The 63,493-nt window shown below is 40.2% G+C and overlaps 4 protein-coding genes and 2 long non-coding RNA genes across 8 annotated transcripts; 4 read left to right on the top strand and 2 right to left on the bottom strand.

Moving 5' to 3' along the window:
- Positions 1–7,512: 7,512 nt before the first annotated feature.
- LOC124274018 lies at positions 7,513–24,107 on the top strand. Of its 2 annotated transcripts, XM_046709350.1 has the most exons (3): positions 7,513–7,539; positions 8,538–9,187; positions 23,241–24,107. In XM_046709350.1, exons 1-3 carry the CDS (start codon positions 7,521–7,523, stop codon positions 24,054–24,056), a joined length of 1,485 nt encoding a protein of 494 aa, XP_046565306.1. In that variant the 5' UTR covers positions 7,513–7,520; the 3' UTR covers positions 24,057–24,107. The 2 variants fall into 2 exon arrangements, with proteins under 2 accessions (XP_046565306.1, XP_046565304.1); XM_046709348.1 differs by lacking the exon at positions 23,241–24,107 and having other exon boundaries at positions 8,538–10,053.
- On the top strand, positions 20,704–32,685 carry LOC124274019. Of its 2 annotated transcripts, none has more exons than XM_046709352.1 (3): positions 20,704–20,999; positions 30,370–30,517; positions 31,172–32,685. In XM_046709352.1, exon 3 carries the CDS (start codon positions 31,250–31,252, stop codon positions 32,636–32,638), a length of 1,389 nt encoding a protein of 462 aa, XP_046565308.1. In that variant the 5' UTR covers positions 20,704–20,999; positions 30,370–30,517; positions 31,172–31,249; the 3' UTR covers positions 32,639–32,685. The 2 variants fall into 2 exon arrangements, with proteins under 2 accessions (XP_046565308.1, XP_046565307.1); XM_046709351.1 differs by lacking the exon at positions 20,704–20,999 and adding an exon at positions 29,350–29,624.
- On the bottom strand, positions 27,624–28,817 carry LOC124274021. The gene is made up of 3 exons (XR_006897814.1): positions 28,756–28,817; positions 28,174–28,238; positions 27,624–27,709 (listed from the first exon to the last, which is right to left on the bottom strand). It is a non-coding gene; the product is annotated as an uncharacterized LOC124274021 (long non-coding RNA).
- Positions 32,686–47,660: 14,975 nt separating the features above from the next.
- LOC124273997 (polypeptide N-acetylgalactosaminyltransferase 5-like) lies at positions 47,661–49,271 on the bottom strand. The gene has a single exon (XM_046709330.1). It carries the CDS (start codon positions 49,269–49,271, stop codon positions 47,661–47,663), a length of 1,611 nt encoding a protein of 536 aa, XP_046565286.1.
- Positions 49,272–51,736: 2,465 nt separating this feature from the next.
- Positions 51,737–58,214, top strand: LOC124274020. Its single transcript, XR_006897813.1, has 3 exons — positions 51,737–51,889; positions 56,515–56,919; positions 57,783–58,214. It is a non-coding gene; the product is annotated as an uncharacterized LOC124274020 (long non-coding RNA).
- A 550-nt stretch (positions 58,215–58,764) lies between these two features.
- Positions 58,765–59,805, top strand: LOC124273996 (beta-1,4-mannosyl-glycoprotein 4-beta-N-acetylglucosaminyltransferase-like). Its single transcript, XM_046709328.1, has one exon. It carries the CDS (start codon positions 58,765–58,767, stop codon positions 59,632–59,634), a length of 870 nt encoding a protein of 289 aa, XP_046565284.1. The 3' UTR covers positions 59,635–59,805.
- Positions 59,806–63,493: the final 3,688 nt, after the last annotated feature.

Raw genomic sequence — 63,493 nt, 5'->3', positions numbered from 1 at the left:
ATACTCTCTAAAAAAGTAGGAAAACGTGAACTTTCAATTTGGATAGGAGGTAGAAGCGAAGTACAAACCTTTCAAAGACATCTTATGAACGCACCACTATTTCTCTTTATCACCACTCCCTTAGCACAACGCATGGGATGCACGTGCACAACGCAGTGGCCCCATACACGTGCATGAGGTGTCATTGATTTTGACGGTTTTCAAGGAGGTCGATAAATCACTTTAGACCATTAATTGTGACAATCATCTTGCATCAGACAGTTGTTAGTGTTTGTTTCTAGTCTGTTTTTTTTCTTTGTTTTGAAATGAAAATCGTACATATGCAAATTTCACGTCATACACAATTATCTTCTAAGAGCGATTACTGTACAAATATCTATGATCATAAAGAAGTGCAAGCGGTGATGCACTCTCTAAACTTTCATCATTATGTATCATATCAGTATTGATTGACTCCGATATATCTCTCAATTTTTTCCATCGTAAAAATAGTCCTAATATAGCAACACGCATTCCTACTGAATCTTAACAGAACAATGCAATACACAGACAACACCGTTCTACAATGTCCACAAACTCTGACACATGGCTACACTCTCCCTCAAAGGAGAAAGGAAGCTTGACTATAGAAAGTCTCTCCTCATTAAAGTATAACTGCTAAAGTACAGTTAAAAAACATTGTACGAGAATAGTATGAACAAACCATGCCTGCAGTCAGATCCCATCACCCTAACCAAGTCGGAATCATGTATCAGCAATAATAATTTTCATTGCCTAACTATGCTTCATGTCCAAATCAAATTTAACCCATTCAACACCGTAGGCTAGAAAACCGGCCAAGACGTTACGAGTACACAGACACCGAAGGCCGGTTTACCGGCCAGGCAGTAGGCCAATCAGATTGATATATAATTTTAGGAACCTACCTAACATATGATTCTTTTATTAAATCTATCACTTTTCACAATGTCTGAAAACACTTACTTCATTCAAATGATCATATATACTCAGCAGCAAAACAAACGTCAGTGCGAAAACAAAAATAAGATGGCACCAGTGTGACTTCTCAGTTTGTTATCCTCTGGTAATTCTACCCTAAGTTACAATGATCGAAACTATGTAATCTCAGGCAGTGTTAGGCAAACTAAGCTTAGGCAATTAAACGAATGAAACGTTTGATACAAGAACAGTTGTACCCTGAAACGCCAATTTTTAAAATGTCACGCCCTGAATTAACTGATAGAACCGGATGCACACTGTTCCGTACTCACAAATAAACTCGTCTGTGCACACTTGAATTTATTGTTTTCTTCGTTACTGGTACATATATGATAGTTTCCAACCCCACAAACTCCGATGAACCAACGGTGAACGTAAAATTGTGTGGCTTTCATGCTTCGAAGGGATACACAGACAGACTTAACATTTGCCGCGCACTGAACTGACCTAAGGGAGATAACTCATTACGCTACCTGTTACACCCACTGTAACAGCAGACGCAATGAAATCCCAATTCCTCTTTCGTAGATTTTGCTTAACATTCTAACTTTGCGACAGACGACTGACTGTAACAAAACTAAACAGACTAAATTACTGCAGTGGTACCACATGTTAGCATGTTCTGCCATTATTTATTCAGTCTCTTGATTGTTTCTTTTAGTTTTGTCTCTGCTCCAAGCAGGTTAGTGTCGCGATCTGATCAAATGTTTTTCACTGGACCTCGTCTGGTGATAAATCGCTGGCCGGACAGCATTAATATAGGAGTCAGTAACCAGCGAGCAGGCTACTTCATATTGCAAGGCATCTACATTTCACCCTATACCTTTTCACGACCCAACCACCGCGCTTGGACAAAATTGGTTCAAAATAGGTTCAAATTAGTCCATTGCAACTCAGGAAAATGGCTTCCTTTGACTTAGAAAATTATATAAATATCAATAATCCAAAAGCAAGAGAGGTAGTGTTAGATAATATAGAAAAGTGTGATTTAATAAACATGTGTAGGGAAAGAGATTATGATGTAAAGAAATATACATGGTGAAAAGAAACCCTAAACAACAGTCCAGACTTGATTTCTTTTTAGTTTCTCAAGATTTAGCAAACATGACAACTGACTGTTCAATACTTCCAGGATATAAATCTGATCATTCAGCAACTACCATATCTCTTTGTCATAAACTTAATAAGGAACGGGGTGGTGGATACTGGAAACTAAATACATCATTACTTTATAACCAAGAATATGTAAATATAGTCAAGGATATGCTTTTTGAAACACAATTAGAATATTGCAACTGCACTTACGATGAACTAGGTGATATTGAATATTCTAAAGTACAACCTATAAGAAACATTTTTGATGAAAGTAATGGGGAAGCAATATCATTCTCTTCCTACTTAAAAAATCAAAACTGAAAAAAGCAAACATTTAGAATTAAAAAAAATCGGCAGTGGAAGAAGAAATCAGAGAAAATGTCCAAATCATATATGTGAACCTAAACTTTCTGAACTATCCAAATGTAACTTAGAATTTGAAAAATAAAAAGAAGATGAAATAAGAGGTATACAGAAGGTATACAGAAGAAACAGAACTCTGTGGTATGGGGAAGGAGGAAAACCAACCAACTATACCAACCAATAATACAAGTAAGCTTATGAATAGTGTCATCAATGACGAAGGGGGAAGTAATCTCAGATGGTAAGGCTATTATAAATGAACAAAGAAAATTATACGAAAATTTATACGCATCATGTGGTAAAATAACAAATAATTATATTAATATATTTAATGATATAATTACAGCAAAATTAAACACTGTACAGGATGAAAATCTTGAGGGTGATATTACTATAGGTGAAATAAACACAAGCTGTTCCATCAATGAAAAATAACAACAGCCCAGAAATAGATGGTTTCCCAATAGAATTCTTTTTTTTTTCTAGAAAGATCTTCATATTTGAGTTTGCAGATATGTATCAGAAACGTTTAGGCAAAATATGTTAAAGCTCACATGCAACGCAAAACACAACTTTGCAGATTCTGAAACCTTTCAGTATGGACTTACAGTGGCAAATTATCAAAAATGCAAATTCAACTTAGAAAGTTGAAAAATAACGCGATGAAAAAACCCCCCACGAAATCAGAGTTCAAACGATACACTAATTTCACTGCAGCTGGGGTGAAAAGTGGTTTCAACAGCTATGATGCGCTGCTCACATGGCGCATGCACAATGATTAGGTTCGCGCGGCTTGACCCGGGATGCAAGAAGGCGACTCGTAAAAACACAGCAAGTGATGCGTATAAGGATCATCGCTGTGGTCGAAGTTGGAGAACAAAAGATGTTTGTTGTGATTACAGGCATCTTGGGTCTGCTGTAAAAAATACACTGGTTCCATACCTTTTCTTATTTTTGTTCACATCTTGCTTTTTGGGGGGTTGGCAGATTCGCAAACCAAGTTTTCAAGAAAGCGTAGCATTAGAAATACTAATATCATTGTTCAAAAAGGTTTTTTTTAATTCATGTCTATGGAAACATAAAAAAACATGTTGATTGTGACAAGCAGACTGTCATAGACAAAACTCAATATCTGTTGTATTGACACCTATGTGTCTGCCTGCCTGTCGGTTATGGCCCGGGAAAGCCAAATCTGGACCAAACCTCCTTAATTTAGGTGTCGCTTTCGCGGGAACGGTCAAGCTGCAGTGAACACTGAATTTAGCGTTCCCGGGACGCGCGAGACACAAGAAAAACAAAGAAATGTGAGTCGTCGTCTGATACCGTAGTCATGGTAGAAATTTAATAAATATCAATAAATCTTTGAGTCACAGACGGTCACATTGATGGACCTGCGCATTTGCCATTTTGATAAAGAAAAATACAGAGTGTAATGCCTCGTTCAATGGGTGAAAGAACTTACATTCAGCATAAACCTTCTGCAGAAAAATCACAACGTCGAAGTTCCTGGGGAAGCTTGTATTGTGACAAACTCTATAGTTTTTGACTGGTAAAAAGACCGTGGCATGACCCCAGTTGCGAACACAAACAATCACGTGTTTCCGGTGCAATTTTTCACCCCTCCTCCCCAGAAGAGCACAAATAAAAACAATATTGAAGCGTCGTAAAATCATTTCCATTTGCCTTACTTTAAGCGTTGTTATGCAGTAACATTACACAGAGAGTTCTTTATATAGGGCATTTCAATCTCAGTTAATATCAGCAGGGATTATCTACAACTTCTTATAGTCTTCCTGATATCAGTTAACAGGCTTCAAGACTAGACGGTCCGTGATAAAGCTTCTTTTATAAATGATTTCAAATCAGTTGCAATCAATATGAAATAAAAATGAATATGTTATAAATTCATTAACGGACCATTAAGTGCATGGTGAGAAATAACATCTGTAGATTTATGCCACCAAACACGAGTTACAGCAAAGGGTGTGGTATTCGCTGTATTGCATGCAATTTCAATTACCTGAAAAAACGTATGCAGCAAGAGGAATTATCAACTGAGTTACAAAAAGAAACATCGATCAAAGGATTAACCGATAACACGCTGATTGATTAATTACTCTCGCACAGCGGATTTGTCAAAAGGTAATAGTAATTATGTATGTAGATCTACTAATCTATACTGAACATACCCTGTCGTAAAGTGCCTGTGTTAAAACAAAACCATTCTTTCAAAGGATTAACCTTCAATATGTTGACTGATTGTTCATTATTGGCTAACTAAATTACCTTTTAAAAGAATGGCGGACATCATACAATTAGTTGCCAGATGTGCTATCTTGGATGACCAATGAGACTATATACGCCAATGTGAAAAACCTGAAACAGGCTCGTGACCACTTGAGAAACTACCACTAGCAATAACGATATACCACTTTTTCAAATATTTGACTGTTAAAAGACACATGACATGGAACAGGGTTCGTTGTCGGCTGCAGAATGGCAAATCGGTCCTTTATGTGGATATTGATGTATACATTCCTCGAGCAAGGTAATAGCCGGACATTGTTGCTAATTTTAATATTTGAAATATAATAAACTAATTAGGATTATAAGACAAAATATAAAGACGCACATTGATTTCGTTATTTTTCAGTCCTAACATTTTTACCACGGGCAGATGGTTAAACTTCAAAACCTTTAAACTTTCTATAATAATGAAGATGGAAATATTATCGGTTTAAAAATATATCTTCTCACTCTATACCTATACTACCAATTGCGCATGCGGGTGGCGCAGCAGAGGTCACGAACTAGTCAATAATCCTGGGATATCATCCGGGTTCTCACGGGAGAAAAACAATAACAAAAGCAACAACCAATCCAGGGAAATTGCTCTGCATCATTGCCGCTTTAACTACTGCTGTCTCAGTGTGAATGTCAACTTCAACACTGGTTTTGATGTCCCGGACACAACCTGAAGATGTCTGAGTTCTCTTATCTTCAGGTTTAATTGACTGGTCATTTCGTCAAGTTAAAACAGTCTCTCGTAATTTCCGAGTAACCTTTAATGACTGGGGATGTGGGATTGCATTCATGCATGAACATAAGCTGTCTGGCTGACAGTCAAAATAGAGTGACCTCCCATGGCTTCGGGGGTGAATCGAGGAACCGCACATAAAATAACACCAGCGCGATGAGGCCGTTACACCCACAGCCAGCAGTCGTCTCACTGCGTTCCTGACTTTGCCGATGCTGATCTTGTCACTTGGAGCATTTTGTTGCGTAGATGGGAGTGAGTTTAGTTTTACGCCGCTTTTTAGCAATGTTCCAGCAATATCACGGCTGGGGACTCTGGAAATCGGCTTAACACATTGTACCCATGTGGGGAATCGAACCCAGGCCATCAGTGTAACAAGCGAACGCTTTAGCCACTAGACTGACCCACCGTTAATGCACAGGTAATAGTCATTATGAGAGGTTGTCACTCTCGGTTTTGCAGTCGTGGGATTGTCGGATGTCTGGCCAGTCTGGTTGATGGGACTCATCAAGAGGTATTTCCGTCAGGTCAATAATGCTAAATAAATATGTACAACTTCCTGTTTGATGATGACTGAAAATAGACCATATGTAATCGGTTGAAACTTGCTACACAAGTCTGTCCCATCACAGACGTATGTATCAGAACGTGCTGTAATATCCTTCCCTTTTATTGTAGCTGTTAAACAGAAGCTTTGCCTTCATTAGCTTCATCAACATGACTAATGATTCAGCCAAGACGACCCATGATAGAACTGTAAGCCGAGATAGTTATTTTTACTAGTTTTTCCGAAAAAAAATCATCTTCTTGGAGACCTGAATGGTCGATTCTTACCAATTCGTCGAGACAACCTCTAAAAGTACACAAAACTGCAACTAGGTTGAAATATTTAGCATGTTTTCACAAAGGTTGGGCAAGAGTTATCTTATGTACAAATGTCTCTTTCTCATGCACAAATGTCATGTCGACCTACCAAAAATAGCAGCCAGATAAACCTTGGCCTGCATGCACTCCACACCTTATATATACAGGACGACTGTCTCACTCCAGGAAACATGTGGCTCTCAACAAGCAGTGTGTGGCTATGCGTGACAGTCTTGATTTATATGTTAAACCTTGTCGGTGGTCAATATCACGTGACCATCTTTCCGGACTTCGTCATCAAAGGAGGAAGGAAGATGTTTGATCCTGACCGCTGGAATGGCCATATGGGATTTGATAATCCCGGTATCATCAAGTACGTGAACAAAACTGGTTCCAGGTGTGGCCGCTGGAACAAGGGCGATGAAGGTATCTTTGGGAAGGTACTTGGTGCAATTATATTAATTCCTTCAGATTGAAATACTTCTGGTATTGACCCATAACGATCCGGGTTAGAAGTGATCTTCAGTAACCCATGCTTGTCGTAAGAGATGACTAAAGGGACGGGTGGCAAGGCTGACTTGGTTGACACATGTCATCGTATGTCAGTTGCATAGATTGATGCTCATACTGTTGATCACTGGATTGTCTGGTCCAGATCCGATTATTTACAGACTGCCGCCATATTGCTGTAATATTATTGGGTGCGGAGTAAAGCTAAACTCACTTACTCACTCACTCCTGGTATTTTGCCTTTAAATCAGTACGGGACTGGCTTACCAATTTACGTCACGCCGAAGACCTGGGTTCGAATCCAAACATGGGAACAGTGTGTTCCCCGCCGTGATATTGATGGATTATAGCTAAAAGCGGCTTAAAACTAAATTCATTCACTCACTCACTCAAGCCTCAATTTACAACACGCATCAACACTCTATCCTATACAAGTCAGTTGCGTCAGCACACTCCGATGTACAGCACGCTCATTTTGGCACACCTCTGGTTAGCAACAAATGATCACATCGTTGTGTACAGGCACCAGAAGACCCTCACCGGAAGGGCTATGCCGATCCAGCGTACTTCCAGTATGCGCAGACCCAACAGAATATAGTTTCTGCGTATAGGAACAACAGAGCTGGATACGGACGCGCCCCCTGGGAGAGAAATGATGATGGATCTTTATGGTAAGATCACTGTATATGTTTATGTCGTATTAAGAGTGAGTCAGTGAGTAAGAGTGAGTGAGTGATGTTTTACGCCGCTTTTAGCAATATTTAAGCAATGAGCTTCACATATTTTATGCATGAATCGAATCGAACCCGGGTCTACGACGTGACGAGCGAACGCTTTATTCACTAGGCCTCCCCACCGTCCCCATGTTGAAAGAGTCAGCTTTTAACAAGACAATCAACCTTTATTACTGAACATGAATTGGAATTATTAGGAATACAATTTAGAAATTTGAAGTTGTTAAATGTCGGTTTGTTGCTGTACTTTTAAGTGATCGAATGCAACCCGAAAATTGAACTGTTTTATCCCCAATGTAAATGCTTTTGGACACTTGTCACGCCGGGACGGCTATGTGCAATATTTGAGTGAGTGTAGTTTTACGTCGCGCTCAGCAATATTCCAGCTAGATGGCGGCGGTCCATAATAATTAAGTCTGGACCAGACAGTCCAGTGATCAACATCATGAACATCGATCTACGCAATTTGAATACGATGACATGAGTCAACCAAGTCAGCGAACCTGACCACCCGATCCCTTCAGACACCTTTTACGACAAGCATGGGTTACTGAAGATCAGTTCTAACCCGGATGAATTTGGCAAATCATCTAATATAAATGTTTGTCTGATGATAATGAACACCAATAGTTGTGGCACTTCTTATTGGCTATCCCCTTCTTTTTAAACTGTGACTTTCAATCTCAAAACTGTATGATGTCAAGGGCTGACAGTATTGCTCAAACATGATATATTTTGCTCATTTTACCTATACATCAGAGCCATTGGCTTGAACACAAGATCGAACTCCAGCACAGCCACAAATATATTTTGGAAAAATAGCATTTACAAATGGGACCCAGATATCTTACCAATATGAAATGTGCTGATGTACTACCAGATGCAGAATCCCGAAACCTACAGTTAAGTACATGCATCATTGTTTCTCCTTATAGCCCAAGAGTGGCCACACTGGATGGACACCTCTCAACACAAAGGCCACTTCCCGAACAACTTGGATGCTGCTGCTGATATGGCTGCCATGCTGCTCAAGGCCGTCCACGATGGAACCAAGGGGGACGAGCCACCATATTTTGAACCTATCAACGAAGTCGACGTTATGTGGAGAAACAACCTTAACTGGACACAAATTACTGCCTACCACAAGTTTGCCAGTGCAAAAGTCAAGGCCACTTTACCACATGTGAAGGTTGGAGGTCCGGCATATTCTGGTGGAATTGCGGGTGTGGACAACAAGGACTTCAAGGTCTGGGAAAATCTCATGGAGTTTATGGACATGGCCCTCAAGCACCTTGACTTCATCTCATTCCACCCTTTCAGTAAAATGCAAATCACAGGAGAATCGTATTCCTTCCAGGGTCCCACTGAAGCCCGCTTTGTGGGGATAATAGATCTAATTGAAAGTTATGCCCATTTGAAAATTGGCAAGGAGTTTCCCATCATCTGTTCAGCCTATGGTTTGGGCAGAATATCAGGAGTAGACATGCAGAAGCCTAACCCACTGATCGATTATGGATATGTCTACCTGCAGAATGCAGAACTCTTTACCATGCTGAATCACCGTGGAGTTGTCGACAGAGCTGTGGTTTTCGTGACCGGAAATAGAGCCATTTTCGGACAAAGCAGCATTGATCACAGTCTCCTTGACAACAACAACCACGAGAGGGCCCCAGCTGAGGCGTCCCACTTCTGGCAGGTGCTTTCAAAACGAATGACGTATCTCAGAACAGATAGTCAGTACCATGGAGCTGAGAGAGTCGTGGCATCTCACGCTTTGGTGGATCAGACTTCTAAAACTGTGGTACTTCTCCTGCATAACTTTGACAAGAAACAGACAAAGGTCAAGGTCCAGTTTGGTCATGGATGGATGAATCCGTCCACAGCAATCATGTCCTGTGTCTACTTGAACGCCCAAAAGGTTACCGTACGAGACAAGGAATCAACGGTTCATCTCAACAACGGTGTCATCACTCTTCCCACTGAGGCAAGCTGCTATCTCAAGTTCCAGTCTGCCTTCGACTTTGCTCACAGAAAGACAATCGCAGAAACTGTTCACTATGGGACAGATGTTGCTACACCAATACAGCAAAACGTTGTCACCACAAGCATTAATGTTGGCCATGTGAGCAATGTCCAGTACGCCTATCTACGAGTCTGCATCAGCCTCAGTGACAGGACCAGAAATCCAAAACCAACATTGGTGCAGCTGAACGGCAAATCTCTCACTTCGTATTACTCTCTTCATCAGCAAAACGACAGTAATTACGAAACATCATGGATGACGATGCAATATCTAGTTCCGGGCTCATACCTCAAGCAGAACCAAAATGAAGTTAAGCTCCATTTTGCGAAAACAGGAGGGCGAGTGATAAGTGTCGTTGCTGTTGTGGGAAGTTTCTAAACAAGCACGTCTTACTTGTACATATGCGTACATAAAGAATGGAATGCACATTAGAGTGTCTGTTTTAGTTTGTTTTTGTGGCACAGCAATCACCGGTGCAACAAATCTCCCAGGCTTACAATGAGCCTATGATTTGGGTTTCGAATTTCATATTAGACTTGAGGTTGTAAAATGAGGTGCATGTGAAATACTGAAATAGTGTCGAAGCAATTTATGATAACTATAGATCATGTTATGCCAGTTAAGCTTTACTGAAAAATGGGTAATTAGATTTTTGGGCATCACACTATGGCTTCCTTTAAAGTAAACGTTTATTCTTAAATCTAACGAAACGCTCACTATGCATGTAATATTGATTTCAGCTATGGAATCAAATTTGAGTGAGTAGTTTAACCTACCCTTATTGATTACCTGTACCAATCATGACGGTGTTTTTTTATATTTCTTGCTTGGGATTGTCAGGTTGGGGCCATTCGAAATTGTCTATGGACTAGTTTCACTTCACTTAATTGCATACCTTTACCTAACCTTGATCTTTTAATATTTCTTGCTTGGGACTTTCAATCGTGTGTCAATATTCGTTTGTTGTATTTACCCGACTGACAAAGATCGTCGTAGCAAGAAGGACATGATGTTTTACATTCATTCTCCAGCATACACCTGTGCTTGAGGGTTTCCGTGGCAACAATCGGCATATGCCCATACAATCCACCAGCCCTGTGGTTGCTTAGTGACGATCTGTTTGTAGCCGATTGAAGGGTGTGTCAACTGCCCTCCTTGAGTGTTATGTGTCTTTAGGATGTCTGATCACGAGAGTGAATCTGTTAAGTTTGGGTCATGCAAATTTGTCTATGGAAGCCGGATTTTGTCTTGCCTCGTTTCCATCCACGCTGAACAAGGCACAAAATTCAGGGCACTGTCGTAGACCTATAGCTATAATTAGACAACGGAGACCAGTCACCCGACAGTGCACTAGTTTACACATTCTGCATTCGAACACGTCTCCACTGAAGTCGCCATCTTGATCATGAATAGTATTCAATTTGTCTTCGCGATTTTGATGGGGTTATATGTAGTATCGTTTGTCCAGCCAAAATGCAATTCCACAATGCCAACTAGTTCAGCAAGTGAAAGTGGGCGTTGAAAGTCAGCTATTTCTAGTGATTCGGGAAGAAACGATTTCACGAGATCCTTGACGTTGCTCTTGTGTAACCGAATTTGAAGGCACGTTGCCACAGTGTTGCTGTGATTGTACGACAGTGCACAAAGTATTTAGTGGTCGTCAGTTTCAAATGAAAGCAAATGACGGATGTTAGTAAGTATATTATGCGAATAAAAGTGCTATTGATAAAACTGACATTCGCAGAGCAGTTAATAACATGAACACAACTTTCACTTCTCAAAAATTCTAAAAGCATAGTAGCAAAATTCTGATAGTAACTTGTCGTTTCTAATTAGGTTGTTATGTTTGTCAGTGTATAATTGGTATAAATTTGTACCACATTATTTTCAACCGTGCATTTCAGTTGAAAGAGATAAGGAGGCGTCGCTTACGAAACTCTCTGCAGTAAATAATGACAAGAAGGTTTGGTGTTGTCTAAAAGATGAACTTGACTATGTTACAAGATGTTTTCGGGGATGGTGAGGTAGTGTAATGGTTAATGAGTTCGCTTGTCATGCTAAAGTGAGTTAGTCAGTGAGTAAGTATGGTTTTAGGCCGTTTTTAGCAATATTCCAGCAATATTACGGACACCAGAAATGGGCTGCACACATTGTGCCCATGTGGGGAATCGAACCCGGGTCTTCGGCGTGACGAGCCAACGCTTTAGCCACTAGGCTACCCCACCGCCCCGTCATGCTAAAGACACGGGTTCGATTCCCCACAAGGGTACAATATGTGAAGTTCACTTCTGGTGTCCCCCGCCATGATATTGATGGAATGTTTCTAAAATCGGCGTCAAAACTAAACTTACTCACTGCAAGTCGTTTCCCAATCTCAAACTTACATTTAACTTGAAATGTGTCTGTAAAAGAAGTCTGTGTGAAACCAACAAACAGCAAAAATAACTATACTCTCTAAAAAGGTAGGGGAATCTGAAAGTTCAACTTGGATAGGAAGTACAAGCCTTAACAAAACTTTTCCAAGACAAACATCTTATGGACGCACCACCATTTCTCTTTATCACCATCCCTAAACACAAGGCTTACACAACGCAGTGCATGAGGTGTCATTCTTGATTTTGTCGGTTTTCAAGAAGGTCGATAAAACGCTGTTGACCATTAATTTTGACAATCATCTTGCATCACACAGATGCTAGTGTTTGTTTCTAGCCGGTTTTATTATTATTATTTATTTATTTTTGTTTGAAAATGAAATCATACTCATGCAAATTTCACGTCATACACAATCATCCTTCAAGAGGATTACTGTACAAACAACAATGGTCATAAGGAAGTGCAAGTGGTGATACACCCTTAAAACATTCATTATTATCATATCAATACGAATCCAATTGAAATGTAATATGAAAACAGATATTATAGCAATAAAAAGAACATTGATGATTTCAACAACAGTTTTGTCTCCAAGTCGTAATATAGCAAGCATGTCTACTGAATCTTAACAGAAACAATGCAATACAAATGCAACACTATTCTGCAATGTCCACAAACTCTGACACATGGCTACACTCTCCCTCAAGGGGAAAGGAAGCGTGAACATAGAAAGCCTTTGCTCATTAAAGGATAGCTGCTAAAAATACAGTTAAAAACGATTTTACGTAAATAGTATGAGAATACCATGCCTGCAGTCAAATCCCAACACCCTAGCCTACTTGGAATGATCTATGAGCAATAATATTTTCATTGCCTTACTATGCTTGTTGTTAAAATACATTTAACCCATTCAACACCGTAGGCTGGAAAACCGGCCAACAGGTCACGAGTCCCCAGACACCGCAGGGCGGTTTACCGGCCAGGCAGTAATTGCATGAAAGTGATATATAATTTTAGGACGCTACCTATCATATGATTCATTTATTAAATGTATCACTTTTCTCAATCTCTGAAAACATTTACTACATTTCAAATGACCATATACAGTACAACCAGAATTTATTGAGAATTTAAGATTGTATTTCTTTTTCTTTTTTCACTCATTACTCACGTATTTAATATGAATATTAGCAGAACATAACTCCAGATTCAAAGACAGGTGAACACTTAGTATTTTGTCAAGTCACCATGGGCAGCAATGCAGGCTTCACTGCGGCGGGGCATACTACTGATCAAAGAAGTTAGAGAGTCGTAGTCCATGCTGCCCCAATATCGGACCACCTCTTCTTTCAGCAATATTTGTCAGATTTTTCTTATTGACACTTTCCTTCATAAGTCCCCAAACATTTTCTATTGGATTTAGGTCAGGGCTATAGCTTGGCCAATCTAATAATGTCATATTTTGGATCCGAAACCAGGCCTGTGAATGCTTTGAACGATGTTTTGGGCCGTTGTCCTGTTGGAAAATCAAAAAATTTCCATAAAACACGTGAGCAGATGGAAGTAAATGTCCCTCGAGAATATCTGTGTACCGCTCACTGTTCATATTCCCTTCAAATAGACCCTAACACAGATATACCAACCAACACGTTAAATTTCGGACTGTACTTTGGGCGCTGATACAAAGGTTTTTCGGTTTGTTTAGTCCAGAATTTCAGTGTATTAGGAAACAGCCACGCAGAACTTTTATCTGAGAAAATCACATTGTCCCAGTTAAAATTTCTATGCTGTAAGCACCAGTTCAAATTTCACTTCTTTTGTTCAGGTTTCATGATCGGTGATGGAATTCCTCGACCTTTCTGCCAACCCATTGCATGCAGCTCAGTTCTAATTGTCTCCTTACAGACAGCCACAGTTCCTCTATCAATCATATCCAGCCTTAAGTTTTCTAAACTCCTTCGTTTGTTTTTAGTAACAAGAATACCAAGCCGCCTCCTGTCACCAACAGTCAATTTTCTGGGCCTTCACCCAATGCCACATCCATTTGCAATATTTTTCAAAACACGATAAACAGTGTTCAAAGGGATGCCTGTTCGACTTGAAATCACTTCAGCTGATCTGATATCTGTTATAATACTCTAAAATGATCTTCCTCTTCTCAAAATCATCCATACTGAGGATCACTGAAAATGTCGTCTGCTAGCAAGTAAACAAAGGGGGATACCTCTTCACAAACTATTGAAAAAGGATTAACGGAGTTGACTCTCTTGAATGAAACGAAGCACTTGATAGCTGGTCATGGTTGTTTATACTAGAAATCCAATTAAACATATTCCTAAAATTCTCAATAATTTCTGGTCATACTATATTATCGACATAATTAGAATCATAGACTATTTCTCGCAATGTTATTGAAAATAACGATGCTCGCACACATGCTTTGGCAAAGAGCAAAGTCGTCAAAGAGCAATGTAGCGATGTTTCAAGGAAATAATTAAACAAATTGTATAAACTAAAGAATAAAATCAACAGCAGTACTTATAAAAGTTGTCAAACGTACTTTATAAGTTACTATTGCCATCTTGTTTGTGCGATCACGTAATATAAGTCAAGTGACATCTCAGGTTTCGTCGACTCGATCTTCACGCTCGGACACGATGTTTAATGCTTAAATATATGCATGAAGCATTTTTGTCACAGATCATACCCTAGCACGATACGTCCACTACGTTCCATAATTTACATAACGGTGGTTATGTTTTGGGTAATACGTTCAGAATAGCACGTTTTTACCCCAAACATTCGACTAAACCTAACGTTTTCGTTTACGAGGACGGTATCCATTGCCGTAATATGATTGGCTGCCTTAGGTCGCATGCATGATTTTGACCAATCCCGATCCTTATAGCAGACTGTGGCAAAAAGCGTCATTAGAAACCAACCTTTATCCAATAGAATCGCTTCTTATAACTGTGAAAATACTCTTGGTAAGGGTACAGTGGCATTGTTGATGTTCAGAGCTTTCGAACGATACCCCCCATCTAGCCAAACGTTAGGTATTTCCCGCTGTTGTGTCACGTTACCGAGCAGTGGTGAGTGAGTGAGTTAAAATTTAACAGCACCTCGGCAATATTTCAGCCATACAATGACGAGAAAAGGGTTGGGTTGAGTTGGGCTTTACGTCACATCGGCATTATTTCAGCCATTAAGTGACGAGAACAAGTCTGCATTTATAAACATTGTAAGTACAGAGTCACAATGAGTTGTTTTTCAAAGGCATATATTCATTACATTGTCATTTAAAAGCAGAAAAAGTCATAGCACTCTATTTAAAGGCAGGCAATTTGTTAGTCACATTACACAGTGACAATTTATGATACAGATCAACTTCCCTCAGGTAGTTTACTATCAGATGAGCGCTCACGCGGGAGAACAGATCTTTCAGATTTGTTGCATCATAATGTGAGTCCCTTGCAGACGATAAGTCCACGCAGTCAAGCAGAATATGCTTGATGGTGAAAACCTCATCGCAAGAGACACACATCGGGGGTCCATCCCCATCCGTTTTCAGCAGATAGTCATGAGTAAACCGACTGTGGCCAATACGACATCGTCGTAGAATTACCTCATCACGCCTTGACTGACAACCCAAGTAGGTATAACCAATTGTTGGCTTCAATTCATACAGTTTATTTCTTCCTACTTAGGTGTCCCACCTTTTTTGCATGAGGTACCGAGTATAGCTTTTGATAGTGGGTTTGAAATCACTGTAAGGGATCAGCAGTGGAGATAAAGGCTTGTCAAGAGCGGCTTTAGCTGCAGCCTTGGCGTTTGTGTTACCTGCTACGTGACCCGGCAACCAACAGAGGACGATGTCACATTGGCCAGTAGAGAGGTCGTTGTAAAATTCTAAAATGTCCAGAATGATTGGGTTACTTGAAGCAACATTTTGAAGTGCTTGAAGGCAAGATAATGAATCTGTGAAAACGATGAAGTTTTTTTATTCTGCTGTTGAATATAGGTCAGATCTGAGAAGATAGCTTTGGCCTCGGCAGTGAAAATGGAACTGTTGTCGGGAATCCTAGAGGAGACAGTCTTAGATCCAATGACTAGCACTTGCAACTTGGCCCTCATCCTTGGATCCGTCTGTGAAGATGGATCTATGGGTGTCATACTTGGACTGTAACTGGTTGTATTCCTGCTTGAACACCAAAGGGTTTGTTTCGGAATTTTTTAGTTTAGTGAGTGTAAGATCGACCTGTGGTTTCACCATCTGCCAGGGTGGTGAAGACAGGAGTCGGTAAGGTGCTATGATATTGAGATCAATTTTAGCTGCAGATATGTGTGGTTGAATTCTGATTCCAAGTGGTGGAATCAGGCTTGGCAGTTTAGGAAACCAGTTTTCATAGAGAGGGTTGAAAACACAATTATATGCTGTATTTGACTGATTTGAACGTAATTTAGTGATATATTGCAGTGAAAGTTTAATGCGGCATTGTTCAAGGGAAGGTTCGTTAGCCTCTGCATATAGACTGTCTACGGGAGAGGTCCTAAAAGCTCCCAGGCAGAGCCTCAGGCCTTGGTTGTGGATAGAATCTATTTTTTTCTAAATTGCTTGTGCAGGCTCCACCATACACAATGGAGCCGTAGTCTAGTTTAGAGCGAACCAAAGATCTTTATAAGTGAAGGAGGATATGTATTTGAACCGACTTTTAGTAAGTCCAGAGCCTTCAAGCACTTGGTTTTCAAATATTTTATGTGTGGTAAGAATGTCAGGTGACGGTCGAATATGAGTCCCAGGAATTTGGCTTCTTCTACTACCTCGATGGGAGTACCATCTAAAGATAGTTCTGGATCCTTGTGTGGTTTGTATTTACGACAAAAGTGAATACAATTTGTTTTGGATTTTGAAAACTTAAAGCCATTTCATTGGCCCATTCTTTTATTTTGTTAAGGTAGAGTTGTATCTGCCTTTCTATTGCATGCATGTTCTTACCACGACATGAAATATTGAAATCGTCCAGGAAAAGGGACCCATCAACACAACTGTTCAATACGTTAGTAAGGCTGTTAATTTTGATGCTAAAAAGGGTGACAGACAGGATGCTGCCTTGAGGGACGCCCTTGCAGAAAGACAATGATATCGGGAAATAGACGATCATACATATTATCTAATTAATCTTTTTGTTAAAATAATTTTACAATTTTGAAAAAATGAAAAGATGAAAGAATAAGATAAGGTGGTATTATGACAAGTTACAAATGAAAAATGGAAAGCAAACGTTTTACTTCCTTCGTGGTTTATCGTGAAAATATAAATGTGTAAAAACGTTTTTACATGGGGTTTCCAAAACGTTTCAGAAAAGAGTGGGTTGAACCCTATCTCGCGATTGTTGAGATATCATAAACGAAGGACATCTTCGTCAGCAATGTCCTAACTTTCTTTAAAAAAGAAGCTACAGATGGTTTAATGTTTCTGATGTATGCATGTTTCGCACGAACGCAACATTAAGAACATTCTCAGCTCCCCTGTTTAATGAAGTTAACTCGACCTGCCGTTTGTGCCATAAGACCTCCCGGGTCATGCAGGTCAAGCTGAACAAGCTGTAAGTGTTTTGAATCCCGTCCAGTAAATGCATACACGTATGTAAATTTGTTAATCGTGTCATCCGTTATCAATTAGTTCAAATGAAAACAAAACAATGATATGTTTTAAAGAATACTTCATTTCATCAATACATATGGAAAATATTCAGTCATCATTCTCAGCGGGTTGGTCTTGCGTATGTGTTGTCTGTGAAAAAAAACACATAGAAATTCTATAAATATGTACTGTCACTTCATTCTTGATGATGCTACATTACTGCTAAATAATCATTCTGTGTCTTGAAACTGTGTTGAAGACTACAATTTGAACCAGTATTTATCGAAAGCTCACAATATAAGTACAGATCAATCAGCCTAGACTATTAATCATATACAATAGGAATTTATTACCAACCAAATAAAAGCAGTTTGTTAAATTGTTCAACTGATTTCATCTGGCTATATTGATACTTTCGTCATTTACAGAAGAAAGTTGTTAGTCGCAATAGTTGTACGTGACTGAATATTGTGCATTTCTTACAGTGGACAAAAAATTGTTATAAATGATTAGTTGCCTTTTAACGGCAAGATAAAGTTTATTTAAACGTATTTCTTCATGACATATCTTCATTCCTTGTTTAAAAGTCTCATACTATATTTACTTATGAGGGGACTGACATTTGTTGTGAGCAATCATAGTCTGGCTGTAAGGGAAGTGACGTATTGCTTTGCTATAAAATAACGAATGGGATTCACTGACTGAAATGAATATTATCCCCTGATTTCCTGTACATGGGCGATTAGCAAGAATGTCTACGTAACAAAATCTGTTTCACAGTTTATATACGGAGCAATAGAAACAGGGAACATTCCTAGATTTGAAAACATGTCTACAATTTGGTCATTTAATAATTGGTAATATTATAGTTAAGTTAGTAGTCGACGTTTGTTTGCAATTTAATTGATATCGCCATGCACTCGACATTGCATTATTTGCAAACACAGATATATTGTGACATAGTTTGCATATGAATATGCATTTATCAATCTGCCGCTCTACAAATCTAAAATAACCAGGATTTCTCATTTTGCTTGTACTATAGATTATGATCTTGTGAACATTGATGCTTAGGAAAATCCACTCATTCTAACACTACGAGTAAATGTATACTTGTAAGCGTCACAGTGATGTTATGTCACAAGGAATATATATCACACATATGTTGAGAAAACATCATAGGAATACGTACTGTTACAAACAAAAAATGAACGTCCACAGGCAAGAACGTGAATGCACAGGTTCCTACTCTGACCTGATAAAGTATCTGGGAAAATTCCTGAAAGCTGACACCGATACAAGAGATCGGTTGTCCACGCAGAGAAAGCTGAACTTATATGCAAAGTAGTGTACGGGAGATTATATTTACAATAAAACGTTGGCTCTATAGTAAATAGTATAGTACAAAACTCAGCGAAAGTAATGAAACACATGACATACTATTCCACTTGACAAAATGTTAACAACACTTTTCAAGAACTTATAATTTCTCACAAAGATTTATGTATAGCTGTAATTGCATAACCATTATTTTCAAGGTAATGTACATTCCTGCAGTGAACGGAGACATGCTTATCAGGAAAAGTGAACCTCAAAATGTTTCAATAACAATTTTGTAACGATGTGATTTGGTTTCAATTATACTTTAGGAAAACCTTCGCCAATGTTTCAATAACATTTCTATAACATTGATGTGTATAAGTTTGGATCCTGTTTCTTGATAACATTTTAAAAACGTTACTCGAAACGTTTTCATAACGTTTCAAAATGACATTTAAAAGAACGTTTTAAAAACATTATATAACGTTTTCATGAAACATTTCCCTGAGAAACCCCTAGAAAACATGGGATAAACGTTGTGTGTTAGCTGGGATATAACATGAAATTAGCGTGTCCATCTGTCATTGTAGAAGGATTTTCAATGTATGCAAATGTGCATGAGGCCTTTCAAACAGAAAGACTGAAGTGTGTATGGGTGTGGTGTATATGCGTATGGACACACACACACACGCACAGACATACACATACTAACACAAACACACAACACACACATACACATCATCCTCGATAATCTCCTGGGTATACGTTACGATAACTCTCCACTATACCCTGGATGCATCCACGGCTTGGCCCGATAATTGTATTACCTCCCTTTGCTGGCTCCGCTCGCCGTTACATCCAAGCTTGCCAGTGTCAACGAAGATAGCGGTCGTAGTCGCGAAGGTTTGTTCGCACTGCCACTCAGATTTTTTAGGAAATAATACAGACAAATTGACAGATCTGAAACTTTCAAAAAATATATAAAAGAACTCCTTCTACCTCTTTCAGAGTACCTGTGCATCAATTGTGTTGCCAAGTTTAAACGGTTAGATAATTATGAAGCGAAAGTGAGTTGTCATTGGTTCGCTCAACTTCTCAGCATCGACACCTGATTGGATAAAAAGCCAGCTAAGGGAGGTAATAAAATCATAGGGGCAAGCCGTGGATGCATCCAAGGTATAGTGGAGAGTGATCGTAACGTATACCCTGGATCTTATCGAGGATGACATACACATACTCACAGAAACACACAACACACACATACACATATAATTCTTTGAAATATACACAGTCGGTTCCTAACACACAGGAGCAAACTCCTAAAAAGACTGAAATGAAATCAAGCTGAAATACTAGGAATCAGATAAGAACCATGTACAAATGTTTCTTTCTCGTGCATAAATGTGAAGTTGAAAAACATAACCAGGCCCAGATTTCTTGAAACAAACTTAAGTCTGAGTTGCGACTTAAGTTAGAGTTTTGACTCAAATTTGAGAAAAGGCATTTCCCAGAATGAACTAAAATCGATATTAAACTCAAAGATAGTAGACAATTTGAGTTTGGTGGATAGATTACTTAAGTTGTTTGGGCTTTTTTATTTAAAAAATGCAGTTGAGTTAAAAATTCAGCTGTTTCAAATTGTCCAACTCAGTTTGAAATTTGAGTAAAAACTTAAGTTTGTTTCGAGAAATCGGGGCCAGCACTTTCAGATAAACCCTGACCTGCATGCGTTCGTCACCTGATATACAGGACGACTGTCGTCAATCTCACACTCCGGGAAACATGTGGCTCTCAACAAGCAGTGTGTCGCTAGCTGTGACAGTCCTGGTTTATATGTTATGTCTTGTCAATGGTCAATATCAAGTGACTATCTTTCCCGACTTCGTCATCAAAGGAGGAAGGAAGATGTTTGATCCTGATCGCTGGAATGGCCATATGGGGTTGGATAATCCCGGTAGCATCCAGTACCTGAAGAAAACTGGTTCCAGGTGTGGCCGCTGGAACAAAGGCGATACACTCGATGGTGCCTTTGAGAAGGTAATTGGTGCAATAATACTATGTACTCCTGGTAGGGCATTACTTTCTTACGTTTTTGCCGAACACTTGACGTTATCACTAATATTAAATGACCCATTCACATTTTTCCAATGGAATAGTTTTGTTTTCAAAACTGCTTATTTCTTAAACGAGTTATTAACCGGACGTATGGGGATTTATAAGTTGAACTACAGGCTGGGGGACACACATAATACTGGTAACATCTGGTGAACTCTTTATTGCAGCTGGCAACGAATCCATTTCTCCACTCCCATGCAAAACACTCGCACATTGGCACACACTGATGTTGAACACTCACGTCAGCACAGTCTAGCATACTTATGTACAACGCACAAGGTTCAGCACACTACTATGGGCAACTTACTCAAGTAAGCATACGCTGATGTGTAACACTCTCGCATCAGCACAGAGAGAAACAACATTACTTCAACCTAAGCGCACACCAATTTCCACACATTGGTACACTCTGTTGCAGAACAGTCTCACGTCAGCACAATTACTTCAGCACTGAGGGAAAAACATCACTTCAACCTCAGCGCACACCAATTTCCACGAAACGGTACAATCTAATGCAGAACACTCTGAAGTCAGCACACGCTGAGGTACAACACACGCAATTCAGCAAGGACGGATGTATATCACTTCCACCTCAGCACACAACAATTTAGAACACACACAAGTCGGCACACTCTGATGGACAAAACTCTCACGTCAGTTCACCGTAATGTATGACACATTCACATTCATGTTAATTCACTCTGATGTAAAACATATTCTCGTCAGTACGGATGTACAACACCTTCTGATGTACAACACTGTCATGCTGCTTTGTGCAGGCACCAGAAGACCCTCATCGGAAGGGCTATGCTGATGCAGCTTACTTCCGAAATGCGCACTTCACGCAGAATATAGCTTTATCGCATGTTGAAAGACCGAGGGAGTGTTCAACACATAAGTTAACAGTGCTAAAACTTCCCTCAATTTCTGACTATGGAATAGAACAACCAAAAATGGAAACAACAATATCCCTGTACTGTCGGTCATAATATCGAACACTGCTCTGTAGAGCTGAGGGTAAATGTCGTGTGTTCGGGGTCGATAATCGTCCACTTTAAAAAGCTTTGGCTTTTGTCATGTCATTTTGAAAAAGGTCTGGGAAAACAAGAAAGCCTCGCAGACCTAAAAACTCAGTGAATGCAAATCAAGTCTATACGGTTTTGGCAAGTCAAGATTGCTTCAGCTCTGGATCGAAAGTACGAATTAATCTGAGCTTCCATTCGGAGTTGATTTTGTATTTTCTAGATTCATATATTTGTAAGGATTATGACTTCATATTAGGGACTAGTTTTTTTGTTGTCAGTTGTTAGTTGTCAGTGATGGTTATGCAGGACAAATTTCTCACTTTTCGCTTGAATCAGGGCCATTAAACAATTAAGTAGAAAAATAGCGTAAATCGTGAAATCAAAGTTGAAAGATCTGGCCAAGATTTGCAAGAAGTGCAAATTGTCGTACTACCTGAAGCTGTTTCAACACTACAGTTAATTAAATACATCACCGTGTCTCTTTGCAGCTGAAACCTGGCCACACTGGATGGACACATCTCAACACAAAGGCCACTTCCCTAACAACGTAGATGCTGCTGCTGATATGGCTGCCATGCTGCTCAAGGCCGTCCATGATGGAACCAAGGGGGACGAGCCACCATACTATGAACCTGTCAACGAAGTCGACGGCATGTGGAAGTACAACCTTAACTGGACACAAATTACTGCCTACCACAAGTCTGTCAATGAAAAAGTCAAGGCTACTTTACCACATGTGAAAGTTGGAGGTCCAGCATATTCTGGTGCAATTGCGGGTTTAGCCAAACACGACTTCAAGGTCTGGGTAGATCTCACGGAGTTTATGGACATGGCTCTCAAGCACCTTGACTTCATCTCATTCCATCCTTTCAGTCATATGCAAATCACAGGAGAATCGTATTCCTTCCAGGGTCCCACTGAAGCCCGTTTTGTGGGGATAATAGATCTAATTGAAAGTTATGCCCATTTGAAAACGGGTAAGGATTTTCCCATCATCTGTTCAGCCTATGGTTTGGGCAGTATAACAGGAGTCAACATGCAGAAAGCTAACCCACTGATCGATTATGGATATGTCTACCTGCAGAATGCAGAACTCTTTACCATGCTGAATCACCGTGGAGTTGTCGACAGAGCTGTGGTTTTCCTGGTTGGGCATAGCAATGCTTTTGGACAAAGCAGCATTGATTACAGTCTCCTTGACAAAAACAACCACGAGAGGACGCCAGTTGAGGCGTTCCATTTCTGGCAGGTGCTTTCAAATCGAATGACGTATCTCAGAACAGATAGTCAGTACCATGGAGCTGAGAGAGTCGTGGCATCTCATGCTTTGGTGGATCAAACTTCTAAAACTGTGGTACTTCTCCTGCATAACTTTGACAAGAAACAGACAAAGGTCAAGGTCCAGTTTGGTCATGGATGGACGAATCCGTCCACAGCAATGATGTCTTGTGTCCACTTGAATGCCAAAAAGGTTACCGTACGAGACAAGGAATCAACGGTTCATCTCAACAACGGTGGCGTCACTCTTCCTACTGAGGCAAGCTGCTATCTCAAGTTCCACTCTGCCTACGACTTTGCTCACAGCAAGACCATCACAGAAACTGTTCACTATGGGCCAGATGTTGCTAAACCAATACAGCAAAACGTTGTCATAACAAGCATCAATGTTGGCCATGTGAGAAATGTCCAGTACGCCTATCTACGAGTCTGCATCAGCCTCAGTGACAAGACCGGTAATCCTAAACCAACATCGGTGCAGCTGAACGGCAAATCTCTCACTTCCTATTACTCTCTTCACCAGCAAAAGGAGAGTAATTACGAAACAACATGGATGACGATGCAATATCTAGTTCCGGGCTCATACCTCAAGCAAAACCAAAATGAAGTTAAGCTCCATTTTGCCAAAACAGGAGGACGAGTTATAAGTGTCGTTGCTGTTGTGGGGAGTTTCTAAATAAGCACTTCTTACTTGTACATTTGCGTATATAAAGAATGCCATGCACTATACATGTGTCTGTTTCAGTTTGTTTTTGTGGCACAGCAATCACCGGCGCAACACATCCACCAGGCTTACATTAAGCTTATGATTTGGGTATCGAATTTCACATTAAACCTGACTTTGTAAACTGAAGTTGAAGGGATGTGAAATACTGTAGAAGCACCTTGCTTTATGATAACTATAGATTATGTTATGCCAGTTATTCTTTACTGAATAATTGGTAATTAGATTTTTGGGCATCACACTATGGCTTCCTTTAAAGAATACGTTTATTCGTACATCTAACGAAACACTCACTAAGCGTGTAAGATTGATGTCAGCTATGGAGTCCAATTTGAGTGAGTAGTTTAACCTACCCTAATTGATCACCTGTATCCAATCATGACGTTTTTATAGTCATTGCTTGGGATTGTCAGGTTGGGGCCATTCAAAATTGTCTGTGGAGTAGTTTCACTTCCCTTAATTGCATACCTTTACCTAACCTTGATCTTTTAATATTTCTTGCTTGGGACTTTCAATCTTGTGTAAATACCTTTTCGTGTATTTACCCGACTGACAAAGGTCGTGGCAGCAAGAAAGCCATGAAGTCTTTCATTCATTCTCCCGCATACACCTGTGCTTGAGGGGTTCATCGGCAACTATACAGTTCACCAGCCGTGTGGTTGCTTAGTGACGATGAGGAGGGACAAGGCTCATCTGTTTGTATCCAATTGAAGGGTGTGTCTACCTCCCTCTTTGAGTAAGGCACTAATTTCAGGGCACTGTCGTAGGGCCATAGGTGGATATCTATAGCTAGAATCAGACGGCGGAGACCAGTCACCTGACAGTGCACTTGTTCACAAATTCTGCAGTCGAACAAGTCTCAACTGAAGTCGCCATCTTGTTTATACTTAGTATGCAATTTTTCTTCGCGATTTTGATGGGGTTATATGTAGTTTTGTTTGTCCAGCCAAAATGCAGCTCAACGATGCCAACTAGTTCCAACTAGTGAAAGTGGGCGTTCAAAGTCAGCTATTTCTCGTTATTCGGGAAGAGACGATTTGACGAGTTCCTTCACGTTGCTCTTGTGTACACGAACTTGTAGGCAGGTTGCCACAGTGTTGCTGTGATTGTACGACAGTGCACAAAGTAATTAGAAAGCAAATGACGGACGTCAGTAAGTATTCTATGCGAATTTAAAGGGCCCTTGATAAAACTGACACTGGCAGTGCAGTTAGTAACATGTACACAACTTTCACCTTCATAAATTCTAAAAGCGTAATAGTAAAATTCTCATAGTAACTTGTCGTTTCTATGTAGGACGTTATGCTTGGTATAGATTTGTACCAACTTATTTTCAACCATGCATTTCGGTTGAAAGAGCTAAGGATGCGTCCCTTACCAAACTCTCTGCACTGAATAATGACAAGAAGTTTTGGTGTTGCCTAAAACATAAACTTTACTTTCGGGGATGGTGAGGTAGTGTAATAGTTAATGAGTTCGCTTGTCATGCTAAAGACCCGGATTCGATTCCCCACATGGGTACAATATGTGAAGCTCATTCTGGTGTCCCCTGCCGTGATATTGATGGAATCTTCCTAAAACTGGCGTAAAACTAAACTAACTCGCTGCAAGTCGTTTCCCAATCTCAAACTTACAGTTAACTGGAAATGTGTTTATGAAAGAACCCGGTGTGAAACGACCATCAGCAAAGAGACGTGATAAAATCAACAACTCCATGGCTAAATTAACTATACTCTTTAGAAAAGTAGGGAAACCTGAACTTTCAATTTGGATATGAAGAATAAACGAAGTACAAACCGTTCAAAGACAGACATGTTAGGAACATACCACCATTTCTTTTTACCACCAACCCTAAAACACAACGCATGGGATGCACGTGCACAACGGAGTAGCCGCATACAGAGTGCAATAGGTGTCATTGATTTTGACGGTTCTCAAGAAGGTCGATAAATCACTGTAGACCATTAATTTTGACAATTATCTTGTATCACACGGTTCTTAGTGTTTGTTTCTAGCCGGGTTTTTTCTTTGTTAGAAAATATAAATCATACACATGCAAATTTCACGTCATACACAATCATCTTTCAAGAGGATTACTGTACAAACAATTATGGTCATTAGGACGTGCAAGCGGTGATGCTCTCTCCAAACATTCATTATTATGTAACATATCAGCATTGATTGACTCCGATATATCTCTCAATTTTTTCAATCATAAAAATAAAATGAAGTTCCCCTACTTGTTTTAAGAATATAGTTTACCATTCAGTACTAATGAATACAAAGTAATTACAATGGCCGTAGAAACTAGAGTGGCAATACAAATCTAATGGAAATGTAAATATAAAAACAGGTATTATAGCAATAAAATTAACATCTTACCCCAATCTTTATCCAATAAAACCGCTTCTTATAACTGTGAAAATACTCTTGGTAAGGGTACAGTGGTATTGTTGATGTGCATAGCTTTCGAACGATACCACCAATCAAGCCAAATGGGAGGTATTCCCGCTTTTGTGTCACGTTACCGAGCAGAAAGACAATGATATCGGGAAATAGACGACCATACATATTATTTCATTAATCTTTTTATAATAATTTTACGATTTTGAAAAAATGAAATGATGAAAGAATAAGGTAAGGGGGTATTATGACAAGTTACAAATGAAAAATGGAAAGCAGACGTTTTACTTCCTTCGTGGTTCATCTGGACATTATAAATGTGTAAGCTTTCATTTTCATTAAAAATAAGGTTATTTAAGTTATAGTTGTCTTAATTGAATAATAATAATAATTTTCATATTTATAAACAGTAGCATTAGAACTTTCAAATGGTATATGAAATGTAGTAGCAATAATGTTTTACAAGCTGATATTTTCCTTGATAAATATAGGCTTCATTTATGTATGACCCCAGAGTCTCTGGGAACTCGGTGTCATGGCAGTAGAAGCATCTGTTGAAACAGTTGAGCCCCAGTACATTAGACGTTTGTTTTAGTTCGTCATTTTATATAACTCCTGATTGGACTTTGGACTTGCATACATTTAACGAAGTAAGTCAGGTAAATTTCAGATAGTTGCAGAGGTAGCAATAGAGCAAGAGTATATTTTCAATGGTTGGATAATATCCCGTGTTAACAGTCTTTGTGTAAATGGAATCCCAGCTAAAACAGTAACGTTGCTAAAACGTTTCCGTATCGTTTTAAAAACGTTCAAAAAACGTTTTGAAAACATCATTTTGTGGAGTTGTTTTACGTTTTAAAAACGTTTTGACAAAACGTTGGCAAGAGACATTAGACACTTTCTAAAACGTTTTGAAAACGTTTCAGAAACGTTTGGGTTGAACCCTATCTTGCGATTGTTGAGATATCATAAACGAAGGACATCTTCTGATATAGTTTCAAGGCTCATTTACGAAGACTAAGTGTTCAGAATCCCGTCTAGTGAATGCCACGTATGTAAATGTGTTAATCGAGTCATCTGTTATCAATTAGTTCAAATGAAAACAAATCAATCATATGCTTTAAAGAATACTTCATTTCATCAATACATATGGAAAATAATCAGTCATCATTCTCATCGGGTTCGTCTTACGTCTTTGTTGGCTGTGAAAAAAACCACATAGAAATTCTTTAAATATTTACTGTGACTTCATTCTTGATGATGCTACATCACTGCTAAAAAGTCAATCTGTGTCTTGAAACTGTATGTGGTGACTACAAATTCCCACCAGTATTTATCGAAAGCTCACAATATAAGTACAGATCAATCAGGATAGACCATTAATCATATACAATAGGAATTTATTACCAACCAAATAAAAGCAAATTGTCATATTGTGCAACTGATGTCATCTGGTTATATTGTGTGATACTTTTGTCATTTACAGAAGAAAGTTGTTACACGCAATACGTTTACGGGACTGGATATTGTGCATTTCTCACAGTCGACAAAAACTTGTTATAAATGATTAGTTGCCTTTTAATGGCAGGATAAACTTTATTTAAACGTATTTCTTCATGACATATCTTCATTTCTTGTTTAAAAGTCTCATACTATATTTACTTACGAAGGGGCTGACATTTGTTGTGAGGAATCATGGTCTGGCTGTAGGGGAAGTGACCTATTGTTTTGCTAAAAAAAATAACGAATGGGATTCACTGACTGAAATGAATATTATCCCCTGATTTCCTGTACATGGGCGATTAGCAAGAGAGTCGACGTAACAAAATCTGTTTCACAGGTTATATACGGAGCAGTGGAATCAGGGACTATTCCTATATTTGAGAACATGTCTACATTTTGGTCATTTAATAATTGGTAATATTATAGTTAAATTAGTAGTCGACGTTTGTTTGCAATTTAATTGATATCGCCATGCACTCGACATTGCATTATTGCAAACACAGATATACTGTGACATAGTTTGGATATTAATGTGCAATTATCGATATGCCACTCTGCAAATCTAAAATAACCAGGATTTCTCATTTTGCTTGTACTATTGCTTATGATTTTGTGTACATTGATGATAAAAAACACCACTCATTCTAACACTTCGAGTAAATTTTATACCTGTAAGCGTCACAAAGACGTTATGTCACAAGGAATATATATCACACATATGTTGAGAAAACATAGGAATACGTACTGTTACAAACAAAGAATGAACATTCACAAGGCAAGAATGTGAATGCACAGGTTCCTACTCTGACCTGATAAAGTATCTGGGAAAATTCCTGAGAGCTGACACCGATACAAGATATCTGTTGTCCACGCATAGAAGGCTGAACATAAATGCAAAGCAGTAAACGGGAGATTAATATTTACAATAAAACATGAAGTTAGCGTGTCCATCTGTCCTTGTTGAAGGAATGTGCATAAGGCCTTTAAAACAGAAAGAATGAAGTGTGTGTATGGTCGTGGTGTATATGCTATGGACACACATACACACACATACACACACACACAAACACATACTCACACGAACACACAGCACACACATACACATATATAATTCTTATAAATATACACGGTCGGATCCTAACATACGGGAGCAAACGACAAATTGTTGATAACCCCTAAAAGACTGAAATGAAATCAGGCTGAAATACTTGGAATCAGATAAGAACAATGTACAAATGTTTCTCATGCATACATCTGAAGTCGAAAAACATAACCAGCACTTTCAGATAAACCCTGACCTGCAGGCGTTCCTCACCTGATATACAGGACGACTGTCGTCAATCCCACACTCCGGGAAACATGTGGCTCTCAACAAGCAGTGTGTCGCTAGCTGTGACAGTCCTGGTTTATATGTTATGTCTTGTCAATGGTCAATATCAAGTGACTATCTTTCCCGACTTCGTCATCAAAGGAGGAAGGAAGATGTTTGATCCTGATCGGTGGAATGGCCATATGGGGTTGGATAATCCCGGTAGCATCCAGTACCTGAAGAAAACTGGTGCCAGGTGTGGCCGCTGGAACAAAGGCGATTCGCACGATGGTGCCTTTGAGAAGGTAATTGGTACAATTATAATTTGCATTACTTTCTTACGTTTTTGCCGAACACTTGACGTTATCACTAAAATTAAACGACCCATTCACATTCTTCCAATGGAAATGTTTCGTTTTCAACACTGCTTATTCCTTACACGAGTTATTAAACGGACGTGTGGGGTTTTATAAGTTGAACTACAGGCTGGGGGACACACATAATACTCGTAACATCTGGTGAACTCGTTATTGTATGCTGGCAACGAGTTCATTTCTACGCTCGCATGCAAAACACTAACACATTGGCACACACTGATGTTGAACACACTCACGTCAGCACAGTCTAGCATACTTATGTACAACGCACAAGGTTCAGCACACCATTATGGGCAACTAACTCAAGTAAGCATACGTTGATGTACAACACTCTCGCATCAGCACAGAGGGAAAAACATCACTTCAACCTAAGCGCACACCAATTTCCACGAATCGGTACACTCTGATGCAGAACACTCTGAAGTCAGCACACGCTGAGGTACAACACACTCACTTCAGCAAGGACGGATGTATATCACTTTCACCTCAGCACACAACAATTTAGAACACATACAAGTCGTCACACTCTGATGTACAACCCTCTCACGTCAGCTCACTGTAATGTATGACACATTCACATTCATGTTAATTCACTCTGATGTAAAACATATTCTCGTCAGTACGGATGTACAACACCTTCTGATGTACAACACTGTCATGCTGCTTTGTGCAGGCACCAGAAGACCCTCATCGGAAGGGCTATGCTGATCCAGCTTACTTCCGAAATGCGCACTTCACGCAGAATATAGCTTCAAAATACTCTGCAAATAGAGCTGGATTCGGACGGACCCATGGTAGAGAAATCATGATGGATCTTCAAGGTCAGATCAATTATTATCTTTATCGCATGTTGAAAGACCGAGGGAGTGTTCAACACAGAAGTTACCAGTGCTCAAACTTCCCTTCTTCCCTTAATTTCTGACTATGGAATAGAACAACCAAAAATGGAAACAACAATATCCCTGAACTGTCATAATATCGAACACTGCTCTGTAGAGATAAGGGTAAATGTCGTGTGTTCGGGATAGATAATCGTCCACTTATAAACTTTGGCGTGTGTCGTGCATTTGGGAAAAGGTCTGGGTAAACGAGAAAGCCTCACAGACCTAAAAAATCAGTGAATGCAAATCAAGTCTATACAGTTTTGACAAGTCAAGATTTAACCTAAGCTTCCATTCGGAGTTGATTTTATATTTTGTATTTTCTAGATTCATATATTTGTAAGTATTATGACTTCATATTGGACTAGGTGTTCTGTTTGTCCGTTGTTAGTTGTCAGTGATGGTTATGCAGGACAAATTTCTCACTTTTCGCTTGAATCAGGGCCATTGAACAATTAAGTAGAAAAATAACTTCAATCGTGAAATCAGAGTTGAAAGATCTGGCCAAGATTTGCAAGAAGTGCAAATTGTCATACTACCTGAAGCTGTTTCAACACTAGAGTTAATTAAATACATCACCGTGTCTCTTTGCAGCTGAAACTTGGCCACACTGGATGGACACATCTCAACACAAAGGCCACTTCCCTAACAACTTGGATTGCTGCTGCTGATATGGCTGCCATGCTGCTCAAGGCCGTCCATGATGGAACCAAAGGGGACGAGCCACCATACTATGAACCTATCAACGAAGTCGACGGCATGTGGAAGTACAACGTTAACTGGACACAAATTACTGCCTACCACAAGTTAGTCAATGCAAAAGTCAAGGCTACTTTACCACATGTAAAAGTTGGAGGTCCGGCATATTCGGGTGGCATTTCGGGGGTGGACAAACACGAATTCAAGGTCTGGGGAAATCTCATGGAGTTTATGGACATGGCGCTCAAGCACCTTGACTTCATCTCATTCCACCCTTTCAGTCATATGCAAATCACAGGAGAATCGCATTACTTCCAGGGTCCCACTGAAGCCCGTTTTGTTGGGATAATAGATCTAATTGAAAGTTATGCTCATTTGAAAACTGGTAAGGATTTTCCCATCATCTGTTCAGCCTATGGATTGGGCGGAATATCAGGAGTAGATATGCAGAAAGCTAACCCACTGATCGATTATGGATATGTCTACCTGCAGAATGCAGAACTCTTTACCATGCTGAATCACCGTGGTGTTGTCGACAGAGCTGTGGTTTTCCTGGTTGGACATAGCAATGCTTTTGGACAAAGCAGCATTAATTACAGTCTCCTTGACAAAAACAACCACGAGAGGACCCCAGTTGAGGCGTTCCATTTCTGGCAGGTGCTTTCAAATCGAATGACGTATCTCAGAACAGATAGTCAGTACCATGGAGCTGAGAGAGTCGTGGCATCTCACGCTTTGGTGGATCAAACTTCTAAAACTGTGGTACTTCTCCTGCATAACTTTGACAAGAAACAGACAAAGGTCAAGGTCCAGTTTGGTCATGGATGGATGAATCCATCCACAGCAATCATGTCCTGTGTCCACTTGAACGCCCAAAAGGTTACCATACGAGACAAGGAAACAACGGTTCATCTCAACAACGGTGTCGTCACTCTTCCCACTGAGGCAAGCTGCTATCTCAAGTTCCACTCTGCATTCGACTTTGCTCACAGCAAGACCATCACAGAAATTGTTCACTATGGGCCAGATGTTGCTAAGCCAATACATCAAAACGTTGTCACCACAAGCATCAATGTGGGCCATGTGAGCAATGTCCAGTACGCCTATCTACGAGTCTGCATCAGCCTCAGTGACAAGAATGGTAATCCTAAACCAACATCGGTGCAGCTGAACGGCAAATCCCTCACTTCGTATTACTCCCTTCATCAGCAAAACAACGGCAATTACATAACAGCGTGGACGACGATTCAATATTTGGTTCCTGTCTCGTTTCTGAAGCAGAACCAAAATGAAGTTAAGCTCCATTTTGCCAAAACAGGAGGACGGGTGTCAAGTATCGCTGCTGTTGTCGGGAGTATCTGATCATGCGTGTAAATTCAAAGATATAGAATAAATGTATAAAGAATGCATACACTGCACAGGATCTGTTTTAGTTTCAGGGTACGGGGTCCATAACGGGTTAGTGCCTTCGAGATTCTTACAATAAACATGTTGTATTTAGCGAGAACTCCAGGTTAGACCTGATTTCCTTAAAAGTGTTTTGCTTTGTAATAAGTGTAGACTACTTTATGCGAGGTTTATCAAGGGCTCGTGCATGGAGCTAGTTATCTCAAAAACCAGGTGTTTGCTATCACTACCGATTCTTCGCATTGTCTGGGGGCGGTGGGTAGTCAAGTGGTTAAACCATTCGCTCATCACACCGAAGACCCGGGTGCTATTCCCCACCTGAGTACAATGTGTGAAACCCATTTGTCGTGTCCCCCATCGTGATGTTGCTGAAATATTGCTAAAAGTGGCGTAAAACTAAATTCATTCAATCTTTGCATTACCAGATAACATGAGTTCACGTATGTCGTGCGTACTGTTTTGAACATTGGTCAATAATATAGGTCCTGTTGAGGAAACATGTCTGTCACATTGGGTATTCTTTTCTTTTTGAGGGTGGAATCTCCAACATTCGTCATGTTCTTCTTCTCATTGTCCGCCTGGGATGTAAAGGGAGTTCAACTCACTACTGTAAGGTGGAGCTAGATCAGGCAGGGACTTGAACACTGAGATAAGGATCTTGAACATTAACTCCTTGTCGAATCCGAGTTCCTTTACGTTGCTCTCGTGTTCCTGAACTTGTAGTCAGGTTGCTACAGGGTTCATGTTATTGAACGACAGTGCACAAAGTATTTAGTTGTCCTCAGTTCCAAATCAAAACAAATGACGGACGTCAGTAAATATTTTATACGAATTAAAAGTTCTCTTGATAAAATTGACATAGGCAGAACAGTATAGCATGTAAGTAGCTTTCATCTCTCAAAAATTCTAAAAGCGTAATAGTAAAATTCGTATAGCCTCAATTGATGTTGTGCTTGTTATGCAGTCCAAATTCAATGGAAATATAATATAAAAAGAGGTATTATGGCAATAAAAATAACATTGGTAATTTCCACAGCAGTTTTGTCCCCCAGTCATAATATTGCAACAAACACACCTACTGAATCGTAACAGAAATAATGCAATACAAATACAACGCCGTTCTACAATGTCCACAAACTCTGACACATGGCAAACTCCCTCAAAGGAGAAAGGAAGCTTGACCATAGAGGGTCTTTGGTCATTAAAGTATAACTGCTAAATGTACAGTTAAACACATCGTTCGTGAAGAGTGTGAGAAACCCATGCCCGCCGTCAAATCCCATCACCCACAACCAGCTCGGAATGATGTATCAGCAATAATGTTTTCATTCCCTTGATGTCCACATCACATTCAAGCTCCAGTGCATTAGGCGTTTGTTTTAGTTCTTCATTGTATAAAATAGTGAACGGACTGTGATCCGTGTACACATGTATACAGATGCAAGTATGCAGGTAGATTATTGCAAACGTAGCCAATAAAGCAAGAGGTCTTTTTCAATTGTGGAATAATTTCCTGTATTAACAGAAGGCTTTGTGTAAATGTAATGTAATATAAAGTTAGTGTGTCCATCTGTCATTGTAGAATTCATTTGAATTTATGTAAAAGGACATAAGGCCTTTAAAACAGAAATTAAGAAGTATGTGTATATATGTATGTATAAAATCAGGCCTAAATAGGAGGAATATGTTCACGTTACATAGACAACACATACACATTTCCTTCCTTGAAAATTACAACTAGAAAATAGCATGGCGTCGATAGTCTGTAAAAACAGACTAAAGTGAAATCAGACTTACAAAGTATATGCTCACAGTACAGTGAATTAAATCAGATTATTATCATCTGCAAATGTCACTTTCTCATGTATAAAATGTCAAGTCGAAAACACAGCCAGCTCGTTCTGAGTCAGATAAGGACTGCATGCATTCCGCACCTGATACACATCACGACTGCCTCACTTCTGGAAACATGTGGCTCTCAATAAGCAGAGTGTGGCTAAGCGTGACAGTCTTGGTTTATATGTTAAGCCTTGTCAGTGGTCAATATCAAGTGACCATCTTTCCGGACTTCGTCATCAAAGGAGGAAGGAAGATGTTTGATCCTGATTGCTGGAATGGCCATATGGGGTTGGATAATCCCAACTGCATCCAGGACGTGAAGAAAACCGGCACCAGGTGTGGCCGCTGGAACAAAGGCGATACACTCGATGGTGCCTTTGAGAAGGTAATTGATCATCTTAAGTAATCCCGGTAAGACCATACATATTTACCTTTCAACCGAACACCTGATGTTATCACTAGTGTTGAGTGACCCATTCACATTCTTCCAAAGGAATATTTTCAAGACTGCTTCTTCTTTACATCAGTCACTAACCGGATATTAGTTTTCAAAGTTGAACCACCTCAAGGTTGGGGTTGACACAGACGTTAGTTAAACCGTAACAACTGCTAACCTCTCTACTTTATACGGGGCGGTGGGGTAGCATAGTGGTTAAAGCGCCCGCTCGTCACGCTGAAGACCCAGGTTCGATTCCCCACATGGGTACAATGTGTGAAGCCCATTTCTGGTGTTCCACGTCGTGATATTGCGGGAATGTTGCTAAAGGTGCCGTAAAACCAAACTCATTCACTCACTCTACTTTATACATGCAACGAGTTCATGTTTCTATGTAAGTCTTTTTCTGTGCCAGTCTTAAAAAGAAAGCAATTGATAGTAATTTGGCTATATCATATAACAAGAACAATTCATTATATCACTTAAGTGTTATTAAATCCAAGCAGAGATTCTGCAAATAGAGGTGGATTCGGACGGACCCTTGGGAGAGATATCATGATGGATATTCAAGGTCAGAGTAATGCATATCTTTATGGCATTTTAAAAGACTGAGGCAGTGTTCAACACAACCGTTAACAGTGCAAAAATTACCATTTTCTCTTAATATCTTACCAATAGAATAGATAAACCAAAAAATGGACACGACAATATCCCTGGACCTGCCAATCATAATGTGCAACAGTATTAAGCATAATTGAATGTAAATGTCTTGTGGTCGGGGTAGATTATCGTCCACGTAAAATACCGACGTGCAACAGAAACTTTATCTTCTTTGAAATTGAATGTATTCAAAAGCAACAACAACGAAGTAAAACGTAAACGGTTTACTCATTTACACTTGTGTTAAACTCAAAATTTCGATCTCAAAACACATTATGCAGCCGTAACATATGAAAATGCATACATGGGTATACTCTGTCTATCGAGTTAATTCCACAAATGTTCTATAGGTGACAAGTCAGGGGAGCGAGCTGGCCATGGCAAAGCGTTGACGTTGTTAGTGTTCAGAAAGTTCTGTACAACCCTAGCAACGTGTGGGCTAGCATTGTCGTGATGGAACACGACTCCCTGTGGCTCTTGCTGTATAAATGCCAGAACCGTGGGCCTCAGCACCTCATCGAAATACCGTTGAGCAGTCAGATTACCGTTGACGACAACACGGTCAGTCCTCTAATCACCACATATACCACCACAGACCATGATGCTAACGCCACCATACGGCTCTGACTCTGTACACACCAACGAGCTGTTCTTTCACCTCTCCTCCTATACACTTTAACTCTGCCGTCGGGCCTCAATAGACAGAATCTGCTTTCGTCAGAAAACAGTACCCTAACAGCTGCCAACGTCTGACCTGTCTGGCCCAGCGTAGTCTCAACTGGCCATATCTGTCCGTTAGCGGCGTACCCCAGTATGGTCGATAGCATCTGATACTAATGGCACGAAGTCTTCATGCTACTGTCCATCAAATTATGGGGCGACCTAGTGCCGTTGCTGAAGATGCAATCACCGTCAGGAATTGGTTCCGCAAGTGCAACGTTCTCAGATGCAGGTCTTCCGCTGTTATTGTTACCCAGGGTCTGCCCGTTCGTGGCCTGTCCGATGTCTGACCAGTTAGACTGAAGCATTGGCAAAGGTCCCTGACAGTAACTAAGGAGCAATCAAACGTTGCAGCAACCTGACCAGTTGTAGCCCCAAACTGTAGCATTCCTATAGCCCTCTCTCTTTTTGCTGAACTTACACATAGCATTTCTTGTGTGGTTTTCTGTAATGTCACGTGCCCAGCTGTCCCAAGCTATGATTTTATACCCTTTCCGCACGTGCATTTTGCCTTTATTGCACAACACGTAATTTTCGCAAATCTTCCTAGATGACTTTTGGTACGTTTGGTCGCACTCGTTCCCAAAAGACAAACCCCTGTTTTATATGGTGCCGATAAGTACACACGCACCTGATTATTTCCAATTATGTCAAAAAAATGTCAAATTTGGTAAGACAAAGTTTCTTTTGCACGTCAGTATATTTCCTAGATACATACACTTTATATGTTTATAAGTATTATGACTTCATTTATTGGATAATTGTTTTTTCAAGTTGTCCAAACGGGACATGTAACACACAGTTTTCCACGTTTAGCTTGAATCAGGTGAATTGGCATTGACTTCTAAATAACAATCAAGCACAAAAGTAACATAAATCGTGAACACAACATCGAAAGATCTGGACATAAACTGTTAGTAATACAATATGTGTTGCCCTACTACCCAAAACTGAATCAACACTATGGTTAAATCTAAGATGCTTCGGTGAAAGATCAAAGGCGCCGACAATACTTTATCAGACCATATTGTGCACTTTTTACATTACGTCACAATGTATTGGCGTCACTACGACATTCTAGCCTGCCCCCTTGTAATCGAACCATTTTACATTACGTCAGAATGTAAGCGACGTCACGATCCATGTCAGTTGTCATCGCCTCGTACGGCCTCCTACAGTAAACTACTCCGTTGCATCCCAATTTTTTGGATTGCAGTTGCTTCACGGAGCTAACATCACTGGTGGAAACATTACGTTTATGTTTTACGACGGTTAAAATGTCTCAATTCGACTCACAAGTTTTTAGCGACACGGTAACGTTCACAATGTTTACATTCCCAATCGTGGAATGTCGCATGACTACTCAGCTTCATCTTGATGTACTGATCTAAACTTACGTTGGTAGTAGAAATGGGAAGTTCATATTGCCCCATCTGGTTTACGTTAATCACAGATGTAATTAAAATAATAATTAGAGAAGACATTTAATCCGAATGTTAACCGACATCAAACTATTATCATTTCTTTTTTATGGTAACTTTCGTCTTAACGTAGGGGGTCAAACACATCAATAGAACCGCGCGCCAGTTAGCCCTGTGAAAGATTCTTAATTTAGGTCACCGACACCGTCGTTTGTTTTCTACCTTCAATTAATCGTAATTGCCCTTAGAAAGTATTAAATTTGGCATCATAGAAAAGAAGACAGTTCGCTCTACCATCATGTATAGTGTAATAAAGAACACTTTCGCCCTGAATTATTATAACGTTAAAGCACTCGGACGCAATAGTTCAGGGCGAAAGTGAGCTTTATTACACTATACATGGTGGTAGAACGAACAGTATTTCTTAATTAAATGCATCACTCTGACTCTTTGAAGCTGAAACCTGGCCACACTGGATGAACACATCTCAACACAAAGGTAAATTCCCTAACAACGTGGATACTGCTGCTGATATGGCTGCCATGGTGCTCAAGGCCGTCCATGATGGAACCAAGGGAGACGAGCCACGATATTTTGAACCTGTTAATGAAGTCGACATCATGTTGGAGTACAACCTTAACTGGACACAAATTACTGCCTACCACAAGTCCGTCAATGAAAAGTCAAGGTTACATTAACACATGTGAAAGTTGGAGGTCCGACATATTCTGTTTACATATCGTCGATGGAGAAACAAGACTTCAAGGCCTGGAGAAATATCATGGAGTTTATGGACATGGCGCTCAAGCACCTTGACTTCATCTCATTCCACCCTTTTAGTAATATGATAATCACAGGAGAATCACATTACTTCAAGGGTCCCACTGAAGCCCGTTTTGTCGGGATAATAGATCTAATTGAAAGTTATGCTCATTTGAAAACTGGTAAGGATTTTCCCATCATCATCTCAGACTATGGTTTGGCCCGAATATCAGGAGTCAACATGCAGAAAGCTAACCCACTGATCGATTATGGATATGTCTACCTGCAGAATGCAGAACTCTTTACCATGCTGAATCACCGTGGTGTTGTCGACAGAGCTGTGGTTTTCCTGGTTGGGCATAGCAATGCTTTTGGACAAAGCAGCATTAATTACAGTCTCCTCGACAAAAACAACCACGAGAGGACCCCAGTTGAGGCGTTCCATTTCTGGCAGATGCTTTCAAATCGAATGACGTATCTCAGAACAGATAGTCAGTACCATGCAGCTGAGAGAGTCGTGGCATCTCACGCTTTGGTGGATCAAACTTCTAAAACTGTGGTACTACTCCTGCATAACTTTGACAAGAAACAGACAAAGGTCAAGGTCCAGTTTAGTCATGGATGGATGAATCCGTCCACAGCAATCATGTCTTGTGTCCACTTGAACGCCAAAAAGGTTACCGTACGAGACAAGGAATCAACGGTTCATCTCAACAACGGCGTCATCACTCTTCCCACTGAGGCAAGCTGCTATGTCAAGTTCTGCCTTCAACTTTGCTCACAGCAAGACCATCACAGAAACTGTTCACTATGGGCCAGATGTTGCTAAACCAATACACCAAAACGTTGTCACCACAAACATTAATCTTAGCCATGTGAGCAATGTCCAGTACGCGTATCTACGAGTATGCGTCAGCCTCAGTGACAAGACCGGTAATCCTAAACCAACATCAGTGAAGCTAAATGGCAAATCCCTCACTTCGTATTACTACCTTCATCAGCAAAACGAGAGAAATTACGAAACAACATGGATGACGATGCAATATCTAGTTCCGGGCTCATACTTCAAGCAGAACCAAAATGAAGTTAAGCTCCATTTTGCCAAAACAGGAGGGCGAGTGATAAGTGTCGTTGCTGTTGTGGGAAGTTTCTAAACAAGCACTTCTTACTTGTACATTTGCGTACATAAAGACTGCAATGCACTGTACAGTGTCTGTTTCAGTTTGTTTTTGTGTCACAGCAATCAACGGAGTTACAAATCTTCCAGATTTACTATAAGCCTATGATTTAGGTGGTGTTTTCCGTGTTCAACACCAGGAACATGTCTACCCATTCCCTGATTTCCTGATAACACAATCAATGCAACCTTCATACTGAAAGTTCCATTGGTATTTGGTGAAGCATGCTTTAGCATAGTGATGTAATAAGACCAAGTCAGCGAGTCTCACCTCCCTATCCCGTTGATCGGCTCTTATGACAAGCATGGGTTGCTGAAGATCAATTCTAACAAACATTGTCACTAAGGTGACATAATCCCCCGCCCGCAAATTATCAAATCAAACTTAAAAAGTAATGAAAGTGAAGGTCGTAATTTAAGATGAAGTTAAATGTCAACAAAAACATGACCAGTCAACCTCTCTTGATATTTTGCTCTGTAGTTGTTCAAACGCACAAATATTTTCAATACTCACTTTCACCTTGACAAGAATGTCTTAGTGTATGAAATATGCAAAAATAGTAATAAAGAAATTGCTTATTGAAAAACATTCAAGAGAATTCTTGAAAGTCTGTGAAGAAAATCCAGTGAACTGTTCTTGAGATATCTCGCTGACAATCTTAACATGCATTTTAACATGCTGAAATCTTCAAAGTGTCGTCGTGACCTTGACAATTATGTGAAGTTAACCAAAATCGACTGAAACTTGCACCTTTCCCTGATGAAGCTTGGTGTTAAATTTGTAGAAAGCCCAGAGAATGGTTCTTGAGATATCTTGCTGAAAATCTTTACATGCAGGTTAACATGCTGAAATCTTGAAAGTGTCGCTGTGACCTTGAAAATTAAGTGAAGGTCACCAAAATCAACTGGGCCCTGCGCCTTTCCTAGATAAGGCTTGCTGTTGAATATGAAGAAAATCCAGTGAACGATTCGTGAGATATCTTGCTGACAAGGGTAAAACGTTAAAGTCCCCTTGTGACCTTGAAATGAAGGTCAAGGTCACCCATCCTGACTGGGGACTTTCTTTTACTGTGATGAACCTAGGTACTAAATATGAAAAGAATCCAATCAACGGTTCTTAAGATATGTCAATTCGGACGTACGGGCGGACGGACGGAGATTAATACTATATGCCCCGCCTCACGCTAAGCGCACGGCGGGGGGATAATAATTACCCCAACCTCATCATTGAAGTGTGATAGGTATCAGCGAAGAAGCAAAGCAAGGCAACGTAATAAGATCTTTGGGTATTACACTATGGCTTCCTTTGAAGAGTGCGTTTATTCCTACACCTAACGAAACGATCACTAAGCGTGTGATATTGATGTCAGCTATGGAATCAAATTTGAGTGAGTATTTTTACTTCCCTTAATTGCTAACCCTTACCTAAACATTATCTTTAATATTTCTTGCCTGGGATTGACGGGTTGGGGTCATTCAAAATTGTCTTTGTCTTTGTCTCGTTTCCATCCACCCTGAACAAGGCACAAATTTCATGGCACCGTCGTAGGGCCAAATATGGGGTTTTCTTGGTTGCATTGCTACAAATCAGATGATGGTGCACTTGTGTACAAATTCTGCATTCGAAAAAGTCACCATCTTCTATATAAATAGTATGCACTATTTCTGCTCGATTGTGATGGGGCTGTAATCAGTGTCGTTTGTCAATCCAAAATGCCAAACTATACTAGCCACATAAAGAAACTGTGCACACAGACAATTCCTTCAGAATTGGAATACAACACAGAAAAGACGACATGATGTAGACAATTTATAAGCTGAAGTATCGGGCCTCAACAACATGTCAAAAGAACATGAACAATATCCTTAACGATGACGTCAGAAGTTCAAAATTGAGTCGGGGGTCACACGTCGAAGTCACAAAGTCAATAACGGGTATGACCATCATGCGCGTGAAGCACAGCAGTGCATCGACGACGCATAGGGGCTACCAAATAAAGGCCTGGGGAATGGTTTGGGACGTGGTCACTGCCGTCTGGAACCTGTGTCTGATATGAGTCACCCAAATCCATCTGTCCTGTCTTGGCGTCGTTACGTGGGTGGGAGGCGACGTCACTACTGTTTCCCTAACGCCTGACCAATGCAGATATCGTGTTACGATGGCATTGGAAATGTGCTGCCACCTGTTGTTGGCTCATGCCTGCTCGAACCATTCCAATGGCTTCATGACGTTGAGCACATGTTAGTCTTAGCGTGATGTGCATGTTACTTTTCATGTGAATTTGTGAACGTTTGAATGACCAAAGATCAAGCTTTCGACAGTGACATCAATTTCTGAGTTTCACATGTTGTGTGCAGCTGCACAGGCTGCACGTGCAGTAACACATTGCAAGTCCATAGGCCACCATCATTGACGTCACGTCGCCTGGCACCTGCATGAGCGTTTGATTGTCTCCAATACTTGCAATGTTCACAAATTTATTTATGCATAAAGATGCTGTCTGCCTATCTATATATTTTCTGTGTGCATCGTTTCTTTATGTGGCCAGTATAGTTCCGCAAGTGAAAGTGGGGTTTAAAGTCAGCTATCTCTGTTGACACGGAAAGAGACGATTCGACGAGTTCCGTGATGTTGAATTTCGTGCACCTGAACTTGTAGGCAGGTTGATGCAGTGTTGCTGTGATTTGACGACAGTGCATAAAGTATTTAGTGGTCCCCAGTTTCCAATGAAAGCAAATGACGGACGTCGGTAAGTATTTTATGCGAATTAAAAGTGCTATTGATAAAACTGGCAGTCGCAGAGCAGTTAATAACATGTACACAACTTTCACCTCTCAAAAATTCTAAAAGTGTAATAGCAAAATTTTGATAGTAACTTGTCGTTTCTAATTAGGCCGTTATGCTTGTCAGTGTATAATTGGTATAGATTTGTACCACATTATTTTCAACCATGCATTTCGGTTGAAAGAGTTAAATATGTGTCGCTTTCCAACCTCTCTGCAGTGAATAATGCTTGATGTTGCCTAAAACATAAACTTGACTATGTTACAAAACGTTTTCGGGGATGATGAGGTAGTGTAGTGGTTAATAAGTTCGCTTGTCATGCTAAAGACCCGGGTTCGATTCCCCACATGGGTACAATATGTGAAGTTCACTTCTGGTGTCCCCTGCCGTGATATTGATGGAATGTTTCTAAAGTCGGCGTCAAAACTAAACTCAGTCGCTGCGAGTCGTTTCCCAATCTCAAACTTACATTTAACTGGAAATGTGTCTATAAAAGAAGTCGGTATGAAACGACCATCAGCAAAGAGATGTGACATAATCAACAACTCCATGACTAAATAATTAAGTAACAAAGTAGGGAAACCTAAACTTTCAGTTTGGATAGGAGGTAGAAACGAAGTTCAAACCTTTCAAAGACATCTTATGAACGCACCACCATTTCTTTTTACCACCACTCCTAAACACAACGCATGGGATGCACGTGCACAAAGCAGTAGCCGCATACACGTGCATGGGGTGTCATTCTTGATTTTGAAAGTTTTCAAGAAGGTCCATCAATCACTTTTAGACTATTAATTGTGACAATCATCTTGCATCACACAGTTGTTAGTGTTTGTTTTTAGTCTGGATTTTTTTTCTTTGTTTGGAAATGAAAATCGTACACATGCAAATTTAACGTCATACACAATCATCTTCTAAGAGCGATTACTGTACAAATATCTATGATCATAAGGAAGTGCAAGCGGTGATACACTCTCTAAACATTCATTATTACCATGCAAACATTAATTGACTCCGATATATCTCAAATTTTTCCATCGTAAAAATAGTCCTAATATAGCAACACGCATTCCTACTGAATCTTAACAGATATAATGCAATACACATACAACACCGTTCTACAATGTCCACAAACTCTGACACATGGCTACTCTCCCTCAAAGGAGAAAGGAAGCTTGACTATAGAAAGTCTTTGCTCATTAAAGGATAACTGCTAAAAGTAGAGTTAAAAAACATTGCACGAGAATAGTATGAACAGACCATGCCTGCAGTCAGATCCCATCACCCTAACCAAAACGGAATGATGTATCTGCATTAATATTTTCATTGACTAACTATGCTTCATGTCCAAATCAAATTTAACCCATTCAACACCGTAGGCTGGAAAACCGGCCAAGACGTCACGAGTACACAGACACCGAAGGCCGGTTTACCGGCCAGGCAGTAGGCCCATCAGATTGACATATAATTTTAGGAACCTACCTAACATATGATTCATTTATTAAATCTATCACTTTTCACAATGTCTGAAAACACTTACTTCATTCAAATGACCATATATACTCAGCAGCAAAACAAACGTCAGTACGAAAACAAAAATAGATAGGCACTGTAATCAAATCATTACAGAAATTGACATGATAAACGGATCAAACAATTTTTGGGTGTACAATATCTTGACAAATCAATGAATAAATCAGCACAATTTCAGGCACCCGTGAAGAGCCACCTCCTCGTGGTGGGTGCTGGGTAACGCTAAGCGCTCTTCAACCCCCCGAGTGGACCCGGGGGCATAGTGGTCCACAGCAACCCATTGTTGGTCTTTAGACCAAATTGGGCGACCCGTTTGTCCCTGGGGATCGCCCCTGTGTCGGTGGAGGAAGGGATTCTGGTGGTTAAGAGCATAGGAGCCAGGAATAGTGTTCCTATTGCCCAACACACCACTTCGGCCCTAACTTCACCTAGACGGGTGGTTGAATGGGCCCGGTTCAATCAATCGGCTGTTCACGCCAAGCCTTGTGCATGGATTGTATATATATGTCATTGCACAACTTTGATTTGGAATTGTTTTAATTTTGGTCTTGGCCCACTTGTTCATCCAAACAAGTTTACTTGATTTTGAAATCTGATCTTAATAAAATTTGCCTAGAGTCTTCATGCCCAGACGGCGGTGGCTCATGGGCCAATCAGGTGGAAGAATTAATCTATTACTTTTTCTGCTGGAGTATATCATCCGGGTATAAATAAAGCTGTATTTTACAGATTCCGTTAATCTTTAACAAATTGCATTAATTGTTTGTTTTTTTACATTTTGTGTTAGGTGTTTACACATTGCGTTAAAGACATTTTTTAAAAATTTAGCGTTGTTTTTTTATTTTCTACATATTGTCTTGATTTTACATATTGGGGTTGTACAGGGCCAAGTCAGGCTGAACACAGAGCTTTACTTACAACAACATGCGCACTTATAATACTCCGCTTTGAGACTCTGTAGGGTGGTATTTAGGTATTCTATTAATACTAACAAAGTTCAAGATAGATCTCTGAAGTTGAAGTTATTTTTGAAAGCCCTGGCTAAGAGGGACCAAACACTTGTGAAATAAAGACTATGCTGGGAATGTGGAAAGAGAGCTTTAGTTTAAGCAAATAAATCACTTTGAGACTCTTTCAAGTGATATTTAGGTAGAACACAACTTAGGCTAGATATGTGATTTTTATGTTTACACAATGTCATTTTCAATATCGCTCTAAATTAGCCAAATTAAGTCAAAGTTAGTTGAAGTTTGTGTCATGATACTTATAAACATACTTTGATTTATTTACAACCTCCAAAACATGAATTCTGAGCGAAACTAAATATTCTCGCCCATAGGCCACTGTTCGAGTGAATATAAATTTTGAGTTTTCGGAAACATTTTTATAAACATACCTTCATTCATTTATAACCTCAAAAAACATGAAACATTTTTTCATCCTTATCATATATTCATGACAGCTGCATGTTTAATTTTGTCAAATCCCTTGTCAGAAAGTGGCCACAGTGCGGAGAGTTTCTGGACTTTTGGGTGTCCAGAATTAAATTGTGACGTGTTCATTAGATAACGACAAAGGGCATTTAGCAACATACATCACCAACACTATACGACCTCTGTTGTTCTTTCCCAGCTAAGAAACACCTTTTCACGTCAAGTGATCACGTCCAACAAGCCGTCGATTCACGTCACGTTCATTTTTTTTGTTACTAACGGAAAAAGTAACTGTCATAACATAAAATTGCATAAAATAAAAGTTATTTTGAAAAGTTATAAAATAACCCTAAATAAACATGTAGGAAAGAATTTTGCATGAAATTTGATGTAATATATCGCGTGCATTTTATGCACACTGAACTTACTTACTTTTTGCATGCTTTTCGAAACCTGAAGTTAACACACCTGATATATAAAATTGAAGAACGATTGATTATTCTCTAGCCCCTGAATGTCGTGGACAACACGTTAATTTCAACCTAAACTGCGGGTACGTCATGCGTCAGAAAATCAGCGTCTCCGCGCAGTGGGTATGCAGGAGACTGAAATGGCCCTAATGAAGTGGCCAGACATTTTGGTGTCCATCGAAACACGATCTCGTCTCTGTGGCGACGTTTTCAACATAATTGGAACAGGAGAGGTTTGCCTCTGACCGGCCGCCCACGCGCTAAACAACCACTTTCGGCTAACCCCTCAAAGGAATCGATTCTAGACTGCCATGTTGACTGCTCGGACCATTGCTGCCTTACGTCCAATCAGTTCCAGAACTGTACGGAACCGACTGAGGGGAAGGTTTTGCTCCAACGTCACTGACAGGCACGTCTTGCCTGGTGCGGACAGCATCTACGGTACAGGAGAAAAGATTGGGATGGTGTTATATTCACCGAGGAGTCGAGACTGGGCATAGACGGCGAGGTGAACGGTGTGCTGACGTGTGCGTTATTCAAAACGTCGACAGTTTGGTGGCGAAGCGTTATGGTATTGGGGAGGCATCACATCTCATGCTTGGACACAACTTGTCATTGTCAATGGCAGTCTGGCAGATCTGTGATACATGGATGAAAGTATTTGCTCCTCATGTGCAGCTGTTCTTTCAAGAACAGAGAAGTAATTTCACGCTTCAGCAAGATAATACCCGTCCGCATATCGCTCGTGCTGTGACAGATTTCCTGAGACAACAGAACGTTACGGTACTTCCCTGGCCAGCTGTTTCTTTGGACCTGTCCCTTAACGAGCACGCTTGGGATGGAATGAAGAGGTGTTTACGTCAAACCCAGAATGAACCATTTGCATTAACTGAAATGGGACAAGAATTGGTTCAGACGTGGAACAACATTCCTCAAGCTTTCTTCAACCACTTAGTGTCGTCTAAGCGTTGTCACTGTCAAGCCTGCATCAACACCAGTGGTAGACACACACACGATAGTGAATTTGTGAACTAACTTTGGCACCACATCCCTTCAAGGGTGTGTCACGATGCCTCGTCTCAAATCATACAGATTTCGATCTTATCCTGTCAACAGTAAAACAATGATTAGGAAAACACCACAAATCATGCCATTATCCTTTGGATTAAAAAATGGCATAATATCAAATAAAGCACAGTTACTTTATTTCAGTAGTATATTTTGATGTCAGTATGAATAGAATGTATATCGTACAAACGTATATCAACGTAGGGATGCAGACAATGTTTTAAGGAACAGCATGACAGCTTGCCCTGTTTCAATTTTCATGTTGTAGGTTGACTTTATTACACAAGGTTAATCTTAGAATCAGGATTATAGGAAATACATAAACTTTGATCTGCCCAATGTTCTGTGTAATACTGTATTGCTTTTACGGGCTTAAGACCAGTCAATATTCATTATAGCTTTACCCGTGACAATCAGGGTTAGAATTGGTCTTCAGTATCCCATGCTTGTCGTAAGAGGCGACAAACGGGATCGGGTGGTCAGGTTCGCTGACTTGGTTGACACATGCCATCGTATCCCAATGCTCATGCTGTTGATCACTGGATTGTCTGGTCCAGACTCGATTATTCACATACCGCGGCAACCATACAGCTGGAATATTGCTGAATACGGTGTTAAAAAAACACAAACTAAGTGAACCAAATCATTATAGCTATAGTGCTCTTTCTTGATGTTATATGTGTGTCGTCAAATTTCTTTGTTCCCTGTTTTTATGCCATGTCCACTGTTGACTTAAGCTTCCATCACATGCCTGCCGGAAAAGGACGTGCCCTTCTATTGCAATACAGTCCCCAAATTCTGTGTGGATGGAACGTCCGTCATATTTCCAGGCCTGATGGCCACCTTCCCCGTGACATCGAGCCAGTTGCACCTCCTTCGAATATCCAGAATCCATGCAGTGGATGCTGTGCCGTATCTCTCCCAGCTCACTCATGTCCCAGACCTGGCCTTCTCCGTTGTCATGACAAGGCAGCATCTCCAGCGCCACATCATAAGAATAGTCTCTGGCATCCACACACATTGACGGTTGTAAGGCGGAACGTATGTCGCCGTTGTACACTCCATCGCCCACGATGTACAGTTCTGGATGGACATTGTTCAAGTACCATCGAAATGACTTGCAATCCAAATCCTCCCGAAGTCTCTTTCTTTCAGAAACGTCTCCTATATCAACCAACTGACCGTCGGAGTTCATGGTGAATTTCTTATAATCGTCCAGCCATACATTACCAACTCGCCCTGTGTTACGGTGATAAGAGTAGTAACTCTTCACATTCCCATAATGATAATTTGAATGAGTACGAAACACATGCCCGACATGGGAACAAGGTATCAGTTCAATACGACCTCCACACATCCATACTTTCAAGCTCAGCTCTGTGTTCTCCCCACCCCATATCAAAAGTTCCGGGTCGTACTTTCCAAGTCTTTCAAACCACGATTTGCTTATCGTAAACATCCCACCCGCCATTGCAGGTGTGTGAATTGGATCAATCAGTGACTTAACTCGCTGTTTTTCTCTCTTAGGAACGTATGCCCAGTCATACGATAACAACGGGAAAGTCAGTATGGCTACGTGTATAGGATTTGAGTTTTCAATTCCGAAATTTTCACTGTTTATTGTCTCTGTGACCGGAACAGCCACTATCTTGGGATCGGTGGCAACCCTTGCCAGAAGAGGTTCCAGCCATCTCTGGAAACATTCACAATGACTATCTAGAAACGTCACAGTAGACGAAGCCGCAGCATCAAATCCAATTACCCTTGCCTTCATGAGCCCGATTCTAGTTTTGCTCCTTATAAGTCTGACTTTAGGAAAGTCAGCCAAGTATTCCTCCAGGGGTCTTTTGAGGTGTTCCCTCTCTGAAGCATCATCGACGAGGAGCACCTCCTTCAATAAACTTGCAGGTGTGTTGTCAAGGACGCTGTGAACAGACCTGAGCAACGTTGACCACGTCTCGTTCATGAATATGATAACAACGCTTGTCTGAGGTAGTGCTGGAATATTATACATTTCATTTTGGCACTCGTCGGGTTTAGGAAAAGGCGTTCGTCTCCGGAGAGGAATGAGATTACTCACGTATTCCCGGAAGCCATTCTCTTTTTCGCTCAAGTCATATTTCAGTCTTTCCTCTGCGGGTAACTTCTGTTTGTCTATGAGAACAGGTTGTCCCTTGTCCCCTGGACGAGTCAAGTTGAACAGGGTTTTCACGAGTGTCACGTCGGGCATGTCAGGTACAGATAACAACCTTGACGACACTGCATCTCCACGAAGGTTAGCCATTGTGTCACGTTTTCTAAAGACACTTGATGTTTGTCCACGGTAATTAAAAAACAGCATCAATGCTATGACAGAAAGGAACACGCTCCATGCTAGTTTCCTCCTTCTTGTCCTCAGCTTCAGATACAACATATCTCTCTCAAATAAAGCCAGCCAAATGGCGTTGTGCTTGTATTTATGACACGTATTTGGAACCATAAAAGAGTGCACGTGTCACTTATCTTATTGCTCCGTAATAACTAAGCAATGAAAGCAATAAAATCATCAAATCTATACGCGCCTGTTATTGATGGATAAGAAACCACGAAAGATGATCAACATGTTTTATTGATCTTGTACAATATGTCGGTTTATGGGTTTAGGCACCATGACGTACAACAAAGGCCACACGTGGCACTGAGGCGGAAAGATATCTCAAAGTACCTTTGTGCTGTAACAAGTAGTCTGTTCCGCAAACATATGATAAGTTATTTAATCACACACACACACACACACACACACATATATATAGATATATTCTATTATTTTATTCCTGTAGACATAGTACATGTTCTTCTTCTTACCATATGTCCTACAGGACATAAATACTTAAATAAATAAATAGTCATTCTTTCACACTTTCATACCCATGCATTCCAGCCTACACCTAAAGGTAAACAAGTCCACATATAAAATATTAATAATCTTAACTCGGTGCCCTTGGTATGGTACCTCCTGATCACTTGGCGCAGATCAGGAGAGTGCCCAGGTTCTCCACCGTCAGCACAGCCTTTCTGACACTCTGGGCAATACATGCTCGTCTCCCCGTGACGATCTGGGTTAGAATTGGTCTTCAGTAACCCATGCTCGTCTCCCCGTGAAGATCTGGGTTAGAATTGGTCTTCAGTATCCCATGCTCATCTCCCCGTGACGATCTGGGTTAGAATTGGTCTTCAGTATCATTTACAACTGACAATATATTTAATTTATTTATAATTGACAATTTTTTTTCCCTGTTTCCCCTGTTACAATAAAAGGCAATAGAGGCAGGGGACTATCGGGTCTTTTGCAAGTAAAACAAAGCACAAAACAACAACAACACAAGACTCCACAACACATTCACTCACCAATCACACTTACAAGTTTAAAACAATTACAGTTAGTTTGAGTTTAACTAAGAGTAGTTTTTAATACCTTACATGTATATATGAAGAATTTAACTAACAACAATATTAATATTAAATCAAACACATCATCAGTATGTACATATGTTCTCATTCCAAACACAGTAAGTTGCAGGTCCAATTTCATGTTGTGAACATGTTGACATTTATTATTCGATATTGACAATATTGATATGTTACTCAGAAGGAAATATGTGACACAATCTGGTGTGGTATTGTTGATTGCATATGGATTAGACGCCAGATGTCGTGTATCAAAGCTGGGAACTAGTGATTCTGTTTGCATAATTAAACTGTCCGTGTCAGCCTAACCTCGGAATCAAGATAATGTAATGGTTTAAGGTGGAAACTCAATGTTAATTGTCAATAATAGCCGAACAGGTGTCGTCATATGCATAAAGAAGGTACCATGTTATAAACATGGTGTTTAACGTTCTCACATTGCTGAATGCGGTGTTTAACAACTGTCATTACAGAAAATGCTGCGTACAACGTGAAATATGTAATCCTAAACTACCCGGGCCCATATTTTCATGTTAGTTCCAATGTTATAACACATGTCGTTGTCCTTTTTTGGGAGAAAGGAGCCAAGTTGGGCCAATCATGAAAAATATTTACTTTTTCGCTATGGCTACAGTTTTGTTTGGATAAGCCAAGAGGTTGGGGATCCAGATTTTGTTTATGTCTTTGCTCCAAACCTGTTTTAATAAAGAACACTTTCTTGTGCTCGATAGTTCATGTCCGACTGAAGTACCTGTCATTCAGAGAGATGTAGTTATACCGTTGCCAATGGTAACGTGCGATGCTTCCGGATCAATAGATATCGACCTGCCACGAATGACAGCCTTGACTATCAACGCATGGAGAAAGCGCCTCGGGTATGTATGTTATCGTAGCTATTCTACACCTATGCCTAGCTGGTACCACAAATCCTTTGCCATGTAAGGTATAACGACGGCAGTGCGGGTCGTTTGCGTGTATATTTGTTGCAACAGCTATAGAATTATCATTGCGGCGTTTATTAACGTAGGGTGGACCTGCCTATGTAGTGGTCTCGACACGCTATATGGTCAATCAAATTAAAACGAGTTTTACATAAACGAATGCTCGATAAATGGAATCATATTGCAACGTGGGGCTATTGTCTGTGAAATCTATACAAAACATAGAAATATATGTTGGTTGGTTGTGATTCAAATCTATGTTAAAATTATTGACTATTTTACACAGATGCCCGATGGTATAAACTCATACAAATTGTACAGATAGTTTCGTCCAAAATCCCATGCAAAGAACGTGATGTGACTGTCGGAATATCTGAGATGAAGCTGATAGTTATAATCATATTCATTCCGATACAAAATAATCCAGACCTGCTTGGAATATCCAATATATAGAACGGCACAGACTTCATCAGCAACCACGACAAACAGGACGCGGTCTCCCTGGAGCTATAAGGTTGGTAAACAGTACATGTTGGTCTTAAGCTTAGGAGCCTAGGTGTCCTTGGTTTTACCCTGTAACTGTAACATAGAGGGAGAGTGGAATAGTGGAGAACTGTAACATATATTGAGCGTAGTATAGAGGAGAACAGTAACACAGAGGATGTGTGGCATAGCGGAGAACTGTAACATAGAGGGAGAGCGGCATATGGAGAACTGTAACATAGAGGGAGAGCGGCATAATGGAGAACTGTAACATAGAGGAAGTGTAACATGTGGAGAACTGTAACATAGAGGGAGAGCGGCACAGTGGAGAACTGTAACACAGAAGGAGAGCGGCTTAAGGGGAACTGTAACACAGAGGGAGATCGGCATAGTGGAGAACTGCAACATAGAGGGAGAGTGCAGAAGATGAGAACTGTAACATAGAGGGAGAGCGGCATATGGAGAACTGTAACATAGAGGGAGAGTGGCATAATGGAGAACTGTAACATATATTGAGCGTAGTATAGAGGAGAACAGTAACACAGAGGATGTGTGGCATAGCGGAGAACTGTAACATAGATTGAGCGGGCATGAGAGGAGAACTGTAACATAGAGGGAGAGCGGTATAATAGAGAACTGTAACATATATTGAGCGTAGAATAGAGGAGAACAGTAACATAGAGGGAGAGCGGCATATGGATATGTAACATAGAGGAAGTGTAACATGTGGAGAACTGTAACATAGAGGGAAAGTGGCATAATGGAGAACTGTAAAACAGAGGGAGAGTGGCATTATGGAGAACTGTAACATAGAGGGAGAGCGGCATAATGGAGAACTGTAACATAGAGGGAGAGCGGCATATGGAGAACTGTAACATAGAGGGAGAGTGGCATAATGGAGAACTGTAACATAGAGGGAGAGCGCCATAATGGAGATCTATAACATAGAGGGAGAGCGGCATATGGAGAACTGTAACATAGAGGGAGAGCGGCATATGGAGAACTGTAACATAGAGGGAGAGCGGTATAATGGAGAACTGTAACATAGAGGGAGTGAAGCATAGATGAGAACAGTTATATAGAGGGAGAGCGGCATATGGAGAACTGTAACATAGAGGGAGAGCGGCATATGGAGAACTGTAACATAGAGGGAGAGCGGCATATGGAGAACTGTAACATAGTGGGAGAGCGGCATATGGAGAACTGTAACATAGAGGGAGAGCGGCATATGGAGAACTGTAACATAGAGGGAGAGCGGCATATGGAGAACTGTAACATAGAGGGAGAGCGGCATATGGAGAACTGTAACATAGGAGAAGTGAAGCATAGATGAGAACTGTCACTAGGGGCGGCATATGGAGAACGGTTACATAGAGGGAGAGTGGCATATGGAGATCTGTAACATAGAGTAACTGAAGCATAGATGAGAAATGTAACATAGAGGGAGAGTGGCATATGGAGAACTGTAACATAGAGGGAGAGAGTGACATAACGGAGAACTGTAACATAGATTGAGAGTGGCAAAGCGGAGAATTGTAACATAGAATTAGTGTAGCATATTGAGCATTATAAAATAGAGGGAGTGTGGCATAGTGGAGAACTGTAATATAGAGGAAGTGTAGCATGTGGAGAACTGTAACATAGATGGAGAGCGGCATAGTGGAGAACTGTAACATATAGGGAGTGTGACAGATGGAGAAAAGTAACATAGAGGGAGAGAGTCATAGCGGAGAATTGTAACATAGAATTAGTGTAGCATGTGGAGAATTATAAAATAGAGGGAGTGTGGCATAGATGAGAACTGTAACATAGAGGGAGCGTGCCGTAGTGGAGAACTGTAATATAGAGGGCAGGGAACATACTTGCCTAGCGCTTGTGACTGATCAATATGTGAAAGGTATATTCACCTGGAGTATATCGATTACCAACGATACGCAGATATATTACACAAATATTCTCACTTGACCGTGAAATGAGCAGGACGGGTCAAAATCATTTTGATGAATCTGTATTCGTTCAAAGTGACCGATCCACAATGCGACAATGAGATCGATACTACTCCCGATTTACCGTTCGTGTAATTACCAACTTTTACATTCTTTGAAAATGCGTTTCCTTTAGATCAATTAAGCGTTTCCTTTAGATCATAAACCCATTAACAGCACCAGTGGCACCACAGACACTTTGTAGTGGTTGCTAAGCTTATAAGTATACGACTGGCGTTCAAAAAGTAGTCCGTCTCACCTAGAAAATGATACAAATGCAGCTGTTTTTATGTTTTATTTTTCTACACATTATCTGTCAAACTCAAGCAAATTGCTTTTGCTTTGCTAGAGTTTGTGTGTTTGAGATAGGCAGTAGTCCGCTAGAATCAAACGTAGATATTAAAGTGCATAAAAAATCAATTTGAAACTACAAGTGCTTGTTATGTGTTCTATTTCTTGAAGTTTCAGGCCATTGGACCTCAGAACATAGGTTAATGACAGTAATGTGTACACATTGAATGGAAACGATACTTGAAAAAGGGTGATACGAGGACATCAGGTTTGTGATGAATGCTGTTTCAATGCAAAAAAATACCAATTTTGATAATGATAAAAGTGCGCATTTATATTCAGAGGACAACAGTTCAATAAATTTACTGTATGTAGTATTAAAATGATATATAGGCTTTAGGTTTTTACTTCTCAGATGTTTATAGGCACCACATACAAGCACAAAGTGATATTGGTGTTCAATTTCATAAGTTCCAGAACGTAAACAGTAGGCACATAGTCGGTCTTCTTGTTCTATGTTGAGATATCGTCCTTTCTCAATCATGAGGGTGTGGCAGGAGCATATGAATCTTTGTCTGAACATAAGTTTATCCACATGAAGGAGAGATGACTTGAAAATCGAGTAAGCATAAAGTTTAGACTTTGAGTTCATTGAAGTGTGCTATTGCAGAGTCTCTCACTCTCTGTTTGAATTCTGATAGGAAGGTATCGTCATGTCCGGCGTTCTGACACATCCATACATATCCAAATCCATATTGGAAAAGTGCGTTTTTAACGTTGGTAACCCATGAAGTTCTGCCGACATCATAGAGTTTTTTGTAACATCTTGTAAGTCTGTTTAGGGAGTCTTCCGTTGTCCATATGTAAGATTTTAGTGGGAGAGCCATTGTTAGGCACTTCTTCTGTGATAAATATCCTTCTGCACTGAAAGTTGTTAAGTTGTGCTTGAAAAAGTTGTTTAACAAACTATCATTAAAATATTGACACAGTTCACTATTTGTTTCGAGGGGAGGAGTGCAGAGAAAGGGACAGCCAGGTGTGCGAGAAAGGTTGGAGACGGCACAGCAACGGGTTAATGAATCAATAACTTTGTCGGCACTTGTGCACGTGCTTCTTTAACACCTGGCTGTGCCTTTCTCTGCACTCCTCCCTCGTAACAAATAGTAAACTGTGTCAAAATTTTAATGATAGTTTGTTAAACAACTTTTTCAATTTTAGGACATAAATTCTGCAAATAAATGACAGAGTTGGTCTGATGTTTTGATTATGATCAGCATTTCATTGAGTATTATAGGTTGATTAGTTTTCCAGTTAGATTGCAATTCATCGATCCGCTTTTGAGCCAAACGGACTATAAAGAAACTGATTTATTTCACTGCTCAGGTAATCTGTCTATACAGCTGTCACAATGTGTAGTATGTACGGAAATATCGTCGTCTACTTCATTCTGCATAGTCGTCGGCAATGTGGCTGTGTTCAGCAATGTTTCGAAATAATCCTTCCATTCTGTTGCTTTTATTTTATTTGTAGTTTTTTTCCTCTTTTGTGATTTTATTTCCTTCCATAATAAGTTTATGTCATGTTTCACTGATTCCACTTTCTCACGCAATGATTTCTGATAACTTTCTTTCTTCTTATTAAAGTTTGTCTTGAATTGAGCACTCAACGATTTGTAATTTCTCAAACTGATTTCTGTACTGTAAGTTCTGAACACATCCAATGCTACATAATTCTCTGTTTTTAACGCTTGTAACTCACTGTCCCGCCGGTGTACTCTCATTCTGCCTACATCTCATTCTGCCTACATATACGCAGTGAATTTAGAAGCTTGCGTCAGTGTTGACGCAATGCTACTGGGACCTTAGTTCGGATAATCTAAACTTTTAAAACTAAATGTTTGCAAGTTAACTGCTGATTAAATACCTGACCTTGATTTTTGTCGTTATCAAATAATTACATAATGATGTCTTGATGAAAGTTCGAAACTGAAGTTGAGTCCCAAAAACATATCCATGACTCCCTCTCATGACACCACGACCACGGAGTCATGATGACTCCTAAACTTTTATGGCTAGGGCAAACACTTAAAATGGAAGCTTTTCAAACATGGAGAATATAGCTTAGCTGACTAACATTTGAACGCCTATTCTATTCATGGACCTAGTTTCCCCAACACCCACCTGAACAACCTTCAACCGTCATGCAGCCTATGGAAAATCAAATTAATCCACGCTCACCGCAGGGAGTATTTAATTCTATTTCCTTCGTTATATAGTCACACCTGTAGCGCAGCTGCTGGGATATTGTCTATGTGGACAACTTTCTTCATTGCGTCACCTGCTTTGCAGTTGAAACCGGGGATTTTGGTGTTGTATTACAGGATGTGCAAGAGCTCAGCGTTAGGTGGAGACTGTTACAGTTGATGAAAGTACAGAGGCCTAGACCAACCTTGCCACGCAATACATTGCTGTCTACGGCCGTTTCCATCGGTGATTAATTTGAGATGAGGAGTGGACAGACTGCATGGTGAAAGTTTTAAGATATCACAGGCACCTGAAAAGACCGGTCAACGGAATGGTTACGGCACGAAGGACCCATAACTGAATGTGTTCCTGTAAAGAATTGTCAGTAGATACCCGAGCTCTGAGTCCTTTATGTCACGAGATGAAGGGTTAATCACTGACTGTGTTCCTGTACAGGATTATCGGTACTGACGCCTTTAGTGCCACGTGTCTCAATATGAAGGGCCCTTCAATGATTGTGATCCAGGAACGGATTATCAGAGGTAAGTTACTGAACCAATATCTGCTAAAGTTGAACCTTGCAGTAGTTGGTTGGCTTCTTTTTAGAAGACAAAGACAAGCGTATCCCCCTTTATTGAGTTGTTGGAATGACGTAGCAATCACAATGACTAATACTACCGTACTGAATGTAACAACAATGTATTTTATATAAAGCTCAACTTTAGCAAGCGTAATTTATTAAAATAATCCTGTTTAATGTTTAATGGACATCGATGTGATGTTAAGTAATTCTAGACTAACGCTTAGTCTCTGAATATAACTTGTGGGTAATAAATAAACCCATTGAAATAAACAAAGAGCCCAATTGATATTGGAAATTCAGAACCTGAGCCTGAGGAAATCTAGACTTGCTTCACTTAGAGGTTTGACATTTGAGGGAGGGCAGGCAGGTAGGAAAAATAATGTGGTTGAGGGACTGTTAGACGGACTAGAGTAATTCATACATCCATACAAACATAGGAGTATACAAGCTGGATTCGTTTTGGATTGGCTATATTGAGAACTGACTTCAACAACTGTTCAGTTTATGGAACGAAAAATGTATACGTTAAATCTCCAGTGTACATTGTGTAATTCTTTTATCCCTTTAATGCTGAGCGCCCAGCATGATAAAAACAGGTAATTCCTCTGGATGTGGAGAGTGCTTTGTTGCTTCTATTTGCAGGCGTTGATCAATGTGTTTCTATTGAATTACCGTTCTGAAAGTACTATGGAGATTAACATCAGTATTAGGGACTGGCTACTTGTCATTGAGGGTGACCCCTCAACATGAAATATTGCAAAGTGTTGCTGGTTTTACCAAACATCCCGAATGAATAAATATTTGCTGTTTTCATTACAACAGGGCGGTGACCTGCATCGAGAAAGTAAGAAAAAGAGGTACCAAAGAAGGTGTTTAACAAGCACAAGTAGAGAAATAGGGCCCCCAGTTGTCACATTCTCTGGTCAACCAAGCCCACATAGATTCTCCCATTTACATATTCAAGTTGAAAATGGGTATTCTCCGAGTGATTCTGAAAACTAAAGTGACAAGGGTAGCAGTTGCTGTCATCTGTGCACAGATCATCTTCCTCCTGATCCTTCTGCTCAGGACGACCAGTACATCGTTCAGAACGTCTTTGAAAGTTCCTGTCAATGGTACAAACAACGCTCCATTGTTAACATATAATGTGAACTCGTTGAACAAAAACATACGATTGGGTACGTCAAAATCGATGTCGACCAGTGCATCTTTGAAAGTTACTGGCAATGATACAAGCGTTGCTTCATTGTTAAGACATCATGCGAACTCGATGAAAACAAATGTACCATTTGGTACTTCAAAATCGATGTCATCTACAAGCCTTAATAGAACCCTTGATTACACATTATATCCATACCGAGATTCTGGAACGTATTGTCATTTGAATGCTTCAAGCAGATGGGTTCCATTTAAATCTGAAGAATTACGCCTTCTCAATCAATGGTATTCCTCAATAGATGATTTCTTTTCAATCAATAACACACAGCCACTGAATCTCCCAGAAGACGATGGTCCCAATTTGTATAAAGATTATGACTTGAAGAAGCCATGGAACTTTACTCTTCCAGATCTGAGTAACGAAGACTTCACATACATAAAAGGAAAGCTTAAATGTTATAAACCAGGCACGTCCAAAGAGCTTAATGTCGGGTCTAACGTGACATGTGTTTGTAGCTCAAGTTATGCAGGGAAACATTGTTCTGTGCCAAACATCGTTAAGACTGCCTTGTCCAAATTGTCTCGCAGTTATATCATCACCCCAAGAGAAAAGCCACGACGGATTATTCTGGTCATGACATTTAATATGGAGCACCATGTTCTCATGCTTAAGATGCTACAAGTGCATTCAGCCGTGGATCTGTTTGTGATACTGGAATCTAACTATACTGGACATGGAGATCCACGGCCGTTAAGGTTATTACACAATTTGAGAAGAGGATACATGAAGCGATTCCACCACAAGATAATGCACGTCTATCTTGACACCTTTCCAGCTGGTGGACGAGCTAATGGTTGGATTGCTGAAACCTACATCCGTCAGCAACTTGCACCTGCTGTAGAGGCTAGAGTCTCAGGGCTTAGAAAAGATGATTTATTCGTATTTATGGACACTGATGAAACACCATCAGTGAACCTCCTGCACTTCCTCAAACTTCACAATGGCTATCCTTTCCCTGTAGGATTTTTTCTTCAAGGTTTTATATATGGATTCTTTTGGTTAAACCAACATCCAAAAATAGTCATCGGTGTGAGTACCATTCAGATGCTTCGAGACGTCTATAAAGGAAGTAGTGATGCAATTCGTGGAAGTAAAGGAGTGATAGGACAACTCCAGAAAGGAAGTCACCCCTGGGGTATGTTTGAAACCTGGCTGATCGGATCACCTGACAACTATGCTGGATGGCATGCATCATGGTTCTCCTCGCCAAGGGAGGTAATCACGAAGCTGACTTCCGCTATTAATGCTGACTTTCCCCGATGGGGAGACTACCCAGACAAATGCACATTTGACTATGTTGCTACTCTGTTTAGAAAGGGGGAATACTTTGATGGAAAGAAGCAATTCAATCAAAGTTGTTTCAACGACATATATGTATTGAAGGAGATTTCTTATCTGTTCAAGTATAAAGGATACTTCAATTTTATGCTACAAAATCCAACAGTCGTGCAGTAACTTACGACTGTATCTTATGTCCCCAGAACGTACATATGTCAGTACAAAAGTGCCTCATATATGTATTATAATGGATTTTACCTTTCGTTAATTGTATACAATTGTTTGTGTGCAATACCTTGTTTGTAAATTGCCATCAAGCGGGAATTAAAAAACAGAAATATTATGTTATTACCCTATCTTTTACTGTGTGCTCTGTGTGTAGAAGAATGACAGAATGTTTGGAATAGCTGTTCTGTCATATCTGTGATGATGGCAGCCAGCGTCAGGTGAGGGAGCACTCTTTCTGAATGGACTTCTCAATTTATTATTCTCTGGTAACACTGCCATAAGATACAATGATCAAAACTAAGTAATCTAAGGTAGTGTTAGGCAAACTAAGCTTAGGCAATTAAACCAATGTATACATTTGATACAAAGATTTACAAAGGTGGCTATACCCTGAAACGCCTCACAATTTTTAAGGTGGTTGTCCTCTGAAACTTCTTCCCTAAGATGTTATGGTCAACAATAAATAACCAAACAAGTAGGCGATAACACGAATTGTTACTTTCAGTAGAACTTTTGAGGAGGTGATTGCCCTTTGGACTCACTACCCCAAAATGCAAACCTTGTCATCTGAGATCATTTGACAAAAAAATGAACTATTTTGAAAGGTATTTTCATTGCGACTCACAAGTCACAAACATTGTGTAACTCTTGTCAAAACACAATAAGTGCTCTGCTGCGATGTTGCCTGTGCGTCACGTTCCTGGCCCCATGAAGCCTGTTTAGTCGATGTTGATGGGTTATAATGCCACGCCCCGAAATGGTTGACAGAACAGGATGCCCACTGTAACAGCAGACGCAATCAAATGTCAATTCCTCTCTATGCTTTTAATGTTCATTGTTGCTTTCTTTCGTACTAGATATTGCTACATATTCTTTCTTTGCGACAGACGATTGACCGTAACAAACTAAACAGAGTAAATTACTGCAGCGGTCTACAGTACTGTTCTATCAAAATGTTAGCATGTTCTTTCAAATGTCATTCAGTCTGTTGATTGTTTCTATAAGTTCTCAGGTTAGTGCCGCGATCTCATCAATTTCTTTTCACTTGACCTCGTTTGGTGATAAATCGCCGGACAGCATCAATAAAGGAATCAATATCCGGTGAGCAGGCTACTTCATATTGCAAGGCATCTAGATATCACCCCTTACCTTTTCACGACCCGATACCCGCGCTCGGTCGAAATAGGTCCGAACTAGTTCATTACAACTCGGGAAAATGGCGGCTGGTCTGGAGTGAGCCCTCAGCTTTTGGCTTGCTGCAAGTCACTGATATTTTTCGCACCCCACATGCTAGTTCTGTAGGTAAAGTATGTGTGGCTCCTCTGCAGTCTGCAGTGTACCCTAAGATGGCTGAAGATTTAGAGCTTTTCTGTTGTGTAACTTCTCTTCTGTACTTCCTCTTTCAGTTTCTCTATGGCCAAGAGATTCCAGGCTACAGACCTTTTCACTTTGATCCAATCAGAGCAACGATTCAATACTCTGTCCATTATTGTATCTGGTGGCTGTATAATTGCAGTATTTGAAGTCTTTTTCACCTCCTGGTGATTCTCAGGTATTGCATTTGAATTAGTAACCGTCCCCACAAGTGGCCACTTCTTTATTTAGTGGAGCGGCTAAGCAGATAAATTGTGCATTTAATGATAAAAGCATGCAACTTTGCACATTGTTAGTTTGATGGATAGTGAACATTTCAGGATATGGAGGCACTTAAAATAATTTCATTTTGCGCATGCGCAGTAGATACTTAATATTTTGCCTTTTCTGGCTACCGTTATAGCTTTGGGGCTGCCATCAATACACTAATGGGATGATTTGTCCCGAAAATACTGACCTGAATTACTGGCTAAACATCTTAAAAATATAGCAGGGTCAATGTTATGAACACCGGCCATCGCACCAACAGAGTCTAGTGCATTTAAGTGAAGACTGTTTGCATCGGTTGTTACAGCCCTTTCTACAGCCACGAGAGACCAACTCCTGACAAGATTGTGATGCTTGGTGTACTCTGTTGTCCAGTAGGGAACAAACTGTCCACTTTCCTTCTGTGTCCAGCCCCACTCTGTTGGAGATGGGAGTTCAGGCTGTGGAAGAAGTGACTGACCCCATATGTGGCCTGCCTGGTAAGCAGCCCTTTTGACATGTTGAACAAGAGCTGCATGTGTTGGTGGGATGGCATGAATAGAGTTTTTCTTTGCAAATAGTCTCTTTCTGGCTTGATCAACATTTGTGCCAAGGCTGGTCCTGTCATACATCAATATGATGAACTTCTCAATGATTTTCATGACATCATCTGTGATGCTTCTTGGAGCACTAGACAGAGCAATTAGAGCCTGCGTCACCTCTGGAAAGATTTCCCATGTAGTCCAGGCTGTCTTCTTGCCGTGTCTTGCAAATACTGATACAGTATCACATCCTGTCAGAGCATGAAACATTGGAAGAGCACGCGATTTCTCAGGTCCAAGACATGCTTTGATTTCATGAGCTGCCAAGTAACGAAGAGTTTTTCCTGTCCCAAAGGCAAGCCACAGTTCGGAATGAATTGGCAACAAGATCTGGGGAACCATGACTACAAGCACGACAACGTCTGTATCTACTGTTCGTATCATAATCCTGTCATGGCCATGTTTTGCAGCATGAGCAACATGAAGCATTATGCAACTATCAACTTCTTCGTGGTTGCAAGGGACAAGGGAAGACAAATCAGGTTGTAGAGGAACACAAAGTATCTCTTCTCCTTCTGTGACAATAACTTCCTTGTGCTGCTCTTGGACAGACTGAATAAGGGCCTTTGTCAAAAAGTGGAAAAGTTCTCCCTTGTTGCGATCGTCATGTAAAAAGCTCTGCCAGTTAACTAGCATGGTAGCAGTACCAATAACGTGTCTTTGAACACCTGTACCCCGTTGAGCTCTGACAGTTGCTTTTAGACTGTTGCTTATGTATCTATCCCAAATCAAATCCAAACGTGTCACATTTCGTAGCTGTGAATGGATGTATGGTATGAAAACCTCACGAGCATATTCATCAAATGTTTTGACTGTACCAGGCTTCAACATTTGTACAGTGACAGCGCCATCAACAATCAGACTGGTAACAGCTGGCATTTCTGATACTGCTGGAGCACTTGCTTCAAGACATGCCAACAGGTCACGTTTGGTTCCAATACGCAGGGATCCATTTTCAGATAAGGATGGTGGATACGTCTGATTTTCATGATGGAAAAATTCATCTAAATTTCCGCCTCGTGTCTGACAGCCAATGTACATCCTGGAATAGAGTTCCATGTCAGTCTTCATTGTTTTCAGTTCTTCTTTACAATGTTTTATGGCCTTCTATTTTGAGCTGCCAAACAAAGTTAGATTGTTGCGTGAAATAACACTGCTGATAGGCTTTGTTCTGTCCACAAGACATTCCTTTGTAAAAGTTTCAAACTGCTCTTTTCCTAGCTGCTCTACACACCTGACAGATTTCAGAACCTCAGCACCTGCTATTTCTCTGGTATCAAGGACAAGCAAATCTGGACTGTCCTCCTCAAAGGGGTTTCTCCGAGTTCTTGGATGACAGCTACAAGAGAACTGACATCTTCAGCAAAATCTTTTTGTACACATGTAGTCTGATCATGATGGTGTATTTTTTGTCTCCCCTTTTGATGTAAGACATTCTCAAATTCTCCAATCACCCTTGACACCTCAGGTCCAGAAACCATCCAGCGTCTGAGTGCACTTGGATTTTCTGTAAGTCCAATGGCACCACCATCCCCCCTTGATACAGGCATTATTTGACTCATGTGCTTGATCAATTGGAATTGCAG

The sequence above is a fragment of the Haliotis rubra genome, unplaced genomic scaffold, assembly GCF_003918875.1.
Source record: "Haliotis rubra isolate DU_JTF1 unplaced genomic scaffold, ASM391887v1 Scf187, whole genome shotgun sequence".
Lineage (NCBI taxonomy): Eukaryota > Metazoa > Mollusca > Gastropoda > Lepetellida > Haliotidae > Haliotis > Haliotis rubra.
This window is presented reverse-complemented; position numbering and strand designations above follow the sequence as displayed.

Bases quoted from the DNA above. Each gene is read 5' to 3' on its own strand.
- LOC124274018 (XM_046709350.1), top strand. The intron at 9,188-23,240 runs GTTTTCGTGACC...GACAGAGCTGTG, and splicing joins GAGTTGTCGACAGAGCTGTG to GTTTTCCTGGTTGGGCATAG.
- LOC124273996 (XM_046709328.1), top strand. From the start codon at position 58,765: ATGGAGCACCATGTTCTCATGCTTAAGATGCTACAAGTGCATTCAGCC.
- LOC124273997 (XM_046709330.1), bottom strand. From the start codon at position 49,271: ATGGCTAACCTTCGTGGAGATGCAGTGTCGTCAAGGTTGTTATCTGTA.
- LOC124274019 (XM_046709352.1), top strand. From the start codon at position 31,250: ATGGCTGCCATGCTGCTCAAGGCCGTCCATGATGGAACCAAAGGGGAC.